We start from the raw sequence: 70,988 nt of genomic DNA, 5'->3' as shown, positions 1-70,988 counted from the left end.
GTTTCCATCTCCTGACCTCGTGATCTGCCCGCTTTGGCCTCCCAAAGTGCTGGGATTACAGGCGTGAGCCACCACGCACGGCCCTTCTCTGTTTTCTTTAAGGAATCTCAGGCTGTTAGAAATTATTTAAGGTCCCTCAGGCAGCAGAGGATGGCATGAGGAAGGAGAGAGAGAGAGAAGTACATGGAGACAATAGAATTCAGTCCACTGAGCAGAAAAAAAGCCTTTTTTCTCAAAAAACAAGATCCTGGGAGAGAAAAAATGCATGAAGACCTTTTAAATATATATCTAGGCCAGGTTCGGTGACTCATGCCTGTGATCCTAGCCCTTTAGGAGGCTGAGGAAGGAGGACTGCTTGAGCCCAGGAGTTTGAGGCCAGCCTGGGCAACATGGAGAAACCTAGTCTCTACTAAAAATACAAAAATTAGCCAGTTGTGGTGGCGCACGCCTGTAATCCTAGCTATTTCGGGCGGCTGAGGCACAAGAATCGCTTGAAAGGGGGAGGTTGAAGCTGTAGTGAGCCGAGATTGTACCGTTACACTCCAGCCTGGGCAACAGAGTGAGACCCTGTCTCAAAAAAATTAAAACTAAAGCTGGGCACAGTGGCTCACACCTGTAATCCCAGAACTTTGGGAGGCTGAGGTGGGCAAATCACCTGAGGTCAAGAGTTTGAGACCAGTCTGGCCAACATGGTGTAAACCCTGTCCCTACTACAAATACAAAAGTCATCCAGGTGTGGTGGTGCACATCTGTAATCCCAGCTACTCAGGAGGCTGAGGAGGGAGAATGGCTTGAACCCGGGAGGTGGAGGTTGAAGTGAGTGGAGATCCTGCTACTGCACTCCAGCCTGGGTGACAGAGTGAGACTCCCTCTAAATTAAAAAATATATATAAAATATAAATATAAAATATATATCATATATAAATATATATATATTAAATGAGAAAAAATATTTAAATGGAAAAGCAGGCTGGCAGGGAAAGAGGGAGAGTGTGGTCATCCACATTACAAGAGAAAAGGAGCAGGGAGGGAATAGTCAGTTATGGATTTGTCTCCTGCTCAGTAAACTGGCACTTTACATAAGATAAGTTGAACATAGAGTAGCTACCTGTGGAGATATTTAACCTTTTATCAGTAGCTATCTGCTTAGGAACAAAGCAGTTTCTTTTCTTTTTTTTTTTTTTGAGATGGAGCCTCCCTCTGTTGCCCAGGCTGGAGTGCAGTGGCGCGATCTCAGCTCACTGCAAGCTCCGCCTCCTGGGTTCACACCAGTCTCCTGCCTCAGCCTCCCAAGTAGCTGGGACTACAGGTGCCCGCCACCACGCCTGGCTAATTTTTTGTATTTTTAGTAGAGGTGGGGTTTCACCGTGTTAGCCAGGATGGTCTCACTCTCCTGACCTCATGATCCGCCTGCCTCGGCCTCCCAAAGTGCTGGGATTACAGGCGTGAGCCACTGCACCTGACTGGAACAAAGCAGCTTCTTGCATGATTCAGCTTTTGGTTTAATTGTTTCCTTTTGGCATAGTGAATTGGGGGTCTCATGTTTTTATTTTCCTTTCACAGTATATGTTCTTCAAGTCCATTGAATTTTCTTAAAAATCTTTTAGAACCCCCCCAAAATAATCTGCACTTCCCCACCTCCCTTTCCCCTAATCAAAAAGCTGTATGATCATCTGTACCCCATTGACTTATTTGGTAACTCTCCTGCAATTCCCTGGTGCTGTGCCTTTTCTCCACCTAATCTTGCATAGTGCTATAAAGAAATACCTGAAGGTCGGGCGTGGTGGCCCATGCCTGTAATTCTAGCACTTTTGTAGGCCTAGGTGGGTGGAACACTTGAGGTTAGGAGCTCGAGACCAGCCTGGCCAACATGGTGAAGCCCCGTCTCTACTAAAACACAAAAATTAGCCGGGTGTGGTGTCACATGCCTGTAATCAAAGCTATTCTAGGGAGGCTGAGGCAGAAGGTGGAGGTTGCAGTGAGCCGAGATTGTACCACTGCACTCCAGCTTGGGCAACAGAGCGAGACTCCATCTCAAATGAAACAAAACAAAACAAAAAACTTGAGTCTGAGTAATTTATAAAGAAGAGAGGTTTCATTGACTCATGGTTCTGCAGGCCATACAGGAAGCATAATGGCTTCTGCTTCTGTGGAGGCCTTAGGAAACTTACAATCATGGTGCAAGCAAAGAGTGAGCCAGTACTTTGCATGGCCGGAGCAGGAGGAAGAGAGAGAGGGGGAGTTGCCATACCCCTTTAGACAACCAGATCTCATGAAAGCTTCCTGTTGCGATGACAGCACCAAGTGGGAGTGGTGTTAAACCGAGAGAAACAACCCCGATGATCCAATCACCTCCCACCAGGCTCCACCTCCAGCACTGGGGATTACAATTCTTTTTTTTTTTTTTTTTTTTTGAGATGGAGTCTCGCTCTGTTGCCCAGGCTGGAGTGCAGTGGAGTGATCTTGGCTCACTGCAACCTCCTCATTTTTTTGCCCGATAAGTGAACACCAACCACGAACTTCATTCCTCAGCCTCCTGGGTAGCTGAGATTATGTGCCACCATGCCTGGCTAATTTTTTGCATTTTTAGTAGAAACTCCTCAGAAGAAGGAATTCAGGGGGTGCAGTGGAGGGAGAGAATCAAGAAGAATACCTAATAGATGCTGGGCTTAATACCTGGATGATGGGATGATCTGTGTAGCAAACCACCACGGCACATGCTTACCTATGTAACAAACCTTCACATCCTGCGCATGTACCCCTGAACTTAAAATCAAAGTTGAAAATAAAAGGGATATAAAGTCATAAAAAAAAAAGGAAAGAATTCGACTGAAGGGCATAAGGTAGAAAAAGAGACCAAGGCAAGTTTCAGAGCAGGAGTTGAAGTTTATTTAAAGTGGCTTAAGAACAGGAAAGAAAGTATGCTTGGGAGAGACTCAAGTGGGTGACTTGAAGAACAAGCATGGTGTTTAACCTTGATCCTAGGACTTTATAGGCTGGCCCCTTTCCCATGATTCTTCCCTTGGGGTGGGCTGCCTGCATGCGCAGTGGCTTCCTTATCCTTGGAAGTGAGCATGTGCGGTGTGTTTAGGCAGTTATATGCATGTCCATCTGAGGCTTTCTTCCCTTTTCTGGTGGACTGCCCCAGAAGGTCATACTCCACCATTTTTTTCTCTTAATGTGCATATCCAGGAAGTTGCTTTTCCCTGGCGTCTGCATTCGATTTAACGCTTTAGCGCCACAGGTGTGGACCATTAGGAAATGGCCTCTCCCTGTTGCTGGCTGCCAATTTATCACTCAAGAGAGGCAATGTGATAATTGCCAAACCATCACCTGACATTCCTAGTGGGTAGGGGAAGAGAGGTAGGGTAGCCCTCTCCTGCCCCACTCATGCCTGTCTAACTACCTGTAACAGCTCCATGGCTCAAGGCTTTACATAAAAATCCTAGTGGCTTAGAGCAGGGTCTACAATCTTTACCACATCCTAGGGTTAATATTCTTTTTTTTTTTTTTTTTTTTTTTGAGATGGAGTTTCACCCTTGTTGCCCAGGCTGGAGTGCAATGACACAATCTCGGCTTACTGCAATCTCTGCCTCCCAGGTACAAGTGATTCTCCTGTCTCAGCCTCCCAAGTAGCTGGGACTACAGGCACCCACCACCACGCCTGGCTAATTTTTTGTATTTTTAGTAGAGACAGGGTTTCACCGTGTTGACCAGGCTGGTCTTGAACTCCTGACTTCAGGTGATCCACCTGCCTCGGCCTCCCAAAGTGCTGGGATTACAGGAGTGAGCCATCACACCTGGCCTTTAATATTCTTTGAATCATCTCCTTCCCATTGCAATAGGTTGGACAATTACCAACTACTCTAGGAATTTTTTCATCTCCTCCAATAGAAGACCCATTCCATATGAGCAGGGACTTTGTCTTCTGTATCTCCAAAGGGTAGAACAGCTCTTGGCACATAGCACCTGAGAAATAAATGAAAGTTTTTGGTTGGGCACGGTGGGTCACGCCTGTAATCCCAGCACTTTGGGAGGCTGAGGTGGGCAGATTGCTTGAGCCCTGGAGTTCAAGACCAGCCTGGGCAATATAGTAAGATCCTGCCACTACAAAAACTACAAAAAATTAGGTGGGTATGGTGGTGCATGCCTGTAGTCCCAGCTACTAGGGAGGCTGAGCCAGGAGGATCACCTGAGCCCAAGGAGGTCGAGGCTGTCATTGCGCCACTGCATTCCAGCCTGGGCAACAGAATGAGACCCTGTCAAAAAAAAAAAAGAATGAAAGAAAGAAAAGAAAGTTTTTAAATTTGAGGAATGCCTCTTTAAATGATCAGGCTCAGAGAGGCATTGAATCCAACAACAGCCACGTCTCCCTCCACCCCATGAGCTGAGTAACTACCTCTTTGAGCCACTTGCTATGTGAGCTCTAGACCGGCTGACACCAAGCAACCATAAAATTAACCTAAGAGTGCCATATGCCGGACACCTTAACTCATACCCTATAGCTCCGCAATGTACAGCCAATCACTAACTAATGTTATTTCTGTACACAAATAAGAATTCCTGTTAAACAACTCTGTATCAGCCTCACTCCTTCCCTTTTGATTTTAAAAATCTACTTGTGGCTGGGCACAGTGGCTCACACCTGTAATGCCAGCACTTTGGGAGACTGAAGCAGGAGGATCACTTGAGCTCAGGAGTTCGAGACAAGTCTGTGCAACATAGCAAGATCTCATCTCTAAAAAAAAAAAAAAAAAAAAAGCACATGCCTGTAATCCCAGCTGCTTGGGAGGTTGAAGCCCAAGAGGATCACTTGAGTCCAGGAGACCACAGTGAGCTATGATCCCACCATTGCAGTCCCGCCTGAGTGATAGAGTGAGACCCGTGTCTAATAAAAATAAAAAACAAAAACAACAACTTACTTGTAACAAAAGCCAAACACAGCACTTTCCTAAAGCAACTTGGAAGTGTTTCCTGGGCAGCAGTTCTCACTTTGGCTAAGGAAAACTCTTTTTTTTGTTGTTGTTGAGACAGCGTCTCGCTCTGTCACCCAGGCTGGAGTGCAATGGCTCGATCTTGGCTCACTGCAACCTCCACCTCCCAGGTTCAAGTGATTCTGCTTCAGCCTCCTGAGTAGCTGGAATAAAGGTGCTCACCACGACGCCTGGCTAATTTTTGTATTTTTAGTAGAGACGGGGTTTCCCCATTTTGGCCAGGCTGGAGATGGGGTTTCCCCATTTTGGCCAGGCTGGTCTCAAACTCCTGACCTCAAATGATCCGCCCACCTCGGCCTCCCAAAGTGCTGGGAATAAAGGTGTGAGGCACCACACCCGGCCAAGAAAATGCTATAAAATTATGTTTTGTGCCTCGTCTTCTTCCTTTAGATCAGCATACCTGCTCAATCAATACCTGTTGCAGGAATTAACTGTAACATTGGAATGCATGCTAATATTAAATAACTTTACTGTGCTCTTGTGGGCAGTGCGTTTGCACATAAACAGTTTTCTTTGCTTCATGGTCATCAGCGGAGTGGTGTAACAAGATGATATGCAATATCAGCACTGGATGAGACCGCAAGTCTACAGAGTTGCGTACATTGCTCCTTCAATATTTATTCTCCAAGGGATATCAGGTATCCCCCTCCAAAGCTCAAATTTCTTCTCCATCCGTTACCTACCTTGGCATAATTCTTCATGAAAACACACGTGCTCTTCCTGGCTGATCTTTCAAACCCCAACCCCTTCCAAAAAGCAACAACTCCTTTCCTTCCTGGGCATGGTTGGATACTTTTGCCTTTGGATACCTGGTTTTGCCATCCTAACAAAACCACGCCATGGTTTTGGAGAGTGGAGGAAGTGGCCACAGGATGGTCTGCCTGGGGTTTTCCTCCTGCAATGGATTTGGGTGTGTCCCTCTGAGCTGGTTCAGGCTTAGAGACATTGTGTGTTGGTCAGGAGAGCTGACATAGCAGGGAGAGCCCTTGGCTGCAGCTGAAGAACAGTGACACTGTGGTCTTCAGTGACAGTAGGGGACCCAGGAGGGGACTGGCCATGTGGACCTAGTGGTCTTCGGGGATGTATCAGTCAGGGTCACCCAAACTGAGTCATCTAAGGAGAGTTTAATTAAGGGATGATTTACAATGGGGTGGGCTGGAGATAGGGGAAACAGAAGGGAAACTGCAATAGCCAGGCTGGAATCCCAGCAAGGGAAAGGAAGTGATTACCGGAATCCAGAGAGTGAGAGAGCCACACAGTGGTTACCACCTTCAGGCCTAGGCCGGGTATAGGGAGGGAGCTGGGACATAGGCCCTCACACCTCACTGCCTCCTGCCCTCAGATATCCTGCCAGTTCCCTAATCCAGCTGGGAGATAAAGGACAAGGGAGCCCAATGACGTGTCCCTTAGGTCAACATCCTGGGGCTCAGAGCAGGGTGGAAAAGAGTGGAGAGTAAACCTGAAAGGGCAACAGAAGATTCCAACACAAAGGCCAGGCGCGGTGGCTCACGCTTGTAATTCCAGCACTTTGGGAGGCTGAGGCGGGCGGATCACGAGGTCAGGAGATCGAGACCACGGTGAAACCCCGTCTCTACTAAATACAATGCCGGGCGGGGGCCTGTAGGAGAGGCTGAGGCAGGAGAATGGCGTGAACCCGGGAGGCAGAGCTTGCAGTAGCCGAGATTGTGCCACTGCACTCCAGCCTGGGCGACACAGCGAGACTCCGTCTCAAAAAAAAAAAAAAAAAAAAAAGATTCCAGCACAGTGGAGTAGAGGACAAACAGGGAGGGGATGTGCAGAGCAGTCAAGAAAGCAAATCCTGGTCGGGTGTGGTGGCTCACGTCTGTAATCCCAGCACTTTAGGAGGCCAGGGCGGGCAGATCATGAGGTCAGGAGTTTGAGACCAGCCTGGCCAACATGGCGAAGCCTAGTCTCTACTATAAATACAAAAATTAGCCAGGCGTGATGGTGGGCACCTGTAATCCCAGCTACTTGGGAGGCTGAGGCAGGAGAATCGCTTGAACCTGGGAGGCAGAGGTTGCAGTGAGCTGAGATCACGCCCCTGCACTCCAGCCTGGGCGACATAGCGCGGCTCTGTCTCAACAAAACAAAAAACCAAAAACAAAAAAACCAAACCAAAACAAAAACCAGAAAGCAAATCCTGATCCTGAACAAATGTGTGTGTGTGTGTGTCTGTGTGCCTGTGTGTGTGTGTGCCTGTGTGTGTGTCTCTGTGTGTGTGTGTGTCTGTGTGTACGTGTGGATGTGTGTGTGTGGAGTATCATGATGCACTCTTCTTGCACTGGGGGTGAGTCCCCAATTGTGGACCCAAGTCCACCATTCCATTGTGCACAGGGTGAGGATTCAAGGTCCACAATCTCCAAATGTTCCTCCCCACCCCAAATACCTCTTCCATTCACAGGTTGATGCCTAAAATTTTCCCATTTTAGCTTTTTTCTTTTTCTTTTTCTTTTTTTTTTTTGAGACAGAGTCTTGCCCTGTCACCCAAGCTGGAGTGCAGTGCCATGACCATGGCTCACCTTCACTGCAGCCTCGACCTCCCAGGCTTAAGCCATCCTCCCACTCAGCCTCCAGAGTAAGCTGGGACCACAAGCATGTACCACCACACCCAGATAATTTTTAAATTTTTTGTAGAGATGGGGGCCCCACTGTGTTCCCCAGACTGGCCTTGAACTCCTGGGCTCAAGTGATTCTCCTGCCTTGGCCTCTCAAAGTGCTGGAATTACAGGTGTGAGCCACCGAGCCTGGCTGCTTTTTTTCTTTTTTTCTTTTTTCTTTTTTTTTTTTGAGACAGAGGCTCACTCTGTCGCCCAGGCTGGAGTGCAGTGGCGCTATCTCGGCTCACTGCAAGCTCTGCCTCCCTGGTTCAAGCAATTCTTCTGCCTCAACCTCCTGAGTAGCTGGGACTACAGGAACCTGCCACGGTGCCCGGCTAATTTTTGTATTTTTAGTAGAGATGGGGTTTCACCATATTGACCAGACTGGTCTTGAACTCCTGACCTCGTGATCCACCTGCCTCAGCCTCCCAAAGTGCTGGGATTATGGGCGTGAGCCACAGCGCCCGGCTCTGGCTGCTTTTTTCTTTTCACTAAAGTTTCTGCAAAACTGTAAACATGTCCTTGGCATCCGAGACTGTACAAGGAAGAAAGGAAATAAACGTTATGGGGCTCTTACCCAGTGCCTGCACTGCACAAGGTTTCACACGGATGGAATCACTGAAATGTCCTCACGACCTTATAAGAAAAGTATTAGTATCTTCATTTCACACACGAGGGAAAGGAGGTTTGGGGGTGGCGGGGGTGGGGGTTAGCCTGCCCATACCCAAAGTCCATTTTCTTTTTTTTTTGAGACAAGGTCTTGCTCTGTGGCTCAGGCTGGGGTGCAGTGGTGTAGTGACAGCTCCCTGCAGCCTCCACCTCCTGTGCTCAAGTGATCCTCGCACCTCAGCCTCTGGAGTAGCCAGGACTACAGGTGTGCACCACCATGGCCGCCTCATTATTTATTTATTTATTTATTTATTTATTTATTTTACTTCTTGTAGAGACTGGGTCTCATTATGTTGCCCAGGCTCCAAATTTAAGTTATTTGCATAATGTATTTAATCCAAAACCCATACACTTAAACACTCTACCAACGATTCCCACACTTCAGAGTGTATCACATCAGCTGAGGAGTTTGTGAAATAGGTGAAATCTTTAGCTGAGAGCAGGTTTTACTGGGAGAAGGGGAAAACCATCTTAAAGAAGAAAGAGGCGAGGACAGTGTGTTTGTCTGCTTGGGCCGCTATAACAAAAAATAGCATAAACTCAGCGGCTTATGCAACAGACATGTATTTTTCACAGTTCTGGAGTCTAGAAGTCCAAGATCAAGGTGCTGGCTGATTTGGTTGCTGGTGAGGGCCCTCTGCTTGGTTTGTAGATAGCTGCCTTCTCACTGTGAACTCAGAGGGCAGAGAGAGAGAGACAGATGGAAAGGAAGAGAGAGAAAGGGAGACAGGGAGAAAGGGAAAGGGAAAGAGGGAGAGGGAAAGGAGGAGAGAGAGAGAAAGAGAAGCAGGCAAGGAGAGAGGAAGGGGAGAGGGAGAGAGAGAAGTGGTAGAGGGAGAGAGAGAAGTGGTAGAGGGAGAGAGAGACAGATGTAAAGGAAGAGAGGCAGATGTAAAGGAAGAGAGAGAAAGGGAGACAGGGAGAAAGGGAAAGGGAAAGAGGGAGAGGGAAAGGAGGAGAGAGAGAGAAAGAGAAGCAGGCAAGGAGAGAGGAAGGGGAGAGGGAGAGAGAGAAGTGGTAGAGGGAGAGAGAGAAGTGGTAGAGGGAGAGAGAGAGAGAAAGGGAAAAAGGGGGCGAGGGAAAGAGAGAGAGAGGGAGAATGGGAGAGAGGGGGGAGAGAGAGAGGATGGGAGAAAAGAAGGAGAGAGAGAGGGAGAGAGAGAGGGAGAGGACGGGAGAAGAGAGGGAGAAAGGGAGAGGGAGGGAACTGGAGAAGAGAGAGAATTAGTGAGGGAAAGAGAGAGAAAGGGAGAAAGGGGGCGAGAGAGAGAGAGAGAGAGAGGAGGGAGAGAGAGAGAGCGCACGGGGGTGCGCGCGAGAGAGACAGAGAGTGCGGGGATGGGGGGCGAGAGAGAGAGAGAGCGAGAGCATGAGCTACCCAGCACCCCCTGCAAGAGTGCAAGAGTCTGTGGTGTCTTTTCTCATAAGAACACTAATCCCCTCATGAGCGCTCCACCCTAATGATCTCATCTAAACCTCCTTACCTCCCAAAGGCCCCAGCTCCCAATCCCATCACACTGGGGTTTGGGCTTCAACACGTGAATTTGGGGAAGACACGAACATTCAATCCATTACAGACAGGAACCTTGAGGACTGTTGCCTGGGGCGGGTCCACACTGCGCTTCGGAGTGGTGACACTGGCCGGCCTCAGGCCCCCGGGAAGGACCCCAGGGTAACTGCCTTCCTTTTCCCTTCGGCGGACTCCAACGGAACCCTGGACTCAGTCTTCTAGCCTCACTGGATCTCACAAAAAGCAACCCTCTTAGTATGGACATATTTGAAAACTCAAAGCCGATGGTGCCGTGTTAATTCCATGAGTTTTGTGGACAAAAAGTTCTGGGTTCAAAGTCCACTAACTTCCTATGCACCTTTTACAAATCACTCTGAAATTCCATGTTTTTTCCACGAGTGAAATGGAGGAAGCACTACTTCCCCATGTAAAACGTAGGGCGTCATGTTGGCAACCGTGGTGGACTCACAGGGAATGCCCAGCGCTGTTGAGCAGCCGCCTGGTTCCCAGGCTGGGCTTCTGCCAGCTGGCCCTCAGTTTCCTTTACTGGAGGCGCAAAATGTGGCATTTATTAAGCGTTCCAGCGCGCTGGGGGCCAATTCTGCCCATGGACTCGCCTCTGTCCCTAACCTCTGGGTTGGCATGTACATGAGAAAACATGCGGGTCAACAAAAAGGAAAGACATGGGGGTGTGATGGGAAGGGGTGGCCAGAATGTCCTCCAAAGCCACCCCAGAGCGTGGGAAGTGATGGGGGAGCCCCAGGGCGCGCCCGTGGGGTGAACGCTGAGTCGCAGCTCCCTCTAGTGGCACTCCTGGTGAGACTGTAGGGTTTGATTTGTGATTTTTTTTTTTTTTGACAGAATCTCGCTCTGTTGCCCAGGCTGGCGTGCAGTGGTGCGATCTCGGCTCACTGCAACCTCTGCCTCCAGGGTTCAAGCAATTATCCCGCCTCAGCCTCCTTCGTAGAGGGATTACAGGCATGTGCCACCATGCCAGGCTAATTTTTGTATTTTTAGTAGAGATGGGGTTTCACTATGTTGGCCAGGCTGGTCTTGAACTCCTCACCTCAGGTAATCTGCCTGTCTCGGACTCCTAAAGTGCTGGGGTTACAGGCGTGAGCCGCCATGCCCGATCTTTTTTTCTTTTTAATAGAACCAGTTCGTTTCACAGTTGGTCCATCGGTCTGTCTCTTCATTCACTCTATAAATGTTTACGCTATCACACACAGAGCCCAAATAAAATGAAACCAGAGCATTTTGTCATATTGGTGCAAATTTGAGGACTGAGGCTTTTGGCTCAATTTTATTTTATCTTAATTTGTTTTTTTTTTTTAGAGACAGGGTGTTGTTCTGTCAACCTGTCTGGATTTCAGTAGCACAATGATGGCTCACTGCAGCCCTGAACTCCTGGGCTCAAGCAAGCCTCCCACCTCAGCCTCCTGAGTAGCTAAGACCACAGGTGCACATCACCACATCCAACTAATTTTTAATTATTATTATTATTATTATTTTTTGTAGAGACAGGGGTCTCACTATGTTGCCCAGACTGTTCTTGAACTCCTGGCTTCAAGTGATTCTCCTGCCTCAGCCTTGTAAAGTGTTAGGATTACAGATATGAACTACTGCTCCTGACCGTGGCTCAATTTTAAGCAAATTATTGTGTCTTAGTGATTTTTTTCTTTCCTATAGATTTTTATTCTGTTTTTTTTTTTTTTGAGACTGAGTCTTGCTTTGTCGCCCAGGCTGGAGTGCAGTGGCGTGATCTTGGATCACTGCAACCTCTGCTTCCAAGGTTCAAATGATTCTCCCTCCTCAGCCTCCTGAGTAGCTGGGATTACAGGCACCCCGACATCGCGCCCAACTAATTTTTGTATTTTTAGTTGAGATATGGTTTCACCATTTGACCAGGCTGGTCTCGAGCTCCTGACCTCAGGTGATCCGCTGCCTTGGAGTCCCAAAGTGCTGGGATTACAGGTGTGAGCCACCATGCCCAGCCTTTATTCTGATTTTCATATGGTTTTTAGGTTTGTTTATGAGTGCAATGACCACTTCCAGGGATTCTTCTAGCCTGCATTTTCTAATCCAGTAACCACTAGTCACTTACGGTTTTTTATATTTAAACTTATTGCAATTAAATTAGGCCAGGTGCAGTGGCTCACGCCTATAATCCCGCACTTTGGGAGGCTGCAGGAGGTGGATCGCTTGAGTTCAGGAGTTTGAGACCAGCCTGGGCAACATGACAAAACCCTGTCTCTGCAAAATATACAAAAGTTAGCTAGGTATGGTGGCACGCACCTGGGTCCCAGCCACTCTAGAGGCTGAGGTGGGAGGATCACTTGAGCCTGGGGGAAGGAAGTTGCAGTGAGCTGAGGTCACGTCACTGCACTCCAACGTGAGCAACAGAGCCAGACCTTGTCTCAAAACCAACCAACAAAACCTAATTATAATTAAATCAAATGTAAAATTCATTTCCTTAGTTGCACTATTCATATTTCCAGTGTTCGATACCCACATGACTAGCGGCTATCTCACTGGACAGTGCAGATATATACATAATATATCCATCTCAGAAGGTTCGGTCGGCCTACACTGTAAGCAAACCTTGTCCAACCTGCAGCCTGTGGGCTGCATGTGGCCCAGGACAGCTTTGAATGTGGCCCACCACAAATTTATAAACTTTCTTAAAACATTGTGAGTTTTTTTGTGATTTTTTTTTTTTTAGCTCATCAGCTATCGTTAGTGTATTTTAAAAAAAATTTTGTTTATTTATTTATTTTTTTTTTTGAGACAGAGTCTTGCTCTGTTGCCCAGACTGGAGTGCACTGGCACAATCTTGGCTCACTGCAACCTCTGCCTCCCAGGTTCAAGCGATTCTCCTGCCTCCTGGGTAGCAGGGATTACAGGCACGCGCCACCACGCTCAGCTAATTTTTGTATTTTTAGTAGAGACGGGATTTTGCCTTGTTGGCCAGGCTGGTCTTGAACTCCTGACCTCAAGTGACCCACCCACCTCGGCCTCCCAAAATGCTGGGATTACAGGCTTGAGCCACCACGCTTAGCCAGTGTTAGTATATTTTATGTGTAGCCCAAGACAATTCTTCCAATGTGGTCCAGGGAAGCCAAAAGATTGGACCCCACTGTGTAAGCAGGGGTGAGGGCCCGGTTGTGGGAATGTCCTATTATGTTGATGTGGAGGTGTAATCCGTCCACTCCATTCTTTGCCTTCTAACCTGCAGTTTGGAAAGTGGCCTCTGGCTGGTGCCGTAAGGAACACAGAGGGTGTATGCATTGGAAGACCTGACTTCCTACTCTTTGTTAACCATGTTGGGACAAGTGCCTGCTTTCTCGGGTCCCATTTAGACCAGCAGAGGGAGCTGATCCCCAAGCTGACCCACCCTTAGGTTTTCTTCCTTGGGAGATTTTGGTTGTCAAAGCTTTGCCCCTGCAGCCCTGGGTGGCCAGCTCTTCTCTTGCCCTCTGCCCTTTAGTGTTCTAACTTTGGGTGGAAAGGAACTTGGGGTAACCTTATTTAGGCTTTGCACACACCTAAGTCTTATTTAGGCTTTTGCAGTTTATCTGTTGTAAGAGAGCAAGTGGGCAATGAATGTGCCCTCCTCAGGGTGTCTGAAAAGTTGGAAGTCTCCGTGTCCTAATCCACGGCCATTGACTTCAGCAGCAGAGGAAGCAGCATGATATCTGGAGCTGAGGCTTCTCTAACTTCTGCTGCTAATTAGTTCTGTGAGCTTGGGCAAGTCCCTACTTCCAACCCCAGGTCTCTCTTTTTTTATTATTTTAATTTAATTTTATTTATTTTTGAGACAGGATCTCACTCTGTTACCCAGGCTGGAGTGCAGTGGTGTGATCTTGGTTCACTGCAACCCCTGCCTCACAGGCTCAAGCGATTCTCGTGCCTCAGCCTCCTGAGTAGCTGGATGATATGGTTTGGCTGTTGGTGAAACCTCTGCCTAGATTTCAGAGGAAGTATGGAAACACCTGGATGTCCAGGCAGAAGTGTGCTGCAGGGGTGGAGCCCTCATGGGGAAACTTTGCTAGGCAGTGAGGAGGTGAAATGTGAGGTCAGAGCCCCCACATAAAGTCCCCACTTAGGCACTGCCTAGTAGAGCTGTAAGAAGAGGGACACTATCCTCCAGACCCCAGAATAGTAGCTCCACTGAAAGCTTGCATCCATGCACCTGGAAAAGCCACAGACACTCAATCTCAGCCCATGAAAGCAGCCTGGGCGGAGCTGCCTAAGGCTATGGGAACCTACCCCTTACATCAGCATGAACTGGATGTGAAACATGTTGTCAAAGCAGATTATTTCAGAGCTTTAAGATTTGATTACTGTCTTGCCTTGTTGGATTTCAGACTTGTATGGGGCCTGTAGCCCCTTTATTTTGGCCAATTTCTCCCATTTGGAATGGGCATATTTACCCAATTCCTATACCCCCATTGTATTTAGGAAGTAACTAACTTGCTTTTGATTTTATAGGCTCATAGGCAGAAGGAACTTGCCTTGTCTCAGAGGAGACTTAGACTTGGACTTTTGAGTTAATGCTGGAATGAGTTAAGACTTGGAGGACTGTTGGAAGGGCATTATTGTGTTTTGAAATGTGAGGACATGAGATTTGGGAGGGGCCGGGGTGGAATGATATGGTTTGGCTGTGTCCCCACCCAAATGTCACCTAGAATCGTAATGGGAGGGACCTAGTGAGAGGTAATTTGATCATGGGGTGGTTATTCTCATGCTGCTCATGCCATTATCATGATTAGTGAGTTCTCATGAGATCTGATGGTTTTATAAGAGGTTCCCCCTTCACTTGGCTCTCATTGTTCTCCTTCCTGCTGCCATGTGAAGAAAGACTTGTTTGCTTCCCCTTCCTCTGTGATTGTAAGTTTCCTGAGGCCTCCTCAGACCTGTGGAATTGTGAGTCAATTAAACTTCTTTTCTTTATAAATTACCCAGTCTTGAGTATGTCTTTATAGCAGTGTGAGAACAGACACTGGGACTACAGGCACATGCCACCACGTCTGGCTAATTTTTTTGTATGGATGGGGTTTTGCCATGTTGTCTAGGCTGGTCTGGAACTCCTGGACTCAAGCAATTTGCCTGCCTTGGCCTCCCAGAATGCTAGGATTATAAGCATGAGCCACTACACCTGGCCCAGGCCTCTATTCATATGTGGTGAAGGATGTGGGACCTGATGATTTCCAAGGCCTTTTGCAATTCTAGATTCTATAACTTGGCCAAAGCCTTTGTGATCTGGTGGCCAAAGAGGTTGAGATCAAGATAAAATAGATATTCTCCCAAAAAAGAAATCTCCAGGCCTGGATGGTTTCACTGGATAATTCATTCAAACACTCATAGAACAGCAGACATCTCTTTTGCACAACCTTTTCCAGAAAATAGAGGAGGGAACACTTGCTAACTGATGAGACTAGTATTGTCTTATTATTATTATTATTATTATTTTTTTTTTGGGGGGATGGAGTTCCACTCTCTTCACCCAGGCTGGAATGCAATGGTGTGAACTTGGCTCACTGCAATCTCCACCTCCCGGGTTCAAGCGATTCTCCTGCCTCAGCCTCCCAAGTAGCTGGGATTACAGGTGTAAGCCACCACACCCAGCTAATTTTTGTAGTTTTAGTAGAGACAGGGTTTCAACTTGTTGGCCAAGTTGGTCTCTAACTCCTGACCTCAAGCAATCCACCCTCCTTGACCTCCCAAACTGCTGAGATTACAGGTATGAGCCACTGTGCCTGGCCAATTTTATGAGACCACTATATTCTTGATACCAAAAACAGACAAAGGGCTGGGTGTGGTGGCTCACACCTGTAATCCCAGCACTTTGGGAGGCCGAGGCAGGCAGATCATGAGGTCAGGAGATCGAGACCATCCTGGCCAACATAGTGAAACCCCGTCTCTATTAACAATACAAAAATTACCTGGGCTCGGTGGCAGGTGCCTGTAATCCCAGCTACCAGGGAGGCTGAGGCTGGAGAATCACTTGAACCCGGAGGCAGAGGTTGCAGTGAGCCAAGATCACGCCACTGTACTCCAGCCTGGCAACAGCGTGTGACTCCATCTAAAAAAAAAAAAAACCAAAACAAACAACAATAACAACAACAACAAAAAACAGACAAAGGCAGTACTAAAATGGAAAACTCTTGAGCAATATCTCCCGTGAGCTTAGATGTAAAATCCTTAATAAAATATTAGCAAATTGAATCTATCAACATAAAAGAATTATAAATATAAGGTCCAGCACAGTGACTCATGCCTGTAATCCTAGCACTTTAGCAGGCCAAGGTAGGCAGATCACTTGAACCCAGGAGTTTGAGACCAGCCTGGGCAACATGGTGAAACTCCATTGCTACAAAAAATAGAAAAATTAGCCCGGGATGGTAGTGCATGCCTGTAGTTCTAGCTACCCCGGAGGCTGAGGTGGGAGGATCACCTGACTCTGAAGAGGTTGAGGCTGCAGTGAGCTGTAATTGTGCCACTGCACTCCATCCTGGGTGACATAATGAGACTCTGTCTCAAAAAAATAAAATAAAATAAAATAAAAATAGAATTACTAATATAAGTATAAAAATAATTATATACTCTGACCAAGTAGGATTTATTCCCATTATATAGGCTGGTTCAACACTCAAAAGTCTGCCATATCAAGAAAGGAAGGCAAAAAAACAAGTCTTCCATATCGAGTGATCAATAGATTTTAGATATTTAAAAAGTCCACCATATCAACAAGCTACAGAAAAAAAATCATATAATCACATCAGTTGGTGAAGAAAAAGCATTTGATGAAATCTAGCACCCATTTATGATAAAAACTCTCAGCAAGTTAGGAATAGAGGGTAACTACCTTAACTTGATAAAGAGCATCTACAAAAAACCTGACAGCCCACATCATAGTGAATGGTGAAAGACTGAATGCTTTCTCCCTAAGACTGGGAACAAGGTAAGGATGACTGCTCTCCCCTCTCTTATTCACCCTAGTTCTGAAAGTTCTAGCCACTGCAATAAGACAAGAAAAAGAAATAAAGGACATATGAAATGTAAAGGAAGAAATAAAACTGTTTCTCTTTGCAGATGACATGATTGTCTATAAAGAAAATCCGAAATAGTCTACAAAATAAAACTGACCCTCAAACCAAAACACTCTTATAATTGGTTGTGAATTAAACAGGTTACAAGATACAAGATCAACACACAAAAATCCATCATGTTTATGTATACTAACAACAAACATGTGGAAACTGAAATTTAAAACACCGCATCATTTACAATTGGTCCAAAGAAAGTGAAATACTTAAATATAAGCTGAACAAAACATGCACAGGCTCTGCAAGCTGAAAATTATAAAATGTTGATGAAATAAGTTTCCTTTTTTTTTTTTTTTGAGATGGAGTTTTGCTTTGTTGCTCAGGCTGGAGTGCAGTGGCTTGATCTCATCTCACTGCAACCTCTGCCTCCTGAGTTCAAGTGATTCTCCTGTCTCAGCCTCCTGGGTAGCTGGGGTTACAGGCATGCGCCACCATGCCCAGCTAATTTTTGTATTTTTAGTAGAGACGGGATTTCACCATGTTGTACAGGCTGGTCTCGAACTCCTGACCTCAGGTGACCCTCCTGCCTCGGCCTCCCAAAGTGCTGGGATTATAGATGTGAACCACCATGCCCAGCCTGATGAAAAAAATTTTAAAAGATCTAAGTAAATGGAGACATATACTGTGGTCATGGAGTGGAATACTCGATGTAGCAAAGAGGTCAATTCTCCCCAAATTGAGCCAGGTGCAGTGATGCACACCCGTAGTCCTAGCTATTTGGGAGGCCGAGGCAGGAAGATCCCTTGAGCCCAGGAATTTGAGGCTGTAGTTGAAATGATCGCATCTGTGAATAGCCACTGCACTCCAGCCTGGGCAATATAGTGAGACTCCATCTCTAAATTTTTTTTTAATTTTTAGTTTTATTTATTTATTTGTTTTGAGACAGAGTCTCACTCTATCACCCAGGCTGGAGTGCAGTGATGTGATCTCGGCTCACTGCAACCTCCATCTCCCAGGTTCAAATGACTCTTCTGCCTTAGCCTCCCAAGTATCTGAGATTACAGGCAGGTGCCACCACACCTGGCTAACTTTTGTATTTTTAGTAGAGACGGAAACTCCTGACCTCAGGTGATCCGCCCGCCTTGGCCTCCCAAAGTGTTAGGATTACAGGCGTGAGCCACTGCGCCTAGCTAAAAAAAATTTTTTAGAAGTGTAATTACTATTAAAATCCCAGCAAAGTATTTTGTAGACATAGACAAGTTTATTCTAAAATGTATATGGAAAAATATGGACCCTAGTAAGAGGAAAATAATCTTGGGAAAAAAAGAAAGGTTAAAGTGGGAGGAATTACTCTACTTCCTATTAAGATAAAATAGATACTGTAGACGAACAGGATGAAAGAAAAAGGGAGATCAAACTCTGGCCAGCCCTCCCTTGAGAGAGTGGAGACAGAATCCCAGGGGCTTGCTTTCATCGATAGCTGAAGCATTGATGGTCACATGGTCACTGGAAGGTCATGGACGTACAGGAAGCTTGGTTTCCCTGAGAAAATTCCCACCTCTTTGAGCTCCTTCAAGAGTAGCTGGGACTTTAGTGAGAGGAGTCCACGGTGCCTGGAAAAGACACTCTAAAATGCTGCTGGTTTCTTGAGGTTGTCTCATGGGTGAGTTGAATGTTCTACTTCTTTCCCCATCTGCACCCGAAATTTGAAGGCAGAAGAGCATCTTTTGGTTCCTCATTTGTTTGTTTGTTTATTTTGAGAAGGAGTCTCACTCTATTGCCCAGGCTGGAGTGCAACAGTGCGATCTTGGCTCACTGCAACCTCCGCCTCCCAGGTTCAAGCAATTCTCCTGCTTCAGCCTCCCAAGTAGCTGGAATTACAGGCACCTGCCACCATGTCTGGCTAATTTTTTTATTTTTAGTAGAGATGGGGTTTCACTGCGTTGGCCAGGCTGGTCTTGAACTCCTGACCTCAAGTGATCCACCCCCCCCCGCCCGCCCTTAGCCTCCTAAAGTGCTGGGATTACAGGGATGAGCCACCACGCCTGGCCTGTTTCCTGGTTTATAGTTGTGTGCTAGGCTGATATGGTTTGGCTCTGTATCTCTACCCAAGTCTCATGTTGAATTGTAATTCCCAGCGTTGGAGGAGGGGCATTGTGGGAGGTGACTGGATCACAGGGGCGGACTTCCCCCTTGCTGTTCTTGTCAGAGAGTTCTCATGAGGTCTGGTTGTTTGAAAATGTGTAGCCTCTCCTCTTCACACTCACTCTCTCCTGCTCTGCTGTGTGAGGATGGTGCTTGCTTCCTTTTTGACTTCTGCCATGACTCTAAGTTTCCTGAGGCCTCCCCAGAAGCCGAAGCCTGTATAGCCTGCAGAACCATGAGCTGATTATACCTGTTCTCTTTATAAATTACCCAGTCTCTGGTATGTCTTTATAGCAGTGTGACAATGGACCCAGCCCAGCCTAGATTACATTATTTTCTCTTTTGCCCCCTGTGAACTCTCATTTTTTCTCCAGTGGAATGATAATGGGAAGAACTCTATTTTAATAGGGGAAAGGAGGGCCAGGCATGGTGGCTGATGCCTGTAATCCCAGCGCTTTTGGAGGCCGAGGCAGGCAGATCACCTGAGGTCAGGAGTTCGAGACTAGCCTGGCCAACATGACGAAACCGTGTCTCTACTTAAAATACAAAAATTAGCCAGTCGAGGTGGTGGGTGCCTGTAATCCCAGCTACTTGGGAGGCTGAGGCAGGAGAATCACTTGAACCAGGAGGTGGAGGCTGCAGTGAGCCAAGATCATGCCATTGCACTCCAGCCTGGGTGATGGGTGACAAGAGTGAAACTCCGTCTCAAAAAAAAACAAACAAAAAAACAACAAAAAAAATGAAGAAGCAAGACTGAAATTCGGACTACCTAGACGAATCCCACACAAAGGTGAAATCAGGATGGCCCTCCTTCCCCAGCCAAGCTCTGGTTTGGAACCAGTGAGGCAACCAGACCCTCATCCTGTGGGCCTTTCCTCTTCTAGTACGCTACGGTTCATTAAAAGGTGAAGCGTGGCCAGGTGCGGTGGCTCACGCCTGTAATTTCAGCACTTTGGGAGGCTGAGGCGGGCAGATCACCTGAAGTCAGGAGTTCAAGGCCAGCCTGGCCAACATGATGAAATGCCATCTCTACTAAAAATACAAAAATTAGCTGGGTGTGGTGTTGCACGCCTATAATCCCAGGTACTGAGGTGGCTGAGGCATGAGAATTGCTTGAACCTGGTTGGCGGAGGCTGCAGTGAGCAAAGATTGTGCCACTGCACCACTGCATTCTAGCCTAGGCAACAGAATGAGACTCTGTCTCAAAAAAAAAAAAAAAAAAAGAAAAAAAGGCTGAGAGGCTTAGGTGGGGTCAGAAGAAATGGGAACAGTGTCTGGAATGAATGAAAGGCAGGCACCAGTGACCCTTTGGTCCAGGCTGGAGACATCTGTGTAGGGAGCATTTCATTTTTACATCGCGGAGGTGGAAGAGGTCATGGCAAGGTTACATTGGAGGGATTTCCTTCCTGCAGCCTTGAGAGGACCCCAGACAATACAAGTGGCTAAAAAGATAACCCCCTAGCCCGTGGGGTACAGGGCTCCCCAACTCCATGGGCCTCACTGTATTTCCCTGGTGGTCATGGATGGTGGTTGAAGACTTTTCTCTCTTCCTGCAAGCCTGGGTCTCCTTCTCCCCCACCACACCATCCTGGAATGCCTTCTTGGCTCCTAGGGCTGCTGCCTTTGGTCTCAAATGGCATCAGGACATTGACATTGGAATCACTTTCTAATCTGGGACAGACGTGAGCCCAGGCATGTGAGTGGAAAATAAGATAAACCAAACCAAGCAAATAAGACAAGTAAGAAGAGAGGCCGAAGTGGGGCAAAAGTCCCTGGGCCAGGTGGTTCAGCCTGTAATTCCAGCACTTTGGGAGGCCGAAGTGGGAGGATCACTTGTGCCCAGGAGTTTGAGATCAGCCTGGGCAACATGGCCAGACCCGATCTCTACAAAAAATAAAAACAAAATATAAATGATGCATCATTGGCCAAGTAAGACTTGGGCAGATATAGTTGCTGCCAAGGCCCCAGCACAGCATGGGGGCTGAGAGGGCCATCTCTTCAAGGCCCTCGCTCCTGTTGCCTTACAAGGTTCCTGGTCTGTGCCTCTGGGGCATGTCCCCAACCCTCTGGGCAGCCTAGAGAAGGCTCCCAATAAACATCTGAGCAGCTGCAGGCATCTGGGGAGCCACCCCTCCACCCCCAGCCTGCCAGCTCTCTCGCAGCCTCACACCTCCCTTTATCACCCCTTCCTCTCAGGACAGTCACCCTTCACCTTTGGGGGAGTGGAGGGGCATGCCCTGGAGAAGACCTCCCCAGCAGAGAAGGGGCTGGGTACAGCTGTCTGCCAGTGTAGAATATGAGAAGCAGTGGGGACAGGCAGTAGAGCTGTCAGGAAGGAAGTTTCTATTTCTTACCCTCTTTTTTTTTTTTTTAAATGTACTGAAGACTCTGAGGGCAATGTGGGGAGGGGAACAGGTAGGAAGGGGGTTTGGAAGCACACCAAGAAACAGCAACAGTCCATTTGAGTTGCTGCATTGCTAGGGCTGGACTCATTCTAGTCGGCTTGCAATGCAGACAACAGGTGGGGCAACTCCGACTGTCTCCAGGACTTCGGATAGACTGTTCAGACCTCATGGGCCTCTCAGAGGTCCGGGTCGCAGTGACCCTAAGGAACTTGGGCACACTTGACTCATTGGGCGAGAACCCAGAGGCTCCCCAGGAAGCCTCCAATAGATCTAGCTTCCCAGGCAAGACTGGTTAACTCCAGACAGACCCCCACATTGGCCTACAATGAGATGGGCACATAAACTCCAATGTGGCTGTACAAGGTTTAGCATTCTGTAAACTACGCTGGTTGAATTATCAGGTTGGTACCATGGATTCAGATCCATCTTGGGAACCTCCAAGCTTTTAAAAATTAATTCATTCGTTTATTTATTTACTTATTTATTTTTATTTTATTTTATTTTATTTTTTGAGACAGTGCTTCACTCTTGTTGCCCAGACTGGAGTGCAATGGCACAATCTCAGCTCACTGCAACCTCTGCCTCCTGGGTTCAAGTGATTCTCCTGCCCCAGCCTCCCAAGTAGCTGGGATTACAGGCGCCCACCACCATGCCTGGCTAATTATTTTTTTTTTGTATTTTTAGTAGAGATGGGGTTTCACCATGTTGGCCAGGCCAGTATTGAACTGCTGACCTCAGGTGATCCACCCGCCTTGGTCTCCCAAAGTGCTGGGATTACAGGCAGGAGTCACCGTGCCCGGCCTTATTTATTTTTATAGAGGCTGGGTCTTACTTTGTTACCCAGGCTGGTCTTAATCTCCTGGGCTCAAGCAATCCTCCCGCCTCAGTTTCCCAAAGTGCTGGAATTACAGGCATGAACCAGCATGCCCAGCCCTCCAAGCCTTTGAAAGCTGTTTGGCTGCAAACTTTACCTGTGCCTCCACCATTGTGGTGTGAAAGCAGCCATAGGTAGGAGTGCAGCTGTGTTCCAATACAACTGTATGTATGGATACTTAAATTTGAGTTTCATATCGTTTTCGTATGTCAAGAAATCCTATTTTGGCACTGCATAGTGGTTCACACCTGAAATCCTGGCACTCTGGGAGGCCAAGGTGGGAAGATCGCTTGAGCCTAGGAGTTCAAGACCAGCCTGGGCAATACAGCAAAACCCCATCTCTACTAAAAATACAAAATTAGCAGGGTGTGGTTGTGAGTGTCTGTAGTCCCAGCTACTCTGAAGGCTGAGGTGGGAGGATTACGTGAGCCTGGGAAAGTCGAGGCTGCAGTGAGTCATGATTGCACCACTGTACTCCAGCCTGGTTGGCAGAGTGAGACCTTTTTTCTCAAAAAAAAAAAAAACCTCGAGCTTTCCATGGTGTGTAAGCCCATGTCGTATGTTTATATAGAAGGTGAATGTAAATCAAAATAAATAGAGGACAGCTTTAGAAGTGAAAAGGGGTCAAACACATGAACCCATTCTTGCAGCCCTGTGGGAGGAAGGAGAGGAGCTATGTGTCTGTCAGCAGAAAACAGCTGCCTTGAAGCCCATGTTTACACCTGTGGTGGAGGGACCAGCTTCTTTTCTCTTTCTCCAGGGATCCTGTTTTCTGTCTGCCCAGCCTGGAGGAACTGGCTGCACTCCTGCACTGCCCTCATCTGGATATTCCCACATAAAGCTGTTGGGCTGTGAATAAAAACCTCTCCCTTCTCTCGCCAGGCGTCCTCGTGGAAGTGACATCGTCTTTAAACCCTGCGTGGCAATCCCTGACGCACCGCCGTGATGCCCAGGGAAGACAGGGCGACCTGGAAGCCCAACTACTTCCTTAAGATCATCCAACTATTGGATGATTATCCGAAATGTTTCATCGTGGGAGCAGACAATGTGGGTTCCAAGCAGTTGCAGCAGATCCGCATGTCCCCTCGCGGGAAGGCCGTGGTGCTGATGGGCAAGAACACCATGATGCGCAAGGCCATCCGAGGGCACCTGGAAAACAACCCAGCTCTGGAGAAACTGCTGCCTCATATCTGGGGGAATGTGGGCTTTGTGTTCACCAAGGAGGACCTCACTGAGATCAGGGACATGTTGATGGCCAATAAGGTGTCAGCTGCTGCCCGTGCTGGTGCCATTGCCCCATGTGAAGTCACTGCGCTAGCCCAGAACACTGGTCTCGGGCCCGAGAAGACCTCCTTTTTCCAGGCTTTAGGTATCACCACTAAAATCTCCAGGGGCACCATTGAAATCCTGAGTGATGTGCAGCTGATCAAGACTGGAGACAAAGTGGGAGCCAGCGAAGCCACACTACTGAACATGCTCAACATCTCCCCCTTCTCCTTTGGGCTGGTCATCCAGCAGGTGTTCGACAATGGCAGCATCTACAACCCTGAGGTGCTTGACATCCAGAGGAAACTCCACATTCTCGCTTCCTGGAGGGTGTCCGCAGTGTTGCCAGTGTCTGTCTGCAGATTGGCTACCCAGCTGTTGCATCAGTACCCCATTCTATCATCAACAGGTACAAATGAGTCCTGGCCTTGTCTGTGGAGATGGATTACACCTTCCCACTTGCTGAGAAGGTCAAAGCCTTCTTGGCTGATCCATCTGCCTTTATGGCTGCTGCCCCTGTGGCCGCTGTCACCATAGCTGCTCCTGCTGCTGCTGCAGCCCCAGCTAAAGTTGAAGCCAAGGAAGAGTCGGAGGAGTCAGACGAGGATATGGGATTTGGTCTCTTTGATTAATCACCAAAAAGCAACCAACTTAGCCAGCTTTATTTGCAAAACAAGGAAATAAAGGCTTACTTCTTTAAAAAGTCAAAAAACAAAACAAAACAAAAAACCTCTCGTCCTTTTAGCTCAGTTGCAATAACATAACGACTGGAGTTTGTGGGTTTACTTTTCATTATGGAACATTTCAAATATAAACAAAAGCAGACAGAACAGTATTTCCCCTCCCATGGACTCATCATCCCACTACTATGATGATCAATATACAGTCAATCTTATTTCATCCATACATCCATTGGATCATTTTATTTATTTATTAATTTTGAGATGGAGTCTTGCTCTGTTGCCCAGGCTGGAGTGCAGTGGCGCCATTTGGCTCACTGCAACCTCCGCCTCTGGGTTCAAGCAATTCTCCTGCCTCAGCCTCCTGAGTGGCTGGTATTACAGGTGCCTCTGCCACCATGCCCAGCTAAGTTTTGTATTTTTAATAGAGATGGGGTTTGGTCATGTTGGACAGGATGGTCTTGAACTCCTGACCTCAGGTGATCCACTCGCCTTGGCCTTCCAAAGTGCTGGGATTACAGGCATGAGCCACTGTGCCCCGCCACCACTGGATCATTTTAAACAGAATCCCAGTGAGCCCATCATTTCATCTTTAATTATACAGTCTAGATCGCTAACAGATAAAGCCTTTTTCTTTCTTTCTTTCTTTTTTTTTCCAGACACGGTCTTGCTCTATCTCTCAGACTGGAGTGCGGTGGCATGATCTCAGCTGACTGCAACCCCCACTTCCCTGGCTCAAGCGATTCTCCCACTTCAGCCTCCAAGTTGCTGAGACTACAAGTGCATGCCACCACAGCTGGCTGATTTTTTTTGTAAAAAAATATTTCTCACTATATTGTCCAGACTGGTCTTGAACTCCTGGGTTCAAGTAAGGCTCAAGTTCAAGACTAGCCATAGCATCCCAAAGTGCTGGGATTACAGGCATGAACCACCGCCTTGGCCCTGTTTATTTATTTTTGTTTTTATTTTTTGAGATTGGTTCTCACTGTATCGCTCAGGCTGGTCTCGAACTACTGAGTTCAAGCGATCCTCCCGCCTTGGCCTCCCAAAGTGCTGGGATTACAGGCGTGAGCCACCTTGCTCGGCTCTTTTTTCTTTTTTTTTTAGATGGAGTCTCCCTCTGTTGCCCAGGCTGGAGTGCAGTGGTGCGATCTCGGCTCACTGCAAGCTCTGCCTCCCTGGTTCATGCCATTCTCCTGCCTCAGCCTCCTGAGTAGCTGGGACTACAGGCGCCCGCCACCATGCCCAACTAATTTATTTTTTTGTATTTTTAGTAGAGATGGGGTTTCACCATTTTAGCCAGGATGGTCTCGATCTCCTGACCTCATGATCCGCCTGCCTCGGCCTCCCAAAGTGCTGGGATTACAGGTGTGAGCCACCGCACCTGGCCCTCTTTTTTTCTTAAGCATGGTGCAATGCACTTTTATTGTATTACATTAGGAGGATGTAAAGTCTGACTGTCTCCCTTTTGGTGGTTTTAAAATTGATTATTGGGGTTTGGGTGTTGTCAGCCTGATGCATTCATTATTAAACAACTTCCCTTCAGCCTTTATCTAGATGGCTTTGGCAGATATTGATGATCATTGCCTACACCCATTATTTCATAAGGGGATGCTAGTGGTTTAAAGAGGAACATATTCTTTCTTTCTTCCTTTCCTTCATTCCTTTCTTTCAGTCCTTTCTTTCCTTCCTTTCTTTCCTTCCTTTCCTTCCTTCTTTCCTTCCTTCCTCCCTCCCTCCCTCCCTCCCTCCCTCCCTCCCTCCCTCCCTTCCTTCCTTCCTTCCTCCCTCCCTCCCTTCCTTCCTTCCCTCCCTCTCTCCCCCTCTGTCCCTCCCTTTCTCTCTCTCCCTCCCTCTCTCTCTCTCTTTCTTTCTTTCCTTCTTTTTTTTTGAGATGGAGTTTTGCTGTTGTTGCCCAGGTTGGAGTGCAATGGTGCAATCTCGGCTCACTGCAACCTCCACCTCCCAGGTTCAAGTGATTCTCCTGCCTCAGCCTCCCAAGTAGCTGAGATTACAGGCATGAGCCACCACACCCAGCTAATTTTGTATTTTTAGTAGATTGGGGTTTCACCATGTTGATCAGGCCGGTCTTGAACTCCTGACCTCAGGTGATTCACCCTCCTCGGCCTCCCAGAGTTCTGGGATTACAGGCATGAGCCACTGCGCCTGGCCTCTTTCTTTCTTTCTTGGTGTTGCACTGTTGCCCAGGCTGGAGCGCAGTGGCTCCATCATGGCTTACTGCAGCCTTGACCTCTGGGGCTCAAGTGATTCTCCTATCTTGGCCCCCCAAGTAGATGGGACTACAGCATACACTACGACACCTCGGTGATTTTTTAATTTTTTTGTAGAGATGGGGTCTCCCTATGTTGCCCAGACGGGTCTCAAACTCTTGGGCTCAAGTGATCCTACAGCCCGGGCCTCCCAAAGTTCTGGGATCACAGGTGCCTGGCCAAACATATTCTTATAAACTCAAATCTACCCAGAAGGAATAAAGAGGGATATATTTTCAATGTCCAGCTTTCTGGTTCTGGAGCTCAGTGTCATAGAAAGGAACCTCATCTAAGAGTCAAGAACCTAGGGACCAGGCACATGCTATAAGATCTTGCATAAATCAGGCCGTGCGCTGTGGCTCACGCCTGTAATCCCAGCACTCTGGGAAGCCAAGACAGATGGATTGCTTGAGTCCAGGAGTTTGAGACCAGCCTGGGCAACATAGCGGAACCCTGTCTCTACTAAAAATACAAAAAATCTGCCAGGTGTGGTGGCATGCGACTGTAATCCCAGCTACTTGGGAGGCTGAGGTGGGAGAATCAGCCGGTCTGGGGAGGTTGAGGCTGCAGTGAGCCAAGATCACCCCATTTCACTGCAGCCCAGGCAACCGAAGTCAGATCCTGTCTCAAAAAAAAAAAAAAGTTTTTTTTTACGTTTAACCTAATTTTATTTAAAAAAAGATATATTGCATAAATCAATTGTCCCTTTAAACTTCAATCTGCAAAAAAAGGGTGTTGAACAACATGATCTAGTGAGACGGTTAATTTTTTTTTTGAGATAGAGTCTCGCTCTGTCACCCAGGCTGGAGTGCAGTGGCATAATCTCGGCTCACTGCAACTTCCACCTCCTGGGTTCAAGCGATTCTCCTGCCTCAGCCTCCTGAGTAGCTGGGACTACAGGCGTGTGCCACCACACTTGGCTAAGTTTTGTATTTTTAGTAGAGATGGGGTCTCACCATGTTGGCCAGGATGGTTTCGATCTCTTGACATCGTGATCCGCCCGCCTCAGCCTCCCAAATTCCAATTCTTCCTGGGATTACAGGTGTGAGCCACTGCGCTCGGCCTGTGATGGTTAATTTTACGTCCATTTGACTGGGCTAAGGGATGCCTAGATTGCTGTTAAAATGTTATTTTGTAACTCCTAGGCTACAAACCTGTACAGATGCTACTGTACTAAACACTGTAGGCAATTGTAACACAGTGGTAAGTATTTGTGTATTTAAACATATCTAGGCTGGGCACGGAGGCTCTCGCCTATAATCCCAGCACTTAGGGAGGCTGAGGCAGGAGGATCACTTGAGCCCAGGAGTTCGAGACCAGCCTGGAAAACATGGAGAGACCTGTCTCTACAAAATTAAAAAATTAGCTGGATGTAGTAGTGTGTACCTGTGGTCCCAGCTACTCTGGAGGCTAAGATGGGAGAAACACTTTAGCCCACGACATTGAGGCTGTAGTGAGCCATGATTGTGCAACTGCACTCCAGCCTGGGCAACAGAGTGAGACTCTGTCTCAAAAAAAATTAATCTTATTTTAAAATTTAATTTAATTTTTTTTGAGTCAGAGTTTTACTCTGTTGCCCAGGCTGGAGTGCAGTGGTGTGATTGTGGCTCATTGCAACCTCTGTCTCCTGGGTTCAAATGATTCTCTTGCCTCAGCCTCCTGAGTAGCTGGGATTACAGGTGCACACTACCACACCTGACTAGTTTTTGTATTTTTAGTAGAGATGGGGTTTCACCATGTTGGCCAAGCTGGTCTCGAACTCCTGACCTCAAGTGATCCACCCACCTCAGCCTCCCAAAGTGCTAGGATTACAGGCGTAAGCCACTGTGCCAGGCCGAAATAATTTTTTTTTTTTTTGAGACAGAGTCTTGCTCTGTCACCCAGGCTGGAGTGCAATGGCATGATCTCGGCTCACTGCAACCTCCACCTCCTGGGTTCAAGCGATTCTCCTGTCTCAGCCTCCTGAGTAGCTAGGATTACAGGTGCGCACCACCACACCTGGCTAATTTTTGTATTTTTAGTAGAAACGGGATTTCGCCATGTTGGCCAGGCTGGTCTCAAACTCCTGACCTCAGATGATCTGTCCTCCTCAGCCTCCCAAAGTGCTGGGATTACAGGTATGAGCCACTGCACCTGTCCCCAAATAAATCTTAAAAAGGAACACATTGAAACCTTTAAGAGGTACAGTAAAAATATAGTATAAATGATTAAAAGATGGTACACCTGTATAGGGCACTTAGCATAAATGGAGTTTTCAGGACTGGAAGTTGCTCTGGGTGAGTCAGTGAGTGGTGAGTGAATGAAGGCTGAGGACCTTACACTACTGTAGACTTTTAAACGCTGAACACTTAGGCTACACTAAATTTATTAAAGATGTTTTTCTTTCTTCAGTAAATTAAATTTAGCTTAATGTAACTTTTTTACTTTATAAACTTTGTTTTGGTTGTCAAATGATCCTTTATTAAAATATTGTCCTTTGTGGTTCTGAACTAGCTGAGCATTCCTCCGCACCACCGTTAAAAGTCATCTATGATGTCATGAGGGTGGCGGCCATCAACATTGCAGCCCACAGACTGGGCAGGCCCCAAAATCTCTTCAACGGTTCCAGAGAGTACGCTGGCTAAAGATTGATACCTGGGCAACCTTGACAATCCAAAAGTGTTATTTCCAGGCCAGGTGTGGTGGCTCATGCCTGTAATCCCAGCACTTTGGGAGGCCGAGGTGGGTCAGTTGCCTGAGCTCAGGCTCAGGAGTTCGTGACCACCCTGGGCAACATGGTGAAACCCCGTCTATACTTTTTAAAATAAAAGAAATTAGCCAGGTGCGGTGGGGCGCACCTGTAGTCCCAGTTACTAGGGAGGCTGAGGCACGAGAATCACTTGAGCCCAGGAGGCAGAGGTTGCAGTAAGCCGAGACTGCAGCACTGCACTCCAGCCTGGGCGACAGAGTGAGACTCCATCTCAACAACAACAATAGTGCTATTTCCACTGTGTTTAATGTTTTTCTGTTTCTTTCTGCCTCTTGGCAGTTTCTTGAGGGCTTTGATGATGAGGGCAGAGGCAGAAGGTACCCCCTCAATCTGGGCCTGTCTGTTCTGGTCAGTTTCACTGTAATCCTCATATGCTTCCAGTCACTGATTGCCTTGGCAATGTCATCACTAACTTTTTTAGAGACAGACCTAGGGGGCTGATCTTGGGAGCCAGTGCAGACGTGGCACTGACTTCACCCCCAGTACACCCCAGGTGTATGAATTTGATCTCACTGGGGTTGAACTTAGGCAGCTGGTGTCAGATGAACCTGGATTTGGGACAACAGAAGAAAGTTGTACCATGTCCTCCTCCAAGCTGAAAACCGAAAGACTTTATAAGCTTTAAAATTTTTTTTAAATGTTGACTCTTTTGTAATAATACTTAGCTTAAAACACAAACCCACTGTACAGCTGTACAAAATTATTTTCTTTCTTTAGATCTTTATTCTATCAGCTTTTTCTATTTTTAAATATTTTATTTTATTATTTATTTATTTATTTTTGGAGACGGAGTCTTTCTCTGTCTCCCAGGCTGGAGTGTAGTGGCACCATCTTGGCTCACTGCAACCTCCTCCTCCCGGGTTCAAGCAATTCTCCTGCCTCAGCCTCCCGAGTAGCTGGGATTACAGGTGCATGCTGCCACACCCGGCTAATTTTTTGTATTTTAGTAGAGACAGGGTTTCACCATGTTGCTCAGGCTGGTCCTGAACTCCTGAGCTCAGGCAATCCACCCACCTCAGCCTCCCAAAATGCTGGGATTATAGGTGTGAACCATCACACCCAGCCTTTATTTTCAAGTTTTTAAACTTTTTTGTTAAATCTAAGACACAACCACACACATTAGCCTACGCCTACCCAGAGTCAGGATCCTCAATATCACTGTCTTCCACCTCCATATCTTGTCCCACTGGAAGGTCTTTAGGAGCGATAACACGCATGGAGCTACCGTCTCCTGTGATAGCAATGCCTTCTTCTGGAATACCTCCTGAAGGACCTGCCTCAGGCTGTTTTATAGTTAACTTTTAAAATATACAAAGGTAGGCCAGGCACGGTGGCTCACACCTGTAATCCCAGCACTTTGGGAGGCCAAGACAGGCAGATCACTTGAGATCAGGAGTTCAAGACCAGCCTGGCCAACATGGTGAAACTCTGTCTCTACTAAAAATACAAAAATTAGTCAAGCGTGGTGGTGCACGTCTATAATCCTGGTTACTCGGGAGGCTGAGGCAGGAGAATCGCTTGAACCTGGGAGGCAGAGGCTGCAGTGAGCCGAGATCCTGTCACTGCACTCCAGCCTGGGCGACACAGTGAGACTCTGTCTCAAAAAAAAAAAAAAAATGTGGCTGGGCACAGTGGCTCACACCTGTAATCCGGGGACTTTGGGAGGCTGAGGTGGGTGGATCACCTGAGGTCAGGAGTTCAAGACCAGCCTGACTAACATGGTGAAACCCTGTCTCTACTAAAAATACAAAAAAATTAGCCAAGCGTGGTGGCTCATGCCTGTAATCCCAGCTATTTAGGAGGCAGAGACGGGTGAATCGCTTGAACCCGGGAGGTGGAGGTTGCAGTGACCCGAGATCGCACCATTGCACTCCAGCCTGGGCAACAAGAAGAAAACTTCTTAAAAAAAAAAAAATATATATATATATATATACACACACACACACACACACACATCTTATATATGCATATATATACACATAAATAGAAGAAGTACGCTCTCAAATAACAGTAACAGGAAAAGTAAATACATAAACTAGTAACATAGTTGTTTATTATCATTATCAAGTATTATGCACTGTACATAATTGTAGGTGCCTTACTTTTATAGGATTGACAGTGCAGTAGGTTTGTTTATACCACCATGACCACAAACACAGGAGTCACCCATTGCACTACAATGCCACTAGGTGACAGCAGTTTTTCAGCTCCATTATAATCGTCACTGGCTGGAATGTCACACACACAGATGTGTGTGTGTGTGTTCTTTTTTTTTTTTTTTTTGAGACAGGGTCTCACTCTGTCGCTGAGGCTGGAGTACAGTAGTGCAATCACAGCTCATGGAGCCTCAAACTCTTGAGCTCAAGTGATCCTCCTGCCTCAGTCTCCTGCGTAGCTGCATAGCTGGGACCACAGGCACCTCCACCACGCCCAGCTAATTTTTGTATTTTTTGTGCAGATGGGGGGGCGTCTCACCATCTTGCCCAGGCTAGTCTTGAACTGACCTCAAGTGATCCGCCCACCTCGGCTTTCCAAAGTGGGATTACAGGTGTGAGCCACCCCTCCCCACTTGTTCTGTTCTACTGTTTCTGTTCCTCTGGAGAGCCCTGACTCCTCCACCTATCAAAACACTTCACAGCTCTGACCCTCCAGAGTCTATTATTTTAAACTGCAATCACAGTCATGACTGGTCAGTGTAACTTTTAGGACACCCAGCCTTAAGTTCCTCCCCCTCATTTCACAAAAAAATGGTCCTTGTTTGAAAGTTTCATGCAGAGATATTGGTTTAACCCATTGCATTTCAGTGGTTCTGCTTATCACAGAAGACATCGCCCTAGGCAAGCTTCTCAAAGGGACTCTCTCTCCTCTTTATCAAAGTGCCCATTTTCCCATACACCCATATTTGGCTGTGCAAAAAGAAATTTCTCCATTCTCCTTGAGAGCATCTAGTGTTCTTACCCCTTGGACAAACTCTTCTTAAAGAAAGTTCTTATAAAGTCAATCATCCAAGTTGTAGCTGACTGAGGGACATTCTTTTTCAGAAGTCTTTACTTTTTTTTTTTGATAGGTCCTTGCTCTGTTGCCCAGGCTGGAGTGCAGTGGTATAATGATAGCTCACTGCAAACTTGAACTCCTGGGCTCAAGCAATCCTCTTGCTTCAGCCTCCCAAATTGCTGGGACTACAGGCCTGCACCACCACCCCTGGCTAATTTCTGTATTTTTTGTAGAGACAGGGTCTTGCTATGTTGTCCAGGCTGGCAGAACCTCTCCCTCCCAAACTGCTGTGTTTATAGGCATGAGACACCATGTCTGGCCTCACTGATATATCAAATTACACATTACAACGATAAGAAATTCTTCTGGCCAGGTGCAGTGGCTCATGCCTGTAATCCCAGCAGTTTGGGAGGCCAGGGTGGGCAGATCACTTGAGGTCAGGAGTTCAAGACCAGCCTGGGCAAGATGGTGAGACCCCCATCTCTACAAAAAACATGGTGAAACCTTGACTCTACTAAAAATACAAAAATTAGCTCGGCGTGGTGGCATGTGCCTGTAATCCCAGCTACTCAGGAGGCTGAGGCATAAGAATATCTTGAACCCGGGAGGTGGAGGTTGCAGTGAGCCTAGATTTTACCACTGCACTTCAGCCTTGGCAACAGAGTGAGACTCCACCTCAAAAAAAAATCATTTATTTTATTTTTTAGACACAGGGTCTTGCTCTGTTGCCCAGGCTGGAGTGCACTGGCACGATCATAGCTCACTGCTGCTCGGTACATCTCAGCCTCCTGAGTAGCTGGGATTATAGTCACTAGAAGTCTTTTCTATTTATTTATTTATTTATTTATTTTGGGATGGAGTCTCATTCTGTTGCCCAGGCTGGAGTGCAGTGGTGTGTGATCTAGGCTTACTGCAGCCTCCGCCTCCTGAGTTCAAATGATTTTCCCACCTCAGCCTCCCAAGTAGCTGGGACCACAGACGTGTGCCACCATGCCTGGCTAATTTTTGTATTTTTAGTAGAGACAGGGTTTCACCATGTTGGTCAGGCTGGTCTCAAACTCCTGACCCCAAGTGATCCACCTGCCTCAGACTCCCAAAGTGCTGGGATTACAGGCATGAGCCGCCACATCCAGCCAGTTTTTCCATTTTAATACGAGATAAAATCTTCAGTTAAAAAGCATGAATTTATAATGATGAATTTTTATTTTATTTTATCTTTATTGTTAATTTTTTGTTTTGAGACAGGATTTCGCTCTGCTGCCCAGGTTGGAGCACAGTGATGTGATTACAGCTCACTGCAACCTTGACCTCCCAGGCTCAAGGGGTCCTCCCACCTCAGCCTCCCAAGTAGCTAGGACTGCAGGCATGCACCACCACACCTGGCTAATTTTTTCTATTTTTTGTAGAAATGAGGTCTCACTATGTTGCCTAGGCTGGTCTGGAATGCCAGCCTCAAGAGATCTACCCACCCACCTCTGCCTCCCAAAGTGCTGGAATTATAGGAATGAGCCACCATGCCTAGCCTTATGATGAAATTTTAAGGTGAAAACATCTTTTTCCCTTGGAGGAGGTGACCTTCTTATCCCTGACATCAAAGGCTTCATCGTCCCTACAACAGCAGGCTGGACAGTGTTCCATTAGCACTCCTTTTTTTTTGAGATGGAGTCTCACTCTGTTGCCCAGGCTGGAGTGCAGTGGCGTGATCTCAGCTCACTGCAACCTCTGCTTCCCAGGTTCAAGCATTCCTCCTGCCTTAGCCTCCCGAGTAGCTGGGACTACAAGCACATGCCACCATGCCTGGCGAATTTTTGTATTTTTAGTAGAGACGGGGTTTCAACATGTTGGCCAGGCTGGTCTCGAACTCTTGACCTCGTAATTTGCCTGCCTCGACCTCGCAAAGTGCTGAGATTACAGGCGTGAGCCACTGCGCCCAGCAGCACTCTTTTTTTTTTTTTTTTTTTTGAGATGGAGTGTCTCTCTGTTGCCCAAGCTGGAGTGCAATGGCACGATCTCAGTTCACTGCAACCTCCACTTCCAGAGTTCAAGCAATTCTCCGACCTCAGCCTCCCAAGTAGCTGAGATTACAGTCCTGTGCCACCACACCCAGCTAATTTTTGTATTTTAAGTAGAGATGGGGTTTCACCATGTTGACCAGGCTGGTCTCGAACTCCTGACCTCAAGTGATCCACCCACCTCAGCCTTGGAAGGTGCTAGGATTACAGGTGTGAGCCACTGTGCCCAGCCAGCACTCCTTTTTGATTTATTCTTCTTCCTGGTGTGCTGCAGCCTTTGGGAAACTCCAGCAAGAAAAAACCCCCGTGGGAAGATCTCCATAGGAGGCTCACAGCGTCCTCCCAGGCTGGTGGACCAGGTGGAAATGCCACCACGTGGCAGGTGCTGATGGATGCAGGTCCTAGTGGCAGGTTCAGTGGGGAAGAGGATGTGGTTCCAGGAAGCCTGTGGTGGGATCGCTGGCCTTGGGAATGAGAAACCTTTTCAGGAGATAATGTGGCCTGTAGGAAGGTGTCACTTCTGTCAAATTCAAGATGAGAGGCTAAGACCAAAACATAATGAGTGTCAGGCCTATAAGTTTGTCCCAGCACTTTGGGAGGCAAAGGCAGGAGTATTGGTTGAGGCCAGGAGTTTGAGACCAGCCTGGGCTAAACAGAGAGACCCATGTCTACAAGAAAAAGAAATTTTTTTTTAATTAGCTGGGTGTGGCGGTGTGCGCTTGTAGTCCCAGCAACCTAGGAGGCTGAGGCAGGAGGATCACTTGAGCCCAGGAGTTCGAGGCTGCTGTGACCTTTGATCACACCACTGCACTCCCACCAGGGCAACAGAATGAGACCCTGTACATATTTAAAAAAAAAAAAAAGGCTATAAGTTTGAAAACAACAAGCAGTGAATGGATGAAGATCAGGCATCCAGAATGGAGGATGAGAACGCTAAGTAAAAATCAGTGGGACTGTAAACTAGTTCAACCATTGTGGAAGTCAGTGTGGCGATTCCTCAGGGATCTAGAACTAGAAATACCATTTGACCCAGCCATCCCATTACTGGGTATATACCCAAAGGATTATAAATCATGCTGCTATAAAGACACATGCACACGTATGTTTATTGAGGCACTATTCACAATAGCAAAGACTTGGAACCAACCCAAATGTCCAACAATGATAGACTGGATTAACAAAATGTGGCACATATACACCATGGAATACTATGCAGCCATAAAAAATGATGAGTTCATGTCCTTTGTAGGGGCATGGATGAAAGTGGAAACCATCATTCTCAGCAAACTATCGCAAGGACAAAAAACCAAACACTGCATGTTCTCACTCATAGGTGGGAATTGAACAATGAGAACACACGGACACAGGAAGGGGAACATCACACTCCGGGGACTGTTGTGGGGTGGGGGGAGGGGGGAGGGACAGCATTAGGAGATATACCTAATGCTAAATGACGAGTTAATGGGTGCAGCACACCAACATGGCACATGTATACATATGTAACGAACCTGCACGTTGTTCACATGTACCCTAAAACTTAAAGTATAATAAAAAAAAAGAATATGTGTCACATATACACTATGGAATACTATGCAGCCATAAAATGGATGAGTTCATGTCCTTTGCAGGGACATGGACGAAGCTGGAAACCATCATTCTCAGCAAACTATCGCAAGGACAGAAAACCAAACACCGCATGTTCTCACTCATAGGTGGGAACTGAACAATGAGATCACTGGACAAAGGGCGGGGAACATCACACACTGGGGCCTGTTGAGGGGTGGGGGGCTGGGGGAGGAACAGCATTAGGATAAATACCTCATGTAAATGATGAGTTGATGGGTGTAGCAAACCAACATGGCACATGTATACCTATGTATCAAACCTGCACGTTGTGCACATGTACCCTAGAACAATAAAAAAAATTAAAATGCAAAAAAAAAAATCAGTGGGACTCTCTTCCAAGAAGCCACCCCAATCCCGAACCTCTGCACTTTTTTTTTTTTTTGAGACAGAGTCTCACTCTGTTGCCCAGGCTGGAGAGCAGTGGCACAATCTTGGCTTGCTGCAACCTCCTGGATTCAAGCTATTCTCCTGCCTCAGCCTCCAGAGTAGCTGGGACTACAGGCATGCGCCACCACGCCTGGCTAATTTTTGTATTTTTAGTAGAGACAAGGTTTCACCATGTTGGCCAGGCTGGTCTTGAACACCTGACCTCAGGTGATCCGCCCACCTTGGCTTCCCAAAGTGCTGGGATTACAGGTGTGAGCTACCGCGCCTGGCCTGGAACCTCTGCACTTTTGTGTATGTGATTCCCACCATCTGGATGCCATTTTCCCTTTCCTGTGCCTTTCCACATCCTAATAATTTGTTTTTTTGTTTTGTTTTGTTTTTGAGACAGAGTCTTGCTCTGTCACCCAGGCTGGAGTGCAGTGGCGCGATCTTGGCTCATTTCATCCTCCGCCTGGCAGGTTCAAGCGATTCTCCTGCCTCAGCCTCCCAAGTAGCTGGGATTACAGGTATGTGCCACCATGCCTGGTAATGTTTATAATTTTAGTAGAGATGGTGTTTCACCATGTTGGCCAGGCTGGTCTTGCACTCCTGACCTCAAGTGATCTGCCCACCTCAGCCTCCCAAAGTGCTGGGATTACAGGTTCGAGCCACCATGCCCAACCTTAATCATTTGTTAACATTCAACTCCAATTCCTCCTCTTTGTGAAGTCTTTTCTGACCACGCCCTCTGGGAGTGGTTTCTGCTTTGCTGGCATCCCACCTTCACTGGCACTCACTTCCCTCCTCTGCCCTCGTCATTTGGCAGTTACTTCTCATGTTTAAGCCTCTCCCTCTAGAGTGGAATCTGAAGGTGGCCATTGTGTCTGACACCTCTTGGTATGTTCCAGCACCTGGCCTTAGCCTAGTGCCTAGCACATAGCTGTGTCCTGTACTTGCTGACTGATGGATGGGTAATTGACACATCAGGGCAGGCATTCTTTCTCAGTCCTTTTTTAATGAGATTGAGACTTGCAGAGCTGGCTATCCAGCAACTTGTTCCCTCTGAGCAAGCACGGGTTGCACTGCTGGGTTTAATTTATGCTGCTCTGCCTTTCGTGCTTTCAAAGGACTTTCCCATGACAGACTAGGGACCTAAAGGTTTGTGCCACTAGCACCAGGGCTCAGAGATGAGTGGTGAGAGACGCAGCCAAGTGTGCCGGCCCCTGACCTGGTTCCGCTTCTGCACCAGGGTTGGAGCTTTCTGCAGCCATGGGGTCTGGCGCTTCATTCCCAGCTTATTCCCATGTGGAGTACAGTCTCTGGGCTTTCGCGTGGAGGTGTGGGCTTGCATCTGTGAGTGGGGGGACCCACCCGCTGGGTGTACATGACTGTGTATATGGATGTGATGACTCTTGGTGAGGGGCAGGTGAGCTGGGCATGGTGGCTCACGCCTGTAATTCCAGCACTTTGGGAGGCTGAGGCAGTCAGATCACTTGTGGTCAGGAGTTCGAGACCAGCCTGGCCAACATGGTGAAACCCTGGTTCTACTAAAAATATAAAAATTAGCCAGGCCTGTTGGTGGGCGTCTGTGACTCCAGCTACTCTGGAGGCTGAGGCAGGAGAATCGCTTGAACCCAGGAAGTGGAGGCTGCAGTGTGCTGAGGCCGCACCACTGCACTCCAGTCTGGGCAACAGAATGAAACTCTGTCTCAAAAAAAAAAAATTAAATATGTCAGCTTTGTCTCCCCAGGAGATGCCTTTACTTGCTTTCCTTCCCCTCTCTATGATGGGATAAAGCCACCCTACCAATATCTATGCTGAAAGCTGCCTCTCCCACAGGACTGGCAAGACTCCTTTGGGGGAACAAAGTAAAAACTCAACTTTTTCCATGGGGCTGGGAGCTCCCTACCCAGGGGCAGGGATGGGTCCTAGTCACCTCTCCATTAGCACACAGAAGGTGGAGACTAGCCAAGGACAAGTAGGGGCTTGGAAAAAGTGTGAAGAGTGAAGGAAAGGCTGGATGCCCCAGGGTGCTGCAGCCCTACCAGCCAGGTTGTCCTGTGATGACTTAGGCTGAGTGGCTTCTCCTCCTCCCCTATTTATTGATTTATTTTAGAGACAAGGTCTCAGTCTTCTGCCCAGGCTGGAGTGCAGCAGTGCCATCATAGCTCACTGTAACCTACAACTCCTGGGCCCAAGCAATCCTCCCATCTCAGCCTCCCAGGTAGCTAGGATTACAGGTGCATGCCACCGTGCCTGGCTATTTATTTTATATTCTTTTTGCAGAGGTGGGGTCTTGCTATGTTGTCCAGGCTGGTCTCAAACTCTTGGCCTCAAGTGATTTTCTCTCCTTGGCTTCTCAAAGTGCTGAGATTGCAGATGTGAGCCACCACGCTTGGCCCATTTTCTTTTCTTTTTCCTTTTCTTTTCTTTTCTTCTTTTTTGAGATGGAGTCTCACACTGTTGCCCAGGCTGGAGTGCAGTGGCACAATCTCAGCTCACTGCAAGCTCCACCTCCTGGGTTCCAGTGATTCTTCTGCCTCAGCCTCCCAAGTAGCTGGGATTACAGGCGCCTGCCACCACACCTGGCTGATTTTTTCTGTATTTTTAGTAGAGATGGAGTTTCACTGTTTTGACCAGGTTGGTCTCAAACTCCTGACCTTGTGATCCTCCGTCTTGGCCTCCCAAAGTGCTGGGATTACAGGCATGAGCCACCACGCCCAGCCGGCCCATTTTCAATTTATCATGGCGGGGAAGAGAATCTGATCCTGACTGGAAAGCAAGATGCCCTGCCACCTCTTGGGATTGAAAAAAAAAAGTAGCATTTTTCCCATCCATGACTTCTTCAAAAACAGGAAACACTTCTCTTTTCTCCCACCACACCCTCTCCCACTGGCATCTGGATCCTGACCATTCTCTTGATGCTTTCTTGAGGGGCCCTCAGCCATGTGCCAGGGCGTGGAGGGCTCCGCTTCCCTCCTCTTTGCAGCCAGGAAAGCTCCTCACTCCTTTCTTAATTAAAGGCGTTTGATAAAACCCAGCACTGGCTTCCCCACTGGGGAGGAGCCATCCTCAGTGTCCTGTCTTCTTTCCCTCCCAGCACCAGCTGCTCTTTCCCCAGCACTTGCTTCCCAGGGGAAAGATGTGGTTGATAGGAGGGAAGGGATCAGAGTGTGTTTTAGCTCTAGTACCAGCTTCTTTGGGAGGCAGACAGGTTCCAGCCTTGTCTGAGCTTTCCCTCCTGGGGAAGGAAGGGAGAGGAGATCATGGACCAAGCAGCATGGAGGATCTGCCCTCCTCTGTGCTGCCTCCTTCCATCAAAGAAAGTGGGTGGCTCTCACCTGTAATCTCAGCACTTTGGGAAGCTGAGGTGGGAGGATCACTTGACGCCAGGAGTTCAAGACCAGCCTGAGCAAGAGAGTGAGACCCCAGCTCTACAAAACATAAAAGAAAATAGTAAGCATGGTGGGGGGTACCTATAGCCCCAGCTACTTAGGAGGCTGAGGAGGGAGGACCACTTGAGCCTGGGAATTCAAGGCTGCAGTGAACTCTAATTGAACCACTGTACTCCAGCCTGGGTGACAGAGCAACACCTTGTCTATAAAATAAATAAATACACTTTGGGAGGCTGAGGTGGGCAGATCACTTGTGGTCAGCGGTTTGAGGCCAGCCTGGCCAACATGGTGAAACCCTGCCTCTACTAAGAATACAAATATTAGCTGGGCATAGTGGTGTGCGCCTGTAGTCCCAGCTACTCAGAAGGCTGAGGCAGGGGAATTGCTTGAACCTGGGAGGCAGAGGTTGCAGTGAGCCGAGATCACGCCACTAAACTTCAGCCTGGGCGGATGCAAAGAAGCCAGCCAAAGCAGCGTCTAGGGGTGACTCGAAAGGCGATGCTAGAAACTTATCACTGGGTTGGTGGGCAACCCCTCCTGCTAATAGCGGCTGGAGGCAGACAAATGCCTAGGCAGATAGGGGCAGGCCCCTGGTGAAACCTCACCTCCAAGCCGAACACATTTTAAAGCCTGAAAGCCAAGCTACAAGTCAAATCCACGGACCGGATCGAGAACCTGTCTTGGTGTGCTTTCCTCTTATTGATCCCCACCCTTCACCTATTTTACATTCACCTACCCTTTCCTAATTGGTTTTCTACACTGTCCATGCCCCACCTTTGAGTGGTGTCTTCGCTTTAATCTTTATTGCATACTCACAAACCAATCAGCACGCAATCCCCATTTTGAGTCCATAAAAGCCCCAGACCCAGCCACACTGAGACAGAAACCACCTGACTGCAGGGGTGGAGAACGAGCCCCCCTGCCCACATCCCCTCTCCACTGAGAGCTGTTCCATTGCTCAACAAAATCCTTCTCCACCCATCCTCACCCTTCTAATTGTCAGCATAACCTCATTCTTCTTGGATGCAGGATAGGAGCTTGGGAACTGCTGATTGCAGGTGCAATCTATAACACAAGGGGTAGTGGTGGGGAGAGGGGTTGTTGCTGGCCTGGAGGTCTCCCTGGTTGGCAAAGTGGCAAGAAAAATCCTGCATTGGCTGGGCATGGTGGCTCACACCTGTAATCCCAGCACTTTGGGAGGCCGAAGCAGGTGGATCTCCTGAGGTCAGGAGTTCGAGACCAGCCTGGCCAACATGGTGAAACCCCATCTCTACTAAAAATACAAAAATTAGCCAGGCATGGTGGCACGGACCTGTAATCCCAGCTACTCAGGAGGCTGAGGCAGGAGAATCGCTTGAACCTGGGAGGCAGAGGTTGCAGTGAGCCGAGATGGCATCATTGCACTCCAGCCTGGGCAACAAAAGTGAAACTCTGTCTCAAAGAAAAAAAAAATCCTGCGTCACTGCTTTCTCTTTCCCCCTCTGGCTTGATCCTTCTCCTACCTCCTGGAAGGAAGCCTGAGCATTTGGGCCTGGGTTGCAGGTGGGACTCGTGACCTCTCCCAGCCTCTGGGGAGCAGCTTCTCCAATAGTCAGGGATCTCAATGACCTTCCTTCCTTCCTTCCTTCCTTCCTTCCTTCCTTCCTTCCTTCCTTTCTCTCTCTTTCATTCTTTTCTTTCTTTTCTTTTCTTTCCTTCCCTTCCCTTCTTTTCTTCTTTTCTTTCCTTCCCTTCCCTTCCCTTCCCTCCCTCCCTTCCTTCCTTCCTTCCTTCCTTCGTGCCACTTGCAAAAGTTCAATATTATTCAGAAACTGGAAGAAGGATTTCTCTTCCTACCTCAGGAGAGAAAGAAACATTTCTTGGTCCCTTCTTCCATTTATGACCTGGAGTTAAAAGAGAAGGCACTGCTAGAACACACTCCCTGTCCACCCCTGTCTCCCCAGGCATAAGGCTTTCATTCCAGGACAGCCCTTAGGCACCAGAATGCCTTTGGTTTCCCCATAAAGGAGATCCCTTCTGTCTCCCCTTCAAGTCCTCTGGATCTGACCTTGGGAAACAAATCAGGTGTGTGCAGAGTTGGCTGTGCCACATTACAGAATACAAGGAAAGTCTTAGCTCAGGGGCTTCTTTTCAGTTCTGACAGTTTTTATCTCTCTGCCCTCTGGTTAGATGGTGGGCCATTGCCATGGTGGGGGCCTGGAGAGGACAGACTGGAAGGTGGCACCAGCCACAGCCTGGCTGGGAGTGAAGGGAGTTGTTCTAGAAAAGAGGCCAGCTCCTTGGATGCCTGTGTACCTGTTAGAAATGAACCTTTACTGCACACTTTCCACAAGATGAAGAAAAAAAAAAGAAACAAACTTTACTGTGTTATAATGGACAAGCCTCCGTTTCCTCTCTGGGCCTCAGGTTTTCTTTTCTTTTTAATTTTTAATTATTTTTATTTTTATTTTTTATTTTTTGAGTCAGAGTCTCGCTCTGCCACCTAGCCTGGAGTGCAGTGGCCTGATCTCGGCTCAGTGCATCCTCTGCCTCCCAGATTCAAGCGATTCTCAAGTCTCCACCTCCTAAGTAGCTGGGATTATAGGCACCCACCACCGCACCACCACGCCTGGCTAATATTTGTAGTTTTGTAGAGACAGGGATTCGCCATGTTGGCCAAGCTGGTCTCGAACTCCTGACTTCAAGTGATCTTCCTGCCTCGGCCTCCCAAAGTGCTGGGATTATAGGCGTGAGCCACTGCACCCAGCCTGGGCCTCAGGTTTTCAATTCTGTAAACTGTTGGTGCTGGGTTTGATCGTTAAGACCGTTTTTAGCGCTTATGCTCTGCCACCTCCACCCTATGCCCCTAGACTATTTGTGATGAAAGGAGAAACAGCAAACACCAAACCAGCTGCTCAGAGGCCACATATACACACATGATTTCATAAAAATGAATGGATGGTTGCTGTGGGCAATGGAGAGGAGAGACAGGGTAAAGGGGCAGCAAAAACTTCCACCTAGTTTTTGCTCCATTCCAAGAACTTTAAAGCCAGAGGGGTGGATTGTGAATATTAGAATAGAACCACCTGTTACGCGTGTAGGCTTATACAGGGTATAAGGCTGCTATCACCTGAACTCTTTTTGGCTTCTTGAGTCCATGTCACATGAACACACACAGACACACACATACATGCACCCAATCATGATGTTCACAGGAGAGAGTGCTCTTCCCTGTTGTTAGAACTTCTGCCCATCAGGCAGCTGCTGCCACTTCTGGCTCTGCCAGACACATATGCTAAATCACAGAGCACTATTCTCCCTGGCACATAACCCCCGAGCACCAACACGTAAATGGCAGCCTGGGGGCCTGAACTCAGTGCATTCAGAGGCCCACAGACGCTGCCTGCTTCCAAGGACACAGAACGAAGGTCATCTGGGGGCTGAGGGCCAGCACAGTGCTCTCTCTGGGCAATGTACACTTCTATCCCGAGTTGGATGACCTCTCCGGCCCAGGCAGTACTAATTCCCCTTGGGCCAGTCATTAGGATGACTTCCCAGAGCAGTAGGCCACTTGTCTCCACCCCTCTGCTGACCATCAAAAATGAAGGTGAGAGTATAATTGGGTACATCCCCAGGGAAGACCATTTGGCAGTATTTTTCAAATTTGCAAATGCATAGACCTTATAACATAGCAAAATCTATTTGTAGAATATACTCACATACAGGTGAAATGACATGTGTTTAAGTTATTCGTTGCAACATCATCTGTTAGTAAAGATAAGAAGTAAGCTCGATGTCTATCAGTAGCTGACTGGTTTCATAGACAATCATATAACCATACAATGGGATACTGAAAATGAGATGCTTTTGGCTGCACACGGTGGCTCATACCTGTAATCCTAGCACTTTGGGAGACCCAGGTGGGTGGATCATCAGAGGTCAGGAGTTTGAGACCAGCCTGGCCAACATTGCAAAACCCCGTCTCTACTAAAACTACGAAAATTAGCCAGGTGTGGTGGCACGCGCCTGTAGTCCCAGGTATTGGGAGGCTGAGGCAGGAGAATGGCTTGAACCTGGGAAGTGGAGGTTGCAGTGAGCCGAGATTGCACCACTGCACTCCAGCCTGGGTGACAAAGCAAGACTCTGTCTCAAAAAAAAAAAAAAAGAAAGAAAAAGAAAACGAGACACTTTTGTATATCTATCTGGAAGGATCACAGATACACAGTCAAGTTAAAATAAGCAAGGTGCAGAACAGTGGGTTTATATGACTGCTATTTGTATAGAAAAGAAAGGATAAAAGAATATATATATTTGTATTGACTTGTATCTATATAAAATATGAGCCGAGGGATAAACCAGAGACTAATGGTAGTTACCCACTAGGGAAATGAAAACTGGGATGAAGGCAAGTCTCTATTATATGCATTTGGTATATTTTGATGGTTGAATAATGTGCACGTATAATCTATTCAAAAAATTAAGTTATAAAACACAAAATCACAAAAAAGACCCAATAGTCTATAGACTAAGGTGGCAAAAGAGGGAGCCCTTCCTTCTGCCATCTGCTTGGGTGGGGGAAAACCAGACTGAGGAATGAGAGCAGGGAGGGGTTGGCAGAGGAAGAAGAAGCCAGGTGTCTCAACATTGATGGGTTTGCTCATAAAACCTTCCCTAATGGGAGTCAGAAATTTCTCTTCTTACAGTGTCGTTTGGTTATTGGCCTAATCATTCCCCAAAGTCAGGCACACTCAGGTGGTTTGAGAAATCCTGTCTTTTTTTAAAAATGTTAAACATTTTTACACATTTCTTCCAAATTACAAGGCCACCCCTAAGGCACTGACATCCTTGAGGTTGCTTCACTTCCTGGCACCCCTTTCCCTTCCCCCTCCAATGCTGATGTCGTGGAAAAAAATTGCTGAATGGCATGCATTGATTTTAGAGATTACTTTTTGGGAGTCTTATGATATCCCTTTGAGATAACTGGCAACAACACTCTGGGGTGTTGCAAAACCCTACTTGGGAGTGACCGCCTTGATGGTCAACAGGAAGCCACAGCCAAGACTCTACGCCCAGTGGGGCCTGTACCACTCCGTCACGACTTGAGTGGGGGCAGTAAGAGTTGGAAGGGGCCAGAGGCTGCCTCTTCACTTTCACCCCCATGGATTTCCATGGATCCAAAGGCCTGCTTGGGGTTCTTCATGGGCATGGAAGTCACTTGCTTGGGAGCCCAAGACAAACCCTGCTCATGGGTGAGCAGCTGGGTCCCTGGGAGATGAGGCTGGTTCTTTTTCCTTGGGAATAATTTTAGGTTCTGAATTCCCCTGCAACCTTCCTAACTCCCAGCCCCCAGCTCAGCCTCCTAGAGGGATTGTTCATACCAGTGACTATAAAGTGTACTTTTGAAATGTGGAGCTGTTCAGAGACCTGCCAGGGCATAGCCCTGGAGGCTTTTTCCATGATAATTTTTTCCCCCTTTGTCCCATTGTTTCAGAGGAGGAAGCATGACAACTCAAGAATCAGGTCCTGATAGGCCCTAATAAGGTGTCACATCTTCCTGCCCCTCCACTTGAACCCTGGGGCTTTATTTTCCAGCGCCCCCTCCCCATACGCAATCTGAGAGGAATTGGTTTAGAAATTGGGAGAGCAGGGGCTTGAAAAAGGAAGCCTTGCAAGTCTTGAGTGAGGGCAGGGAGAAGGGAAGAGGAAGAGGGAAGCCTCTGGTAGAACCGCCTAAGAGACTTCAGAGGCTGTGAAACACCAGGCCTGCCACCGCACACGCTCAAAGATGAACGCATGATTTCCTCAACTCAACGCCTTCTAGTTTTTAAAAGTTAATGAATGAAATCCTTAAGGAAGTCCGGACACGGTGGCTCAGGCCTGTAATCCCAGCAATTTGGGAGGCCTAGGCGGGTGGATCTTCTGAGGTCAGGAGTTTGAGACCAGCCTGGCCAACATGGTGAAACCCCATCTCTACTAAAAATACAAAAATTAGCTGGGCTTGGTGGCACATGCTCATCCCAGCTACTTGGGAGGCTGGGAGGCTTGGGAGGCTGAGGCAGAAGAATTGCTTGAACCTGGGAAGTGGAGGTTGCAGTGAGCTGAGATTGTGCCATTGCACTCCAGCCTGGGCAACAAGAGCAAAATTTCATCTCAAAAGTAAACAAACAAACAAAAAACCTAAAGGAAGTGGACCTAACACTTACCATTGGGGAGATGGCAATGGAAGAGTTGTGCATAGTTGGGTGGGATGGTGGACATGCCTCATACCCAGTCACCCATTTACCCTTTTTTTTTTTTTTTAATAGGGTCTTGCTTCTTGCCGTCATCCAAGCTGGAGTGCAGTAGCATGATCACGGATCACTGTAACCTTGAACTCCTGGGCTCAAGTGATCCTCTCCTCTCAGCCTCTTGATTCATCCTTTTTTTTTTTTTTTCGATACAGAGTTTTGCTCTTGTTGCCAAGGCTGGAGTACCATGGTGTGATCTCAGCTCACTGCAACCTCTGCCTCCCAGGTTCAAGAGATTCTCCTGCCTCAGCCTCTCGAGTAGCTGGGATTACAGGGATGCGCCACCACGCCTGGCTATTTTTTTTTTTTTTTTTTTTTTTTTTGTATTTTTAGTAGAGACAGGGCTTCTCCTTGTTGTTCAGGCTGGTCTCGAACTCCTGACCTCAGGTGATCTGCCCACCTCGACCTCCCAAAGTGCTGGGATTACAGGCATGAGCCACCGCGCCCACCTGTTGATTCATCCATTTTTAATATGTCTTTATAAAAGATTTTAAGAGAAGGGTCTATCTAGAAAATTTCTAGGTGGAAAGGTGCATGGAAGGGGCAGCGCAGAGTAAGGAAGATGGAGAAATTGAAATTCTTCAGCATCCCAGACTACATAGTGCCAAATCCAAACGCAAATCCAGAGCTAGCAATGAAAAAGACTCCTAGGCCTGCTAGTGGTTCACGCCTGCAATTCCAACTACTCAGGAGGCTGGGACAGGAGGGTGGCTTGAGCCCAAGAGTTCAAAGCCAGCCTGGGAAAAATAGAGAGAGAGAGACAGAGAGAGAGAGAGAGAGACCTGAAATATGGTAAATTTCCTCAGTATCTGAAAATATTAAAAAAACAAAAACAAAAAGCTGGAAGGAAAGAGAAGGTAACTGAAATAGAAGGGAAAGGGGACAGATCTCACCAAGCTGAGGTCTTGGGAGAGGAGATACTGGCTGAGCCCTATTACTTAATTTAAAATACCTTAGGGGAGGCCACCCAAGTGGATGCGGGGCTCCTGTGAATCCTTTGCTTGACTCCAGCGGGTTACCTTTGCCTCTGATACCTAAAGGGTGGGGATGGGAGCACTCTCCTCTCTCATTCCCCTGCCTTGCTGTGGGACCTTCTGGGAAAGGAGGTGCAGGGCTCCAGGAAGCCAGTGCCCAGGGAGTGCTATGCTGAGTACAGGAGACTGGCCACAGCAGGGGTGGACAGATGGTGGCAGAGGAGCCACGGTGTCCCTTCCTCCAGGTTTAGCTAAAGGAAACGTGGAGCATCCCATTGGCCATCCTCCCCACTCACCAATTCCGCTCCAGAGGCCCCTCCAGACTATTGGCCGCTGCCCCTTTAAGCGTCGCTACTCCTCCCCCAAGATCGGTGGCACCGAGGGAGTGGGGGTGGGGGGAGGCTGAGCGCTCTGGCTGGGACAGCTAGGGAGGATGGCCCAGGCTGGGGAAGTCGCTCTCACGCCTTGCTGCCCCCTCCCCTGAGCCAGGTGATTTGGGAGACCCCGTCCTTCCTTCTTTCCCTACCGCCACACGCGCGACCCGGGGATGGCTCCGTGGCCTCACGAGAACAGTTCTGTTGCCCCATGGCCGGACCTCCCAACCCTGGCGCCCAATACCGCCAACACCAGTGGGCTGCCAGGGGTGCCGTGGGCGGCGGCCCTGGCCGGGGCGCTGCTGGCGCTGGCGGTGCTGGCCACCGTGGGAGGCAACCTGCTGGTCATCGTGGCCATCGCCCGGACTCCGAGACTCCAGACCATGACCAACGTGTTCGTGACTTCGCTGGCCACAGCCGACCTGGTGATGGGACTCCTGGTGGTGCCGCCGGCGGCCACCTTGGCGCTGACTGGCCACTGGCCGTTGGGCGCCACTGGCTGCGAGCTGTGGACCTCGGTGGACGTGCTGTGTGTGACCGCCAGCATCGAAACGCTGTGCGCCCTGGCCGTGGACCGCTACCTGGCCGTGACGAACCCGCTGCGTTACGGCGCACTGGTCACCAAGCGCCGCGCCCGGACAGCCGTGGTCCTGGTGTGGGTCGTGTCGGCCGCGGTGTCGTTTGCGCCCATCATGAGCCAGTGGTGGCGCGTAGGGGCCGACGCCGAGGCACAGCGCTGCCACTCCAACCCGCGCTGCTGTGCCTTCGCCTCCAACATGCCCTACGTGCTGCTGTCCTCCTCCGTCTCCTTCTACCTTCCTCTTCTCGTGATGCTCTTCGTCTACGCGCGGGTTTTCGTGGTGGCTACGCGCCAGCTGCGCTTGCTGCGCGGGGAGCTGGGCCGCTTTCCGCCCGAGGAGTCTCCGCCGGTGCCGTCGCGCTCTCTGGCCCCGGCCCCGGTGGGGACTTGCGCTCCGTCCGAAGGGGTGCCCGCCTGCGGCCGGCGGCCAGCGCGCCTCCTGCCTCTCCGGGAACACCGGGCCCTGTGCACCTTGGGTCTCATCATGGGCACCTTCACTCTCTGCTGGTTGCCCTTCTTTCTGGCCAACGTGCTGCGCGCCCTGGGGAGCCCCTCTCTAGTCCCGGGCCCGGCTTTCCTTGCCCTGAACTGGCTAGGTTATGCCAATTCTGCCTTCAACCCGCTCATCTACTGCCGCAGCCCGGACTTTCGCAGCGCCTTCCGCCGCCTTCTGTGCCGCTGCGGCCGTCGCCTGCCTCGGCAGCCCTGCGCCGCCGCCCGCCCGGCCCTCGTCCCCTCGGGCGCTCCTGCAGCCCGGACCAGCCCCGCGCAGCCCAGGCTTTGCCAACGGCTCGACGGGTAGGTAACCCGGGCAGAGGGACCGGCGGCTCAGGGTCGGGAAGCATGCGATGTCTCCGTGGGTCTACTTTTTGAGTGTGGAGTTTACTAGGAGAAGGTGGGATGGTTTTGCTTGGAGAGAAAAGGGAATGAGTAGTAGCGAACCAAAATGGGACCCAGGGTCCTTTTCTTTCCGGATCCAGTCACTAGGGTAGAAGCAAAGGAGGGCGAGCGGGCTGTCGTTCCTCACCCAAAGACCCAAGGTGCGCCACCGGAAAGCGCTGCGGTGTCCCGAGTACTCTCGCCCCACCGGTCGGCTTTAGGGATTTTTTTTTTTTTTTTAATAGAGACAGGGTCTCGTCTCTGTCGCCCATGCTGGAATGCAGTGGCACGATCTCAGCTCATTGCAGTCTTGAACTCCTGGCTCCTGGGCTCAAGCGATCCTCCCACCTCAGCCTCCTAAGTATCTGGGACTACAGGCGAGCCCCACCAATCCCAGCTATTTTTAAAATTTCTTGTAGAGATGGGGTCTTGCTATGTTGCCCAGGCTTGTCTTGAACTTCTGGCCTCAAATGATCCTTCTGTCTCAGCCTTCCAAAGCGTTAGGATTACAGGCCTGAGCCAGGGCGCCGGGTCGGCTCTAGTTTTGGTTTTCCAGCTCAGTTCTTTGCCCCCCTCCCCCAATTTCTTGCCATCACTAGACCTGGCTCGGACTTGAAGGCAGGGCTAGTGCCCCCACGCCCCCAAGCCCTCGGCCTCAGTCCTGGGTTTTCTCAAAGGTTTGACAGCTGTGGAGGTGAGAATCCACTTCCGGTATGGCGTACAGCTGTGAGTGAGGAGCCTGTGAGTGTAGATGTGTGCCCTCCCGCTCCCTGGGCTGGGTTGGAGTAGGGATGGCGTGGGGCGTGTGTGGCTGGGTGGTGCCCTGGCGTTTTTGTGTAACTAAATATGTGTTCCAGGGTCTCTGATCTCTGTCATTCCCCTCAGTGCTCCTGTTGCTCCTTTCACCCCAGGGTCTATTATCTCCACTTTTTTTCCAGGGCTTCTTGGGGAGTTTCTTAGGCCTGAAGGACAAGAAGCAACAACTCTGTTGATCAGAACCTGTGGAAAGCCTCTAGCCTTTGTTCAGAATGAGTCCCGTGGGATTCCCCGGCTGTGACACTCTACCCTCCAGAACCTGACGACTGGGCCATGTGACCCAAGGAGGGATCCTTACCAAGTGGGTTTTCACCATCCTCTTGCTCTCTGTCTGAGAGATGTTTTCTAAACCCCAGCCTTGAACTTCACTCCTCCCTCAGTGGTAGTGCCCAGCTGCCCTGGAGCAGCCGGCTGGCTTTGGTAGGAGCACCCATCACCTGGCTTGCTTGTGTGGTCAGTGAGTGCTTAGGGCAAAGAGAGCTCCTCCAGTTCCATTCCTTCTGCCACCCAAACCCTGATGAGACCTTAGTGTTCTCCAGTCTCTGTGGCCCAGGCTGAGAGCAGCAGGGTAGAAAAAACCAAGATTTGGGGTTTTGTCTCTGGTTCCCTTATTACTGCTCTCAAGCACTGGCCTCTCTCACTTTAGCCATGGAATGGCTCCGATCTACCTCACAGCAGTGTCAGAAGGACTTCGTCAGGGTTTTGGGAGCTCCAGCGTTCATAAAAAGGTGAACCATTAGAAGAGATCCCTTCTTTTCCTTTTGTAATCAGATAAATAAATATCACTGAATGCAGTTCATTCTTGGCCCCCTTTCTCTCTGTTTGTTTTCTTTTCATAATCCACTTACTCCTTTCCCTTCTACTCTGCGCTGGCTTTTGACAGAGGCAGTAAATTAGGCCTAATCCTCACTCTTTTCTTCCTAATCGTCATCAGACAAAAAATGAAAAGTCTGTCTGGATGAAGGGGAGTGAGCTTGAGCCTTTGATATCTTGCTCCCCCACCCTTCCTGAAACTCTTGAAATCCAGTTGCCATTGAGTAGCAAAGCTACGCTCCCCGCAGGACTTGGACAGAGGGCCCACAGGGGGATGGGCTGGCTGTGGCCAGGTTCAGGGCAGGGGGCATTTGTCCCCTCTATGCTATAATCCAGTGGCGGATTCATAAGGTCCTGTGGTCATCAGGAACCAGTTTTGTTCAGTGCCTTACATGGGTGTGTGTGTGTGTGTGTGTGTGTGTGTGTCTGGAGGCACAGGCACAAAGCATTGCTTGTGTTGGTCAAATGTCTTGTGTCATAAATATATTCTGATGTTTCCCAGCCTTTCCACAACCTCTACCTTCCCACTCCTCTTCCCCAGCTACAAAAATCTGTATTATCCTCTTAAAGTAAAACTGGAGTTACAAATTTGAGCCTGTTGATGCAGTTTTCTCTTATTTCCATTTTTATGAATCTTATCAGGCAGGTTTCCTATGTAAAGAAAATTTCTATGGAAATCATTAGATCATTTTGTGAGTTTCTATTTAAGCTCCATGAGCCAAGACTATTGTCCAGGATGATTTATGGGATGCTCGGTAAATCACAGATGTTTTGCATGCTTGTGATGTAGTGTGCAATGCGTTGTCTTGGTTCAGGGGCCCTAGAGTTATAAAATTCCATCTGCCCCAAGGAGGACCTCGGTGGATTTCCACATATGGGTGTTCCCTGTGAATTGGACCTGGTCTGTGCTGCTCTCTTTTCTCCAGGAGCCCAGGTTTTATTTCTCAGGATGTTTTCATACCAAAGATGACTTTCTCCCTTTCAACCAGGGGAGGGGGAGATCTCTGGTGCCTGAGGTGTGCAAGATTTCTTGGCAAAGACTCAACTTTGTGGCTCTTAGTGGAGGAGGAAGTCTTGCTTGACAAATAAGAGGCCCTCCTCTCCCCATCTCTGGATATTCTCCCAACATTGCTGGATAAAATTGGCCAGTCAGTGCTAGGCAGGGGAGAATGATGATGTTGGAGGTGGGGCCCCTGGTGTGTAGACTTGTCCTTGAACATTGTCCAGAAGCTCATACTGCTTGAGTCTTGCTGGACATGCCTGTGCGCCAGCTGTCACACTCCTTTGCAGTGTTTAGACTTGTACTGGGGCTATGGATTCCATCTGCAGATTGTCAGATAGAATCTGACAATCTGGTCATTTCTCCAGCAACTTGTGGCCAGGCATCAAGTGGAGGGAGATTTACATCCTTGGATGGGGTCAGGCTGCTTTTGCTAGCATGAGGCCTGAGCACTTGAACTGTAGAAGACAAACAGCTGTCCCCCCGAACCCAGAGATGTGATGACTTCCAGGCCTGTGAGAACAACAGAGTCCCTAGAGCCACTGGTCTCCCCAGAGTCTGTTAGCTGGAGCTGGGCATGGGACTGAAATGACATGGAAGAGAGGGCTGAGTTGGAGGAGAAGGAATGAAAAGTGGGCTTTTTCAGAGCTGACCTACCCTCTGCATCAAGTGGAACTGAGGGGGAACAGGCAGAATTTGGGTACAGGAGGATGTGGGGGATTGACTTTCCCAGACTTTCTTCTAGGGAATGGAGGAAGGTGCAGGCTGTGGTCCTCACGGGCGGTCCCTGGGCCTTAGTCCCATGCGAGCTGCATCCTCAACCCTAGGAGAGTAGGCGCAGCTCCTCTCCTCTGTGTGTTTCCATCGCACCCTACATGGTCCTAGGAGCACAGGGGAAGGCATGGAAATAGCGCTTCTTACTGTTTCCATCCTAAAACTGCCTAGATCCAGGCCTTTTGAAGGCCTCTTGGTGAAGGTATGTCTACACACTGTCTGTGTTTCGGTGTCTGTCCAGAACGGGGAAATGGGAGCCTGCCATGGCAAGCGCTGCTAATGCTCTCCCCCACGCAACAAGCCCTGGGTATAGTCTGCCTTTGGCCAGTGAGAAGCCGCTAAAGCATAACATGCAATTCGGTTTAATTTGAGGCCGAGGTGAGCGGATCACCTGAGGTCAGGAGTTCAAGACCAGCCTGGCCAACCTGACAAAACCCTGTCTCTACTAAAAATACAAAAATTAGCCGGGCATGGTGGTGGGCACCTGTAATCCCAACTACTTGGGAGGCTGAGGCAGGGAGAATGCTTGAACCCAGGAGGCAGAGGTTGCAGTGAGCCTAGATCGCACCACTGCACTCCAGCCTGGGCAACAGAGTGAGACTCCATCTCAAAAAAAAAAAAAAAAAAAAAAAAGGGACAAGGAAAAAGAGAGCCTCATAGAAATCAAATAACTTCCTCGTATGACTCTCAACCCATCTACCAGACTCCAAAGTCCATTTTCTCTTCTCTACACGCACTGCTTACAAGCAGTTATGTGACACTGAACAAGTCACTTAGCCTTTCTGACTGTTTCTTTGCCTGTGAGTCAACTGGAGATTACATGATCACTCTACTCAGCTCATGCAGGCTGCTTTTGAAGACCCAGTGAGACAGTGTGTGTGAAAGTGGTTTGGAAACTGAAAATGCTCCTCCGGTGTAAAGCAGTGGAATCAGAATCTGGAGCTTGGATGAGTCCGAGGTCTATTATAGCAGGGATCCCCAGCCCCTGGGCCACAGACTGCTACTGGTCTGTGGCTTATTAGGAACTGGGCTGCATAGCAGGAGGTGAGTGGAGGGCAAGCGAGCATTAACACCTGAGCTCCGCCTCCTGTCAGATCTGTGGCCACGTTAGATTCCCACGGGAGCGCAAACCCTAAAGTGAACTGCACATGCGAGGGATCTAGGTTGCATGCTCCTTCTGAGAATCTAATGCCTGATAATCTGAGGTGGAACAGTTTTATCCCAAGACCATCTCCTTCTCCCCTGTCTGTGGAAAAATTGCCTTCCACCAAACCGGTTCCTTGTGCCAAAAAGGTTGGGGATCACTGTCTAGAGTTCAGGGGCACAATCATGGCTCATTGCAGCCTCAGCCTCCTGCTCAAGTGATCCTCTCATCTCAGCCTCCCAAGTGGCCAGGACTACAGGCTTGCACCACTATGCCCAGCTAATTAAATTTTATTTTTTGTGGAGACTGGGTATTTCTATGTTGCCCAGGCTGGTCTTGAACTTCTGGGCTGAAGAGTTCCTCCTGCCTCGGCCTCCCAAAGTGCTGGGATTATGAGCATGAGCCACGGTGCCTGGCCCTGGTTTTGCTCCCTGTGTAGTCTTGTTTCTGTTGACAGCCTGGGTCTTGGACCCACTTGTCTTTGGTCTTTGTGGACATGCCCTGCCTGGTCTTTCTTCTGCAAGTTTGTACTCACCTCAGACTGACTGCTTTGGTTTTCTGTCCTGGTCTCTATACATCTCCACCGCCGGCTCTCTTTCCGTGTTCAGACTCTGGTCTGGCCCGATATTTTGCTCCTGGTCTGGATCACCCCATCATTACCAATGCAACATTTACAATGAGAACAATTTTAAGAATGGGTGGGCGAGGCGCAGTGGCTCATGCCTGTAATCCCAGCACTTCGGGAGGCCAAGGCGGGTGGATCACCTGAGGTCAGGAGATCACCTGAGGTCACCAACATGGTGAAACCCTATCTCTACTAAAAATACAAAAGTTAGCCGGGTGTGGTGGCAGGCGCCTGTAATCACAGCTTCTCGGGAGGCTGAGGCAGGAGAATCGCTTGAACCCAGGGAGGCAGAGGTTGCAGTGAGCAGAGATTGCGCCACTGCACTCTCAAGAAAAAAGAATAAGAAGATTTAGAACAGAAGGTACTTCTGGATCTCAGGACATTATGGTCTATTATAGTAGGGGGTTCATGAGAATGGGACCCTAAGGAACCAGAAAGGGGAGAGAAGGTAGCATATACTTTGCTAGGGCTGCCATAACAAATGACTGCAAACTGGGTGGCTTAACACAGGAGCAATTGATTTCTCATGGTGCTGGAGACTAACAGTCCAAAATCAAGGTGTCAGCAGGGCTGTGCTCCCTGTGACGCGGGAGGGGAGGATCCTTCCTTGCCTTTTCTCTTATCCCGGTGTTTGCTGACAATCCTTGGGATTGTTTGGCTGGAGCTGTATCACTCTAACTTCTCCCCCATCTTCACAGGGCCTTCCCCTGTCTGTCTGTGCCCACATTTCTCTCCTCTTATAAGGACATCAGCCATTGGATCAGGGCTCAACCTAATCCAGCATGACCTCATTTGAACTTGGTTACATGTGCAAAGACCCCATTTCCAAATAAGGTCACATTCACAAGTTCTGGGTGTTAAGACTTCAACAAACTTTCAAGGGGACATAATTCAACCCCTAACAGAGGGCATGATGGGGAAGGGGAAGACAGAATTGCTCCAGACCTTTCCAAGCTTATCTTATTCCTGCTGCTTCAAACCCCCATTTCTTTTTCTTTTTCTTTCTTTTTTTTTTTTTTTTTTGAGATGTAGTCTCGCTCTGTTGCCCAGGCTGGAGTGCAGTGGTGTGATTTTGGCTCACTACAACCTCTGCCTCCTGAGTTCAAGCAATTCTCCTGCCTCAGCCTCCTGAGTAGCTGGGACTACAGGTGCATGCCACCATGCCCAGCTAATTTTTGTATTTTTAGTGGAGATGGGGTTTCACCATGTTGGCCAGGCTGGTCTTGAGTTCCTGACCTCAGGTGATCCTCCTGCCTTGGCCTCCCAAAGTGCTGGGATTACAGGCTTGAGCCACTGCGTTTGGCCCAAACCCACATTTCTAAGGCTCTGTTTCATCCTGTCGCCAGCGAGGAGGGTGGCAGGGGTGCTCCCATTCCTGGATTTCCATTGCTGGGGCTTACCTCCCACCTCCCTGGGCCCAGATTGAAGGGGTCGTTTATCAAATTAGACCTTGCGTTTGCCGTCCCCTGGAGTAGAAGTTGCTGTCCACTTTCCATTCTTCCCATCTTCCTTGAGTAGTAGAAAATTTAAGTTTTAGCTGGAAACACAGCCTCCTGGCTAAAAACACTTGGCAGCATTTGCAGGATGTGGTGGCACACACCCGTAGTCCCAGCTACTCAGGAGGCTGAGGCAGGAGAATCGCTTGTACCTGGGAAGTGGAGGTTGCAGTGAGCCGAGATCGTGCCACTGCGCTTCAGTCTGGGTGATGGAGCAAGACTCCGTCTCCAAGAAAACAAAACAAAACAAAAAAACACTTGGCAGCCTCACTTGCAGATAGGCGTGGCCACGTCACTAAGTGCTACCAACAGAAGTGTGCAGCACTGGCTGGAATGCGGGTATGATGGTGAGAACTGAAGTAGCCGCCTATGGTCACAAGACGGTAATCATGTGTTGTGGATGTCAGAAGAAACAGATGGAAGGAGCCTGGGTCTCTGGCAGTGTGGAGCCACCATTTCGGCCCCGGACTGCTTATGTTTAAGACCCTTAAATGAAAGAGAAATAAACTTCTGGCCAGGCACGGTAGCTCATAGATCTCATGCCCATTTTCAAGGCCTTATATCTAGCTCCACAAACCAAGCCACACAGGGCTGTGCACAGTGACTCACATTTGTAATCCCAGGGCTTTGGGAGGCTGAGGTAGGAGGATTGCTTGAGTCCAGGAGTTTGAGACCAACCTGGGCAGCACAGAGAGACCCCATGTCTACAAAAAAATTTTTAAAAACTTATCCGGGTATTGGTGGCATATGCCTGTAGTCTTAGTTACTCAGGAGGCTGAAGTGGGAGGATGGCTTGAGCCCAGGAGGTTGAGGCTGCAGTGAGGTATGATTGCACTACTGCACTGGGCAACAGCGCAAGACCTTGCCTCTAAAAACACACATGCACATACACAAAAACTGAAATAAGCTTATATCTTGTTTAAGCCAAAGTTACTTTGGCCATTTTTCTTTTCTTTTTTAACAGTAGCTGACCTGAACAAATATATCAGCCAAGGAGTGGGAAAGAAGATTATACCCTCTTTAGGGTATATAGGTTATACCTCTGGGGAGAGGCATGGACATCTTCCTGGGTTCTGCAATGAGTGTAGCTTAGGTTAATCTAGCTATAAAGTGGCCTTGCTCTGGTACCTCGCAGGGTACCTCGGATCTATGAGAACCGACTTCTCTCTAGAGTCTGAGTTTTTGTTGCACCTGAGACCACCAAGTCCATCTCCTTGACATCGATTCTTATGGGGATAATTATCAATAAGTATATTAGCTTCCTGAGACTGCCAAAACAAATTACCACAACCTTGGTGGATTAAAACAACAGAAATGTATTCCCTCACAGTTCTGGAGGCCAGAAGTCTGAAATGAAGATTTTGGCAGAGCTGGTTCCTCCTGGAGGTTCTCAGGGGAAAATCTGCTCCATACCCCTGGTGGCTTCTAGCTTCTGGTGGCTCTGGCAGTTCTTGGCATTCCTGGGTTTATAGACATGTCACTACAGTTGCCACCTCTAGCTTCAATTTGTGTGGCTTTCCCTGTGTTGCTGTGTGTCTTCTTCTTTGTGTCTCTCTCTCTCTGGTTTTTTTTTTTTTTTTTTTTTTTTTTGTGACAGAGTCTTGCTCTGTTGCCCAGGCTGGAGTGCAGTGGCGCAATCTTGGCTCACCGCAACCTCCACCTGTCAGGTTCAAGTGACTCTCATGTCTCAGCCTCCTGAGTAGCTGGGATTACAGGCACATGCCACCGTGCCTGGCTAATTTCTATATTTTTACTAGAGATGGACTTTCACCATGTTGCCCAGGTTGTCTCAAACTCCTGACCTCAGGTGATCTGCCCTTCTTGGCCTCCCAAAGTTTGTTTTTGTTTTTGAGATGGGATCTCACTTTGTCACTCAGGCTGGAGTGCAGTGGTACAATCATAACTTACTGCAGCTGCAACCTCCTGGGCTCAAGCAATCCTCCCACTTCAGCCTCCTGAGTAGCTGGCATTACAGGCCCATGCCATCACACCTGGCTAATCTTTTTATTTTTGTAGACAGAAGGTCTCACTATGTTGCCCAGGCTGGATTTGAACTCCTGACCCCAAGCAATCCTCTTGCCCCAGTCTCTCAAAGTACTGGGATTATAGGTGTGAGCCATGGTGCCCAGCCATTTCTGTCTCTTATAAAGACATCTCTCATTGGATTTGGGGCCCATCCTAGTCCAGGATGATCTCATCTCAAGATCTTCACCTTAGTTACATCTTCAAAGACCTTTCTTTCAAATAAAGTTACATTCTGAGGTTCCAGGTGAACAAACCTCACCCACTACAATGAGGGACACTTGTGAGCCCTTTAACTGGGAGTTCTGCTCCCCTAAGTTTAGCATCCACTCCAATCACTGCCACCCCACCAGGGAACGGCTGTTTTCGCCAGAAGCTCTTGGACTCTGTGGTAAGCACAATTCTGAGATGACCCCCAGTGAACTCTAATGACTCCACATCTTTGCATAATCTTCTGATTAATGTGGGTGGGGCCCATAACTTGCTTCCAACCTGTAGAATATGGCAAAGGTGATGGATGCTACTCTTGGACTATGATACATGGCAGAGAGGAAGGGATTTTTTTTTTTTTTGAGATGGAGTCTTGTTCTGTTGTCCAGGCTGGACTGCAGTGGTGTGATCTTGGCTCACTGTGAGCTCCACCTCCTGGGTTCACGCCATTCTCCTGCCTCAGCCTCCTGAGTAGCTGGGACTACAGGCGCCCACCACCACACCCGGCTAATATTTTTGTATTTTTAGTAGAGACGGGGTTTCACCATGTTAGCCAAGATGGTCTCGATCTCCCGACCTCGTGATCCACCTGCCTTGGCCTCCCAAATTGCTGGGATTACTGGTGTGAGCCACTGTGCCTGCCCAAGGAAGGGATTTTGAAGATGTAATTACAGTCCCTAATCAGTTGATTTTAAGCAAATAAAGTGGGAGATTATGCTGGGTGGGCCTGACTTAATAAGGTGAGTTCTTTATTTAAAAGAGGGTCTAGAGCTCAGAAAGAGTCAGAGATATACTCTTACTGGCCTAGAGGAAGCTAGCCTCTGAGAATTCTACAACTGTAAGAAAATGAATTCTGGCCAGGTGCAATGGCCCACGCCTGTAATCCCAGAACTTTGGGAGGCCAAGGTGGGCTGCTACTTGAGGCCAGGAGTTCGAGACCAGCCTGGGCAACATGATTAAACTCCATGTCTACTAAAAATACAAAAAAAAAAAACAACAACCCAAAAACTAGCTGGGTGTGGTGGCAGGTGCCTATAATCCCAGCTACTCGGAAGGCTGAGGTAGGAGAATCTCATGAACTTGGGAGGCGGAGGTTGCAGTGAGCTGAGATCATGCCACTGCACTCTAGCCTGGGTGACTGTCTCAAAAAAAAAAAAAAAAAAGGATGCTGCCAACAACCACAGGAGCTAGGAGGACACTGAGCCTCTGGTGAGACCATAGCCCTAGCCAACATCTTGATTACAGCCTGGGGACCCTGAGCAGAAGACCCAGCTAACCCATACCTGAACTCTGGACACATGGGAACTGTGAGAAAATGAATGTATTATTCTAAGCTGCTGAGTTTGTGGTAATTTGTCACATACAACAGAAAATGAACGCAAACTTACTACACTACATGATTCTGCCTGAGGCTGCTCTTTCTAGCAGTACTTCTCTGACAGTGCTTTTTTCTTCTCCTCTTTTTTTTTTTTTTTTTTTTTGACAGGGTCTTGCTTTGTTGCCCAGGCTGGAGTGCAGTGGTGCAATTACAGCGCATTGCAGCCTCAGCCTCCCAGGCTCAAGTGATCCTCCCACCTCAGCCTCTCAAATAGCTGGGACTACAGGCACACACCACAACTCCTGGCTAATTTTGTTGTAATTTTTGTACAGATGGGGTCTGACTATGTTGCCCAGGCTGGTCTCAAATTCCTGGGCTCAAGCAATCCTCCCACCTCAGCCTCCCAAAGCACTGGGATTACAAGCATGAGCCATTGCACATGGCCAGGCAATGTTTTTAAAGGTGCCTCTTCAGAACTCAAGACACACTGGGATGACAAGCTCAGGAAGATCCCCTTGCAATGATCTGCGACTCTCTTTGAAGCCTTCATCTTAGTCTGTTTCGTTTTGCTATAAAGGCATATCTGAGGCTGGACAATTTATTAAAAAAAAAAGAGGCTAATGTAGCTCATGTTTCTACAGGCTGAGAAGTTTAAGGGCATGGCCCTGGCTACTGGCAAAGAACTTTTGTGCTGTATCACAACATGGCAGAGAGGGTCAAAGAAGAAGCAGATATGTATGAAAAGGGGAAAACCTGGCGGGCGTCCTGGCTTTATAACATCCCACTCTTTTGGGAACTCACCCATTCCTGCAAGAACTAATCCAGTCTCATGAGAGTCAGAATTCACTTACTCCTGCAGGACAGCACCAAGCCATTCATGAGGGATCCATCCCCCTGACCCAAACACCTCCCACCCGGTTCCCCTTCCCAGTGCTGCCATATTGGGGATCAAATTGCCACACGAATTTTGGTGAGGACAAACAATATTCAAACCCTGGCAGGCTTATCTGGGACTCTTGCTTCCATGTCCCAGGAACAGGATCTCTGTGTGTCCATCGTTTGCTCCTGAGGGAACAACCAGTGATCTCAAGATTCCTTGGTCCATATACCTCTTTTAAGTAATTTAAGGCCAGGTGCAGTGGTTTATGCCTGTAATCCTAGTGCTTTGGGAGACTGAGATGGGAGGATTTCTTGAGGCCAGGAGTTTGAGACCAGCCTGGGCAACATACTGAGACCAAGTCTCTATAATAAATAGAAAAATTAGCCAGGCGTGGTGGCGTTTGCCTGTAGTCTAAGCTACAGGGAAGGCTGAGGTGGGAGGATTGTTTACAGTAAGCTGTGATAAAGACACTGCGCTCCAGTCTGGGTGACAGAGCAAGAGAACTTGTCTCAAAAAAAAAAAAAAAAAAAAAAAAAAGAAAGAAAGAAAGAAAAAGAAATTTAGGAGGTTCAGAACTCATTTATCACAGTTTCATTTCTGAGTTGCCAGTGAGGAGCCATACTTTATAACTCAGAGGCACAGCACAGCATACATGGTTCCCAAAATCTCTTTATCAAGAAACAAGATGAAACATGGCCTCCCATTCCAGAAGGGAGTGGGGACTGGGGGCCACTTCTTCCCAGAGGAGAGGAATGGGAATGGGAGGGCTCTGCAACAGTCGGTGCCATCCACACAGTCTCTGGTTTCTCTTCCAGTCATGGATCACGTGACCAAGCCTGTCCTTATTGGGCCTCCCCTTGGGCCTGAGTCTGAATCTAATTGACGCTGGAACACTCTCCCAGAGCCACAAGGAGGGGTGCTGGAGGAATGAGGGAAGCAGAGGCAGCTGCTTTTCTAGTGGAGAAATTCCTACCCTTTTTTTTTTGAGACAGTCTCGCTCTGTTGCCCAGGCTGGAGTGCAGTGGCACATTCTTGGCTCACTGCAACCTCCGCCTCCCGGATTCAAGTGATTCTCCTGCCTCGGCCTCCCGAGTAGCTGGGATTACAGGTGCCCCACTACCATGCCCGGCTAATTTTTGTATTTTGGTAGAGATGGGGTTTCACCATGTTGGCCAGGCTGGTCTTGAACTCCTGACCTCAGGTGATCCACCTGCCTCAGCCTCCCAAAGTGCTGGGATTACAGGCATGAGCCTCCATGCCTGGCTGAGAAACTCCTACCATTTTTGGGGAGGGAGAAACATATGGGGCTGATGGCAAAGTTTAGTGCTCCAGCTCCCTCAAGACTCAGCACCCAGGTGTGACACCTTCTTATTTTCTTTGCTCAGTCTTAAAAGCAAACTGTAGTTCTTACCCTGAGCCACTTTCTTTTTGACGGAGTCTCGCTCTTTTGCCCAGGCCGGACTGCAGTGGCACTATTTCAGCTCACTGCAAGCTCCGCCTCCCGGGTTCACGCCATTCTTCTGCCTCAGCCTCCCGAGTAGCTGGGACTACAGGAGCCCGCCACTGCGCCCGGCTAATTTTTTGTATTTTTAGTAGAGATGGGGTTTCACTGTGTTAGCCAGGATGGTCTCGATCTCGTGATCCACCCGCCTCGGCCTCCTAAAGTGCTGGGATTACAGGCGTGAGCCACCGCGCCTGGCACCCTAAGCCACTTTCAAGACCACGCAGTTGGTGGGGTTGGTAACTATCTGGTATTGATTGGAGTGGTCTGGTATAGGAGCTTCCGATGTTATACAATGAAATTTTTTTTAAAACTTTGCCTTTGTTTTTGTTTATTATTTCTTGCACGTTGTTGTCAGGAAAAAAGAAATGTTTCTTTAAAAAAAATGAGGTATAGGCCGGGTGCGGTGTCTCATGCCTGTAATCTCAGCACTTTGGGAGGCCAAGGCGGGTGGACCATTTGAGGTCAGGAGTTTGAGACAACACGGAGCCTGGCCAACACGGAGAAACCCATCTCTGCAAAAAATACCAAAATTAGCCAGGCGTGGTGGTGTGCACCTGTAGTCCCAGCTAGCTACTCAGGAGGCTGAGGCAAGAAAATCGCTTGAATATGGGAGGCAGAGGTTGCAGTGAGTTGAAATTGCACCATTGCACTCCAGCCTGGGTGACAGAGCAAGACTCTGTCTCAAAAAAAAAAAGTATAAAAGTTGTACAAAAAGAGTGGATATTATTAATACACAAGATATTGTTTAAGCAGATATTTTTCAAAAGCACCCCTGCCTGCCAGCATCTCCCCCCAGGCTTGGTCCACTGCCTGGTATTTTTATGGAAGACATCTGGCAATTCCATTCCTTGGCCATTGCCTTAGCTCAGGCCTTCGTCGCTTCTTAACTGAATTAACTAAAATAGTCTCCACTTGGCCTTCTTGCCTAATTCTGGTTCCCCTCCACAAGCCCCCAGAGAATTTTTCTGAAATATAAATCTGATCACGTCATTCCCTTTCTCAAAATCATCCAGTGGTGTCCTAAAGGTTTTGGGGTAAGAGTCAGATAGGCCCTTAAAAGACCTATCATTTTATGGACAGAGCCTACTTCCCTAACCTGATTTCCCACCACTCCCTCAATATGCTTTTATTCCAACCATACTTAAATGCACTAAAAAAATTCTCTTATTTTTTTGTCTCTGTACCTTCACACATAGTACCCTCTGTCATCCCTTCAAACACAGACTGTACCTTCTGCTCATCTGTCCACCCCAGCAATACTTTTTTTTTTTTTTTTTGAGGCAGGGGCCCACTCTGTCTTCCAGGCTGGAGTGCAGTGTAATCATGGCTCACAGCAGCCTTGACCTCCAAGAGCTCAGGTGATCCTCCCACCTCAGCCTCCGGAGTAGCTGGGACTACAGGCATGTGCCACCGTGCCTGGCTTATTTTTGCAATTTTTGTAGAGACGGGGTTTCACCATGTTGCCAGGTTGTTCTCAAACTCCTGGACGCAAGCCTCCGTCTGCCTTGGCCTCGCACACTTCTGGGATTACAGGCATGAGCCATTGCAACCAGCCTCAATAAGTTTTTGTTGAATGAACAAATTCTAATTATGTTACAAGGTGAAACTGACAGGGTTTGCCAATGGCTTGGATGCAGGGTTTAAGAGAAAAAAAGGGAAGTTAGGGATGAGCCCAAGATTTTTGGCCTGAGCACATGACAGAGTGAACTCATCATTTACAAAAGTGGGGAAAATGTGATAAGAGCAGGTTTGGTGGGGGATATGAAACTCTGAGTTAGTTTTCAGACATAATATATTGAAACATTTGTTTTAATTTTTTGTAGAGATAGAGTCCCACTATGTTGCCCAGGCTGGTCTCAAACTCCTGGGCTCAAGTGATCCTCCCACCTCAGCCTCCCAAAGTACTTGGATTACAGGTGTGAACCACTGTGCCCAGACAGTTTTTTTAACACAGTGCATTTTATTTTATTTTGTTTTTTAAATGGAATCTTGCTCTGTCACCCAGGCTGGAGTGTAGTAGCATGATCTCAGCTCACTGCAACGTCTGCCTCCCGGGTTCAGGCAATTCTCTTGCCTCAGTCTCCCAAGTAGCTAGGATTAGAGGTGCCCACCACCACGCCTGGCTAATTTTTGTATTTTTAGTGGAGATGGGGTTTCACCATGTTGACCAGGCTGGTCTCAAACTCCTGGCCTCATGTGATCTGCCTGCCTTGGCCTCCCAAAGTGCTGGGATTACAGGTGTGAGCCACTGCACCCAGCCATGGACATAGTACATTTTAAAAGTCTATTAATGATTAGTTATTTGTTGGAATATCAAATAGGCATTGGATTTTCAAGTGTGTAGGTCAGGAGAAAAGTTTGGGGCTGGATATATACATTTGAGATAAGGGTATTTAAACTCATGAAAGTAGGTAACATCATCTGCATGGTGGCCATAGACAGAGAAGAGAAGAATTCAGAGGATAGGGCCCTGGAGCATTCCAACATTTAGAGGTTAGGAATCGAAGGAATCAGCAAAGCCAACCGAGAAGCAGCAGCAGTGAGGCAAGAGGGGAACCAAAGGGAAATGGTGTCCTGGATGCCCACCGGAAGAAAATGTTCTAAGGAGGAAGTGGTCAGTTGTATTACGTGCTGTTGAAGCATCAAATCAGAAGAGGACTGAGAGCACATAACTGAATTTGGCAGCATGAAGGTCTGGCATTTGTGATCTCAGTGAGACCAGCTCTGATGATGTGGTGATGATGAAATGCTGATCAGATTGGATCTTAGTCTATTTAGTGTTGCCATAAAGGCACACCTGAGGCTGGGTAATTTATAAAGAAAACAGGTTTATTTGGCTCACAGTTCTGCAGGCTAGAAGACTGGACATCTGGGGAAAGTCCCAGGCTGTATCTCCTACTCATGGTGGAAGGTGAAGAGGAGCTGGTGTGTGCAGAGATCACAGGGTGAGAGAGGAAGCAAGAGAGAGGGTAGGAGGGAAACGTGCCTGGCTCTTTTCATAGGTTGGTGCAAAAGTAATTGCGTTTCTTGCTATTTTTAACAGCAATACCTGCAATTACTTTTGCACCAATCTAACAACAACCAGTTCTCACAGGAACTAATGAGAGTGAGAGCTCACTCACCACTGCAAGGAAGGCACCAAGACGTCCATGAGTGACCTGTCCCCAGGACCCAAAGACCTCCCATTAGGCCCCACCTCCAACATTGGGGATTGTATTAGTCCATTTTCACACTGCTGATAAAGACATACCTGAGACTGGGAAGAAAAAGGGGTTTAATGGACTCAGTTCTCAGTTCCTTGTGGCTGGGGAGGCCTCAAAGACACGGTGGAAGGCAAAAGGCATGTCTTACATGGAGGCAGACAGGAGAGAGAACTTGTGCAGGGGAACGCCTCCTTATAAGTACGTAAGTCTCTTATGAGACTTACTCACTATTATAAGAACGGCACAGGAAAGACCTGCTCCCATGATTCAATTACCTCCCACTGGGTCCCTTCCATGACACGTGGGAATTGTGGGAGCTACAATTCAAGATGAGATCTGGGTGGGGACAGAGCTAAATCATATCAGGGATCAAATTTTAACATGAGATTTGGACAAACATCCAAACCATAGCAGATTGGGTCCAGCAGAATATGGGAGGGGAAGAAGTGGAGATACAGTACAAAATGCCCTTTCATTTGCTGTCGTTCTGAAAAGGAACAGAGAAGCATGATGTGGCTGATCATCATGTTGTTACTTTGGTTTGTCTGGGGACTGTTTCCCAGAATCCTTGTTAGATTCTGGGTTAAAGTTGGAAAAAAGAGGAACATATTTCGTTCCTTTGGTTCATCTGTGGACTCTGTTTCCCAGAATCCTTGTTAGATTCTGGGTTAGAGTTGGACAAAAGAGGAACATACCCAAGCTCTGGGAGGTGGAAGCAAAGCAGCTCCCTTAATATATGAAGGACTTCAGGGTAAGACACAGAAGCAGAAGTAGTTGGAGGCCCCAGCTTGCTTTAGACTCTCCTCCACCCACGTTCAGTTCTGCTTCCAGACTTTTGGCCCTGTACACCACTGGAGGACCTGGGCCCATCAAAACACACCTGGCTGCAACACACAGAGGCAGTAGCTACACAGAAGCCACACCTTTTGGCCCCATGCGGTGGCTCATGCCTGTAATCCCAGCACTTTGGGAGGCCAAGGTGGGTGGATCACTTGAAGTCAGGAGTTTGAGATCAGCCCAGCCAACATGGTGACACCCCATCTCTACTAAAAAAAATACAAAAATTAGGCCGGGCATGGTGGCTCATGCCTGTAATCCCAGCACTTTGGGAGGCTGAGGCGGGTGGATCACCTGAGGTTGGGAGTTCGAGACCAGCCTGACCAACATGGAGAAACCCCGTCTCTACTAAAAATATAAAAAATTAGCCGACATGGTGGTACATGCCTATAATCCCAGCTACTCAGGAGGCTGAGGTAGGAGAATCTCTTGAACCCGGGAGGCAGAGGTTGCAGTGAGCTGAGATTGTGCCATTGTATTCCAGCCTGGGCAACAAGAGTGAAACTCTGTCTCAAAAAGAAAAAAAAAAACCCCAAAATTATCCAGGTGTGGTGATGGGTGCCTGTAATCCCAGCTATCTAGGAGGCTGAGGCAGGAGAACGGCATGAGCCCAGGAGGTGGAGGTTGCAGTAAGCCAAGATCACACCACTGCACTCCAGCCTGGGCAAGAGTGAGACTCTATCTCAAAAAAAGGAAAAGAAGCCACATCTACCCTTAGACCTCTCCATATGGATCCACTTCTGCAGTTGCACGCATGTGGCTCCTCAGATTTCCCTGCAAGCTCAGATGTGCCCACCCAGGTGGGTGCTTTCAGGAGCCTGATGAGTGATTGTCTCCGATTCCGCAGCTTCCATCTCTGGGTCTTCACTTCCCCAGCCCCTCCCCTGATTGTGTAAGGTCGAATCCCCATAATACCTACATCACTCGCAGCGCTTCTGTTTCCTTAGTGAACTCTTGCTTGATAGATACATGAGCTAACAGCTGGAGGATGTGAGGTCAAGGGAATGTTGTTTGTTTTTAACATGGGGGTTTAGCTGCCTGTTTATGCTCAAGAGAATGTTCTAGTAGAGAGGGGGAAATAATGATAGAGGAAAGGAAGGACAACTGCAGGAGGAATGCAGGCTGTGAGCAGCAGGGCTGGGACCCAGGGGACCAGGGGAGAGGCTGGACTGAGATAGGGGCACAGGGCACTCATCCATTGTTTTGAGGGAAAAGGCAGAGTAGGTGGACACCTGTGCAAGCAGACTGGTAGCTATGATGGCCGCCTGTGGAAGTCTCTTCTGATTGTTGGCTGGGTGCGTAGGCTCACGCCTGTAATCCCAGCACTTTGGGAGGCTGAGGTAGGTAGATCCCTTGAGCCAGGGAGAAGGAGGTTGCAGTGAACCTAGATCGTGCCACTGCCACTGCACTCCATCCTGGGCGATAGAGCCAGATCTTGTCGAAAGAAAAAAAAGTCTCTTCTGATTGCTTTTATTATCTCAGAAATAAGATCAGCAGCTGACAGTACTGGGAGGAAGTGCTGGTTATTTGAGAGATGGAAAGGTGGGACCTAATTCGAAATTTGGTCTTTTTTGGCTGCCTGGTCTGTGAACCTCCTTCTAAAGCTTGGGAAATTCTTCATTTTCTGAGTGTTGGTGGGTGCTAGAGCCACCTCCCACCATGGAGGCTGAAAAGACCAGACCTTCACTCTGGCTATGCCTTAGCGAGGGCATGGGCGGGGTATGGGTTACGTGAGCAGGCTCAGTCAATCAGACGCAGACTTCCTGATCTCAGCCTGGGGCCAGTGAAGTAAAGTAAGGAGGTTGGAGAATCCTTTCCCAGAGCAGCAGCCTTCGTGGTGAGGTCTCATCTCTCTAGGACCTCGAGAAAGCAAGGGTGTCTGTCAGAGGAAGGTGAGGGTGGAGCTGGTCACGACATCCTCTGGTGTTTGACAGTGGGATCCTCCTCGCCAGCTTCCATCATTTCATCTTTTTTTTTTTTTTGAGACTGAGTTTCACTCTTTTTCTTTTTCTTTTTTTTTTTGAGACAGAGTCTCGCCCTGTCGCCCAGGCTGGAGTGCAGTGCTTGAGAATCTCGGCTCACTGCAACCTCCGCCTCCCAGGTGCAAGCGATTCTCCTGCCTCAGCCTCCTGAGTAGCTGGGATTCCAGGCATGTGCCAACACACCCGGCTAATTTTTGTATTTTTAGTAGAGAAGGGGTTTCACCATGTTGGCCAGGCTGATCTTGAACTCCTGACCTCGTGATCTTCCTGCCTCGGCCTCCCAAAGTGCTGGGATTACAGGTGTGAGCCACTGCACCTGGCCTTGAGACTGAGTTTCACTCTTGTTGCTCAGGCTGGAATACAATGTCATGACCTCAGCTCACTGCAACCTCTGCCTCCTGGGTTCAAGCCATCCTCCTGCCTCAGCCTCCCAAGTGGCTGGGATTACAGGCATCTGCCACCATGCTCAGCTAGTTTTTTCTTTCTTTCTTTTTTTTTTTTTTTAGTAGAGACAGGGTTTCACCATGTTGGCCAGAATGGTCTTGAACTCCTGACCTCAGGTGATCCACCCACCTTGGCCTTCCAAAGTGCTGGAATTACAGGCATGAGCCACTGTGCCTGGCCGTCACCGACTTCCTTCTGTGGTTTGGTCTTGGTGGTGCTCTGCTCTGAAATCTCCAGCCTCCCTGTCAATTACAACAGCCACCTGATATCCTTTCAATAAATTCCTCTTGGACTTAGCCAGAATTAGTTTCTGTTGCTTGCAACCAAGAATCCAAACTGATATTGACAGGAATTAGAGGCTTGACTCAATGAAAGTTCTTTCCAACTTCTGTCTGCATCTGCATACAGTTGGCATCATTTTTTTCTGGGTTTCTTGCATGTTAGAGACCAGTAGCTTCTGGATGCTTTATGATCATTTCTTTATAATTCTATGACTGGAGAGTAATGACAGGTGCTTTTTCTCCTCCAACTCCAACAGAAAATCCCAGGAAAGCACTCTGCTAGGCCAGGCTCAAGCCACATGTCTCTTCTCAAAGCAAGCACTGGTCTGAATGCTGGTGTCCTCTCAAATGTGTATACTGAAACCTAATACTCAATATAAGAGTGTTGCCAGGTGCAATGGCTCACGCCTGTAATCCCAGCACTTTGGGAGGCCGAGGCAGGCAGATCACGAGGTCAGGAGATTGAGACCATCCTGGCTAACACGGTGAAACCCCGTCTCTACTAAAAATACAAAAAATTAGCCAGGCGTGGTGGCGGGTGCCTGTAGTCCCAGCTACTTGGGAGGCTGAGGCAGGAGAATGGCCTAAACCCGGGAGGTGGAGCTTGCAGTGAGCCGAGATGGTGCCACTGCACTTCAGCCTAGGCGGCAGAGCGAGTATCTGTCTCAAAAAAAAAAAGTGTTAAGAGGTGGGGCTTTTTGGAAAGTGATTAAGTCTTGAAGGCTCCACCTTCGTGAATGGGATTGGGGTCCTTATAAAAGAGGTTGGGCTGATGAGAGATGGGAATCTGGGGCCACAAGCATGTAATTCCCTTTTATTGGCTGACCAGTTACCAGGCAGAGCCTCTGGCACGGGCCAACTTTCCTCTCCATTTACCTCTCCTCTCCTCATTCCCACTCCCCAGCCCTGGGCACTCCACATAGCCTGCAGTTGTCCAGAGAAAAACCTCTGTTCCCCCCGCTGCTGGGACAGTACTGGGGACCCTGGAATTTTTACCAGATTTGGAAGTGTGAGGCCAACAGACAAAAAAAACAGCCATTAAAAGTGACGGTCTTTAAGAATTTGATGGGCCAAGTGCCGTGGCTCATGCCTGTAATCCTAGCACTTTGGGAGGCTGAGGTGGGTGGATCACTTGAGGTCAGGAGTTCGAGACAAGCCTGGCCAACATGGTGAAACCCTGTCTCTTCTAAAAATACAAAAATTGGCTGGGTGTGGTGGTGTGTGCCTGTAATCCCAGCTACTCAGGAGGCAGAGGCAGGAGAATCGCTTGAACCCAAGAGGTAGAGATTGCACTGAGCTGAGATCACACCACTGCACTCCAGCCTGGGTGACAGAGCGAGACTCCGTCTCAAAAAACGAACAAACAAACAACAACAAAATAGAATTTGGAGGCCATACTTAATGGCTAATGTCTAATCCCAGCATTTAGGGACTTGGAGGCAAAAGGATCACTTGAGCCCAGGAGTTTGAGACAGCCTGGGCAACATAGTGAAATCCCATCTCTCCCAAAAATTAGAAAAATTAGCTGGGCCTGACGGTGCATACATATAGTCCTAGCTATTCCAGAGGCTGAGGCCTGACCTGGGAAGTTTGAGGCTGCAGTGAGCCTTGGTCGCGCCACGGCACTCTAGCCTGGGCAATAGTGACATCCTGTCTCAAATAATAACAATAATAACAATAATTTGTAATGAATGATGCAGTGAACATTTGCTGACTGTCTTCCCAGAATCCCTTCTCCCCTCTCCCATTCCTAAGAGCACCTGGAATCTCAGGGGGACTCTTTCTTGGCTGGCACCACCCTAGGCTCAAGATGGTTGGTTTAAACTGACCAAGTATTCCATTCTCAGCCGTGATAAGATTAGGGATGGGTGAGGGACTCAACTGAAGCCAAGGAGGAACAACAAAGGGGCCCAGGGAATTCAGGAAAGGAAAAGTAAACGTTTTATAAAGGAAAAATTTTAAATATCAGGACCCCTCCAAACTTTTTTTTTTTTTTTTTTTAAAGACAGAGTCTTGCTCTGTCACCCAAGCTGGAGTGCAGTGGTGCTATCTGGGCTTACTGCAACTTCTGTCTCCCAGGTTCAAGCGATTCTCCTGCCTCAGCCTCCCTAGTAGCTGGGATTACAGGCACTTGCCACCACGCTCAGCATTTTTTGCATTTTTAGTAGAGATGGGGTTTCACCATATTGGCCAGGCTGGTCTCGAACTCCTGACCTCAAATGATCTGCCCACCTCTGCCTTCCAAAGTGCTGGGATTACAGGTGTGAGCCACTGTGCCTGGCCTAATTTTTGTATTTTGGTAGAGACAGGATCTCAAGTGCCTGTAATCCTAGCAGATGGGGAGGCTGCGGTGGGAGGATCACTCAAGGCCAGAAGTATGAGACCAGCCTGGGCAACATAGCAAGATCCTACCTTTGCAAAAAAATTTAAAAAAAAATAAGGGCTGCAGAGAATTCTATTGCATGGATATCATTATTAATTTAAACATTCCTTCAGTAACTGGCATTTGGTTTATTTGCAAACAAAGCTGACATGTAGATTCCTTAAGTGTGTATCATTTCGCTCATGTGCTGCATCCCATCCATCATCCACCTTTTTTTTTTTTTTTGAGATGGAGTTTCGCTCTTGTTTTCCAGGCTGGAGTGCAATGGCTCAATCTTGGCTCACTGCAACCTCCGCCTCCCTGGTTCAAGCTGTTCTCCTGCCTCAGCCTCCTGAGTAGCTGGGATTATAGGCACAGGCCATCATGCCCGGCTAATTTTTGTATTTTTAGTAGAGACGGGATTTCACCATGTTGGCCAGACTGGTGTCAAACTCATGACCTCAGGTGATCTGCCCATTTCAGCCTCCCAAAGTGCTGGGATTACAGGCATTAGCCACCGTGCCCGGCCCCATCCACTTTTGTTCTCACACCCAGAGTCAGCCAGAGAACCAGCCTGAAACA

General features: G+C 48.3%; 1 protein-coding gene and 2 pseudogenes across 2 annotated transcripts; 2 read left to right on the top strand and 1 right to left on the bottom strand.

Moving 5' to 3' along the window:
* The first annotated feature begins 23,137 nt into the window (after positions 1-23,137).
* LOC100596877 lies at positions 23,138-24,162 on the top strand (annotated as a pseudogene). The gene has a single exon (XR_004031321.1). The product of XR_004031321.1 is annotated as a 60S acidic ribosomal protein P0 pseudogene (transcript).
* A 4,779-nt stretch (positions 24,163-28,941) lies between these two features.
* Positions 28,942-37,578, bottom strand: LOC115836409 (annotated as a pseudogene).
* A 9,690-nt stretch (positions 37,579-47,268) lies between these two features.
* Positions 47,269-50,034, top strand: ADRB3 (adrenoceptor beta 3). Its single transcript, XM_030817108.1, has 2 exons — positions 47,269-48,614; positions 49,634-50,034. Exons 1-2 carry the CDS (start codon positions 47,410-47,412, stop codon positions 49,653-49,655), a joined length of 1,227 nt encoding a protein of 408 aa, XP_030672968.1. The 5' UTR covers positions 47,269-47,409; the 3' UTR covers positions 49,656-50,034.
* Positions 50,035-70,988: the final 20,954 nt, after the last annotated feature.

Source organism: Nomascus leucogenys, chromosome 8 (assembly GCF_006542625.1).
Source record: "Nomascus leucogenys isolate Asia chromosome 8, Asia_NLE_v1, whole genome shotgun sequence".
Lineage (NCBI taxonomy): Eukaryota > Metazoa > Chordata > Mammalia > Primates > Hylobatidae > Nomascus > Nomascus leucogenys.
The sequence above is the reverse complement of the archived record's forward strand: the minus strand, read 5'-3'. Positions and strand labels throughout refer to the sequence as shown.

Bases quoted from the DNA above. Each gene is read 5' to 3' on its own strand.
- ADRB3 (XM_030817108.1), top strand. From the start codon at position 47,410: ATGGCTCCGTGGCCTCACGAGAACAGTTCTGTTGCCCCATGGCCGGAC. The intron at 48,615-49,633 runs GTAGGTAACCCG...CTTTTTTTCCAG, and splicing joins CTTTGCCAACGGCTCGACGG to GGCTTCTTGGGGAGTTTCTT.